The following is a 72,089-nucleotide window of genomic DNA, read 5'->3' on the forward strand; positions in this document are numbered from 1 at the left end:
CTGCAGTGCGAACACACTTTACCAATTGATTCGTCTGTCAATTTCTAATCACTCATCAGTAAAGGTGCAAAATGAGTAATGACCTTGTTGCAAGCTGATTGTGGATGTATGAAATCATAACCCGCTACTTAGGCTGTTATGTGTAAATAGAAAGCATCTTTCCATGCAAGTGTAATCCAAGCTTTGTTTCAAAAGCGTTTTACTCTATATTAGAAAAGTGTTGTTACACAAAGCAAATGAACTCAGTAGTAGATGTATAACATTACACCAAATGTGTAGTCTCCTATGGTTTTTTACTTTTATTAAATTTTTAATTTTGAAAAATTAATTTTAAAAAATAAGTATATTTCATCTTTTATAATTATGGTATATTATAAATTTATAATTGCGGTATATTATAAATTATATTATAATTATGAATTATAAGCCTCCGTAGCTCAGTCAGTATAGACGAAGTTATTTATGGAATATTATATATTACATAAATAACTCTAATACACAAAGGTCAAATGATTGTAAATCATTTGACCTTTGTAATTGTGACGCAACATATGTACAGGTAAGCTGCCAAAGTTAAGCTCTTTATATTTTTGTATTCACAAGTAAATATTATTCAAAAGTAATTCATCACTTGACTAATAGATGGCACCACAGATTTCAGATTTTATTTTATGTGATTCTATGCCTTCATAGAATCATATTACTTTGTTTTGTAGATGATTACCTTTTTATATAATAGATAAGAAAGAGAACACAATAAAATTAGGGGAGGATCTCTGCCATTATTAATAAAGCAAGTCAACCCACTAGGAGGGTTCAAGAATACAATAGCCAAGAATACAATGACTGGTGGAGTGGATACTGCTTCCATTCTCGAAGCAGTACCGTTAAGTCGTGGATTCGAATTCCACTGCAAACATTGAACATTTGCGAATGTCTTTAAGTGGTACGTGAATTCAGTCGTTCACTGTGAGACCACCACATTCCTTATTGAAAGCACGAAGCGGCCTTTAATATAAAAATAAAATAAAAAAAAAGCCATTGAAGCCCACTACAAGCAAAGTTTAATTCATTTAAATCATGCCAAATACATATATAAATCAGTAAAACATAATTTGAATTATTATTTCAAACGACTTTCCTGGTCCACATTCCGCCTCCACTTGCAACTTTATTGCAATGTTTTATCACCAAATATTTTCTGTCCCTTATTCTGGTCTCTGTAACTTCGTGCATTTTTTTGGACGGTCCCCGAACTCTATCTCCTCTCCCTTAAGGAAATTTCTGACTTCTGTTTCTTCATCCTTACTCAAACTGGTATTTCTAGAAATAACGACAGTGGAAACTGAAAGCAAAACAAAAAATAGCCATTATAATTATTTCTAATTGTCGATATGTATTCTATTAGATAAAAAAAAAAGGCTGAATTACTAAAATGATTCACTTACTAGAATGTGATTCATCTATCTCCGTGTACTGAGCACAAACACTCAAAATGGCATATTTATTGTGAACTAACTTCAGAATAGAGAAGTAAATATCGGAATGTGGCCCCACTGGAGAAAAAAAAAAACAAAAAAAAAAAAAAAAACATTGGACTTGAATAAGTTGAAATTAGTATTGGTTCTATTTCCATATTCAAAGGTTAAGTACAAAATTTGTGACCTTACATAAATGAGAGGGGGGGGTGCTAATTTTACTTTCCGCATAGCTCCTTTCAAGCTGATAATCAGCCACGTGTCTGTATTTTTCCTATTTGACTTTTTCATAGTATATATGTTACCGCTAAAGTGCCAAAACCGTTAATGTGCAGATTACCTAGCTAATCTGCAGATTAACTGATTTGCTCCGTTAACGTGCGGAATCAAGAGTTTTCCGCATTTTACCTAGGTAATGTGCACATTAACGGCTTCCCTATCGTTAAAGTTCAAAAGTTTGTTTCTCTCATTTCCTTTCCCTACTCCTTCCCCCTCTCCCTCCACTTTTAGTTTGGTTTTTTAATAAGTAAACATAATTTTATCATATGTTTTTTTTCTTAATTGTAATAATATTTTAAACCGATTGATTCCTTGTATTATATTAATTGATTGATGATGGATTCTATCAACTAATTTGTTGATTGTTTGATTGTTTTAACTTGATTCTGTAGATATCGAAAAATAAATAAATAACATTCTGTTAATTTAAGCGTACAGAAACGTTGCTGTTGTTCCAGCAAAGATCTTATTTTCACTTTAACGAGTGCTTAGTAGGTAATGTGCAGATTACCTAGGTAATTTGAGAAATGAAACAATTTTCCGCACATTAACGGATCACCGTAGTTAATCTGCACAATACCTAGATAATCTGCAGAATAACTGATTTCTGCACTTTAGCTGTAACATATATATGACGACATCACCTTATTCATCCGGTAACCACACACACACACACAAATTTTAGCTGGCGCTATAATACGCGCTAGCCTCATATCCTTAGATGCTTCATTTTTTTTTCATACTACCTTTCAACTTTTGGAATAGGACACAACTTAGAATTTTGCATTGAACATTTTCGCAAACAGATCAAAGTGTCTGTCTGTCTGTCGCTGTAACAAACTGACATTTGAAAAAGATCATATCAAATTTAACTCTACTTCGTGTGTGTGTGTGTGTGTGTGTGTATTTTTATATAACTCCCACCACTAATCCCCCTATCACGATAAGCTGACAACCGAAAATTTTTCAGCCTATAATAATCAGAATGATGGTCTCTTAAAACATCTCCTACTCCACGCAGCAGTGCGATTCAAACCCAAAACCTTAGTAGGTAAGCTGTTCAATTGGCCAACTAGGACAGCATGTGTTAAATTCAGGGGAAAAAAAGTAACACACAATATCCTGCACACTATCCTTACATATGAAAAATTAGACTGTGACAGTCTTGGGAGTGGTTAGCTTTACATAAACAGACTACTCTTGCCTTAAACTAAAAAATTGTAGTGTCTCAAAATACTAGGGAAATTCAGTTTCTGTAGGACAACAGGGATGAATGAAGAGGAGAAGGAGGAGACTGAGATAGTGTCATTAATGAGCGAAAGTAGTCAGACAACACACACAGCACAAACAGAACGCTTTAGGTAATCGGTAAGAAATTCAACGCAGTGAATAGAATCTAAAAATTGTTAAGAGGATGCTTTGTAGAAATCGCTTAAATAGTGGAGAAAAAACAAAACAATGAGTCGTTAAAACTCCATGATCTCAAAATATGAAGCCGGTTATCTTCCTTGCATATGCATGCACTGAAAATTCTTTGTTGTTAGATGTAGGAGACACTTCATATATTTGTTTCGGAATTTATTCTGAAGGTCACCGTAGCGCCATCTGATCTCGTTCATCATCTTGCTGACACATCAGTCTTACCTAATTGACTACTTATGATTTGTGTGTCATCGTATGCGAGCTTAAAAGACGCAGCAACTCTAATTGCGAAATGGCAATAAGCTTTCATGGACAAGATTCAAAAGAGTGACCACTCATACCTTTGCATCCTCATCATTCTTTCAAAATTTAGGCCGAGGGGTCTGTTCCACTCTCCTCCCATCTTTTCATTAGCTGTTCTTGACTTCTATGTTTTCTTATTGGATGGTATCGGAGTATCCTTTGGGACAGTAAAAGTGTCCCTTCTTTAATCAATGCATTTTTTTTTTTTTTTTTTTGTATATATAGAGTATGCAGCCTGCTATCCGTCTTCCAGTTTCTATTATTTTTGTTTTCTGCACTTTTTTATGGTTCATATTCCACTATAGAACGTTTTTCCAGAACTTTATAAACTCTTATTCTTGTGTATGCTTTCGAACATGGGTTTGTGAAAATATTACTCATCATCCCTATTATCTGTACGAAGTTTGAATTTTTGGTATGGTTGTCAACTTCTTTTGTATATGATACAGAGCAGTCGAGGAATTTGAAGCGGCTAATTTGTTCTAAAATTTTCTTTTTAAACATAATTTTACTGGTGCCTATGTAGCCTTGTGGAAATCGCGTTCACTACCATAGTGCTAGTTCGCCGGAAGAAAGACCATTCTAAGTTCGATTCTAGTCGCTGATTAGAGGAACGTTTTCTATACCTATTGGTTTATTTTTAGCCGGTTTTAGAATTAGTCGATCTTTGGATACGGGCAAGTAGAGTTTTTAAGACGGGTGTTTAACACTACAAAATAAGAAAATCGATCGTAGAATTTGAGATATTTCAGATAATCAGTATTAGGAACCACGAGATGGCAGTAGTCTGCCTCACTCTCCTTCCTTACCCGATGCCTTTGAATCATTGATAGTCTTGTGGCGACTATCAGTGATGGCTATGGGTGAAGATTATCTGGCCGTCGATCTCAAAAAAAAAAAAAAAAAAGAGTCAAGTAGAGCTAAAGTTCGAGCTTATCACTGAAAATAGCTTTTCAAAAGCCATAGTATTTTTTTTTATTTGTAGATATAATTTGCTGATGGTTCAAAAGTGGGAAGAGCCATAGTCAATGGCTCTTTCCAGTAGAGATGCAGAAATCTTGCAGGATGACTTAAATATGCTGGTGGTATGTGGTTAAGAAGGGTGTTCGGAATAGATTTTTGGCTTGGAGGGTGGTGAAAGGATGGAATGCAATGTCAAGTGATTGTGAGTGAATGAGTCTAATATAATATAAGCTCTCCTGCGATGAATCTTCTGAGCCCATGGATACATTCATTGTAATAATAATAATTCTATTCCGAATTTTTGTAACATTTGTAATTAAGGTAAATATTGATTTTGAAATTCACTTCTTGTTATGTGACTGATCATCTGCATACAACAGGTATTAGGTACAGTTCCATTTCACTAAGTTTAAATAATAGTTTTATATTTTTCTTTCATTCTTTTTTATGATTATTTCACCTATACAAATATTAAACATCAGTAATAATAAACACCAGTAAACCAAAAAACATTAGTTTACATTGATTACTTCAGACGGATGTTGTATAATTCACCTTTATTTATTACTAAGTTATGAAAAGAAAAAAATTGTGTTTCCTTGCTTTTTTTTTTAATTAGCAATATAAATAACTGAAACTTCTGGGAATATTATTAATTTTATTTTATAATTTTATAAAATTATAATTAGGAGGGTCTCCTCTACACAAATAATACAATAATTATTTGAAAACAACAACAAAGAATTAGATAAAATAACGATTATTCAATAAAATATAAGCCATTATTTTTCTGTGATTTTGATTCTCTTCAAGCATTTCGGTACTTGTATGAAGTTACATCCATTCATTGGAGGCGAACATAGAGAGTAATCAACACATTGAAACAAACAGTAACCAGGTGGTCCAGTAGGCTGTTGCTTACTGGTGTAGTCATATTGGTAAAGGAACACAGATTGCCTACAATGGTTTTTATCGTAATTCACGATTGTTAAGTGTACAGTGATATCTGTCGTCGGTCACACACGTATTTTCCTTTCGCTAACGACAACACGTCAGCCATTACTAACATCTCGTTTGCCACTTAGTTGAATAAATGCGCATGCTCACCGAGAAGGTTGATGGTAATAGACAGGTGACATGGAGAGCTTTCGGTACCGAGATAATGAAAGAAACAAGAAAAGAGAGAGAATGAAAGTTTGAAAACGTAGACCAGAGAATTTTGTGTTTAGGAAATTTTGAAAAATTTCCTAAACACAAAATGTATTAACGACAGTGTTGTTTAAGACTGATCCGAAGGAATCTAAGATAAATAAGGACAGTATATCTCGGCCAATGAATTATTTTACTTGTTAAGTAAATGTATTCATGAGCGCAAATAAATTGTAGCATTGTTAGGTTGTGTCAGTAGCGCACTCAGGATTTAAACTTGGGGAGGGGGGGGCGAGTTGAGTAGACACTATGCATCGCGTACGACCTATGACTGAGCATCTGCAATGATCGCTCATTCATAAGTAGTATAGAAATAAAAGACATGATCCAAACAGAAATTAAAAAAAAAAAAAAAAGAATTTTAATTAGGAAAAGATTTTTGGAAAATTTCTAGTGTTTTTTTTCCTTTTTCGTTGGGGAAAAGGGCCATCTGTCCCCCCCCCTGGGTGCGCCACTGGGTTGTGTAGTGCAGGATGGTCTTCCGTAATGAATTCTTGCACTCCAAGGTGGTGTCGTGTAATAATAATAATAATTGTTAACACGTAAACCTGACCGACTTCGAAGCTAAGCAATGTCATTGCCCAAAGCAACTTTATTCAGATATAAGAAAGGAGTTTCTCCTCTACACAAATAATACTTAAATTATTTGAAACAACCAAGAATTATACGAAGCCATAACATTTTGGCTGTATTCTTAACTTTATTTCATCTTGTCTCTTCAATCATCATCATCATAATAATAATAAATTCTAGGAATGATAATGATTAAAATGGGATACTTTTTTAATTCATTATTCTTTACTACAAAAATAGAAAAAAAAATCAGCTAACGCCTTTTTGTTCCCAAAATGTATAGGGAGTAGGTGAGGCCGTTTTAGCCATATCTACTGTTACCTAAAGATGAAAAAATAATACTAAGAAAAAAAGCAATGAATACTCACTTTCCGAGTAGCAAATGGTAAAAGTAGAACATTTAGTAGTTACTTGGAAGGCTTTAAAAGGTATTATTATGTCTCTTCCGCCTAGACCCGGACCCATGTAATAAGAAAACCTAGAAAAGTTTAGTTCATATTTATTTATCTTGGAAACAAAATCTCAACCATTGATTGTAACACACACACACACACACACACACACACAAAGCTCCCAAAATTATTATGCTAAATATAAACAACTGATATTCAAATATAGATTGCTCCAGCAGTTATGTAAAAGAAGCACTTTGTTCCACGATTGAAATAGAACAAAGTTTTAATCATTTTCTTAAAGTGTTATGCAGATTGAGCACTTGGATGATCTTAATGCCCAGAGTTAAATCAAATATTCCCACTTCAAAAATGCCATAAGTAATAGTTCGGAATTACTGCCTGAGCAACCAAAGCTATGATGTCAGTTTATCATGCCCGTTAATTTCGTGTGTTCATTTCTGACACCCGCTGACCTGAGCAGTAGTTTGTTTGCGCAAAAATCAACCGCCATTAAACCTAATATCGACATATCGCATGGTTTAGAAAAAATAAAATAATAATAATATACATATATATATATGATATGTAGAAAGTTTTTTTACCTTGGGTATAATATACGTTAAAGATACCAAGCTATTTTATATATATATAAACTTGGTTTTAATTCCATTTCCCAAGTAAGCAAACAGACACTGGAAAATAGGATTAAAACCAAGTTTATATATATATAAAATATAAAATAGCTTGGTATCTTTAACATATATATATATTGATAGATAGATATATACACCAAGTAATTTTATAAACTTGGTTATTTTACTCCTAATCCCAAGTGAGCAAAGAATTAAGTTTGCGCCTGAACGTAGTTAAGTAATAATGTAAAGCATATCTCTTAGTGAGATGTGCTTTACATTATGGAAAATACTAAGAATAGTGATCAGAGCTTTACCCACCTATACAATGAGTTGCCCTAGTGTTGCACCACCTTTAGACTTGAACTACGTTCAGGCGCAAACTTAACTGTTTGCTTACTTGGGATTAGGAGTAAAATAACCAAGTTTATAAAATTACTTGGTAACCCTAATACATTATTCCCAAGGTAAAAACTTATTTACATCTATATCTCCTCCAGAGATTCTTATTCAAAATAAAAACACCTTGTAGCAACTTGTATGTATAGGTAAAGTTGATAAGGCTCTGTATTACTAAAACCTTGGTATTTAGGGTCTAGCTACTCACTGAGGAGATCTCAATATGGTCTAGCTACTCACTGACGAGACGGATTTCTGAAGGACGCCACGTGATCTAGGATATCCTTTACTTGTTCTACTAGTTTTTTTTTTTGTGTTGTATTAATATCGTTATATATATATATATATATATATATATATACTAACTTTGTTGCATTTCATAATAACTTTAGTAACTTGCTCGAGACGCCGGTGAATTTCCAGTACTCCCCAACACCATCGGGGAGAAAACATTTTCACAGACAGTTCTAGGGAAAATTAAGAAGCGTCCTGCACCATCAACAGCAGAAGAAACTGTCCCCCCCCAGCAACAACATCAGCTGAAGAAACAGTCCTCCCCCCCCCCTCGGTCGTTTCCACCGTACCACTACCAGCGACGTAAGAACAACGAACAACAGAGGGTACAGATGAAGCTAAAGCTAACACTCCACCAGCTATCCCCCCCCCCCGCCTCAACAACATCAGAGGAGGCTTCCTCTGTAGACGCTTTTAAGACTTCCCCAGTAATAGTCAGCGTCCACCCTGCAGAAGAACAGAAGACAGAGGAAGGGAAATATCAACTCCCCCCCCCCCTCCCAAGAACCTCCTAAGAGGAAGGAGCAGGCTTCCCCTAAAATGAGGAAAAAATACCGAAGCCGCTCCAGAAAAAGCACGGACACAACAACATCTGAGTCGGAAATGGAGGTGGAAACCCCTTCCCGCCCTCAGGAGAGCATTAACTCTAAAATTAGTAAACACACCGGCTCCCAGTTCAACTGCTTTGACAACAAAATAGTGAACAATAAACTATCAAGCTTCAAGATTAAGAACAGTCGTCACGAGTTCGAGGTCCTCTCGAGCTCGTGTGCAGAACTGGAAGCCGGTCTGCAGGGTGTGGGATATTCTACCCCCCCCACACACACACAAATTGAAGCTTTAATCAAATATGTCAAGCAATTGCGAATCAAGGACCTATAGGCCGGGTATAACAATGTAAAGCATCATAATGCTGCCACTCCCTTTTTGAGTTGCCTCGCTAAACATCAGAGGGCTCCGCTCACCATCTAAACAAGAGGAGGTGTGGAAGCTCATGCTAGCGTTCAACATCCGCCTTTTGTTCCAGCAGGAAACGCATTTTCCATTACAAGGACATGCAGGTACTTAAGCCATAAGTACCTCGTAACATCGTTTTGGAGATTCGACAACAGAAACAGCGCCGGAGTCGGGGTAGCTATGCTAGCCCCCCCCCCCTCCTCCGAGCCTTCCATAACATCCAGAGGGACGCAGAAGGGAGAGTTCGCCATTGACTGGAAGTACCGGGGCTGTACCACTAGGTACATTAACATCTACGCCCCGGCAGATCCAAAATCAAGGTCGACTTTCTTCCAGTCACTTTATACTTACTTATATGGCACCCATCACGTCATCCTGATGGGGGACTTCAACTGCGTGGCGGACCCGGCCTACGATAAAGTGGGGGTAATCCCAACACAGGTACTGCTGGCTACAAGCAACTGGGAATTCACCTCAGGAATCTCCAGCTGACAGACATCTGGAGGGCTCACAACCCCTACTGTCGGGATTATACGTGGACAGGCCAAGGTATCGGCACACGGCTCGACCGGTTCTACTTGTCACCCTCCCTTGTCTCCAGATCCGAAGCTATAAGGCACGTTCAAATTAAATATACCATTTCGGACCACAAAATGGTTGTGCTCACGTATCATCCACTAGAAGCAGTAGAAGTTGGTCCGGGCCCCTGGAAGTTACCACCAGACTTCCAGTCCCTGTTCTCGGCTAAGCTTAACCAACTGTGCTCCACCTGGAGCACCGCTCGCTGGGACTGGGACGCGTGGGCACGACTAAAATCCAACATCAAAGAAAACATGATAAAATGGGGCCAAGAATGTGCCTTCCTCAGAAGATCTCGGCTTCGTGATCTATACAAGGAAAGAAGCTGGTTCGTGGCCAGCCAACGCCAAGGCTTTCCATGTCACAATGCCATCCGTGACATTAATCTCGACATTGAAGCGGAGAGACAGAAGCAAGGGGAAGAAAAGAACACTAAGATCTGACTCCACCTCCGCTCGGAAGACAGGCAATCGGCTGCTTTCTACAGCAGGCGCTATGTCAATTTTCGACAGGAGCGAACCATCACCACCATCACTGAAGGCGGGTGTACCTACACCACAACACCCGACATCCTGAAAGCCTTCTGGGGGTACTACAACAACCTCTACCAGGACAACAGTACCCCACAGGATTACTCCTGTTGGAATATTGACCCCTTCCCTGTGCACATCCAAGCAGGGTTGGTTGCACCAATCACAGCGGCCGAAATAACATCAGCCTTCAAGCAGGTTGACATCAAGATCCTTCAACTTCGGGAGAAGCTGGGGAGGGCTTTGGCCTCCCCGTCCTCAACATCAAATACCTAAGCAATACCACCTTCCATCTTAGCAGGATACTACAGACCAACCATCCCTGCAGCTATCCTGCAGTATTTCTTAGGCTTTAAGCTTCCCCTTTTTGGGATCCCAGCCCACCATGGTCACAAGGCGGATATTGTTCCAGAGGATTACAACAGACTTTGCCAGCTAGTACAACAACTCCACTCGTCGGGTGTCAACACTGCCGGGATCCGGAACAGAAAGATGTGCTACAATCATTTCTTTAACATCCTTCGTACTGACGTTCCGGATCTAGGAATCAACAAGAACGACATCCTCTTAGGCCACCTCTCTAAACATCGAGGTTACCCGTCGAGAAAGGACCTGGTCTGGAGGATAGCCTGTGGACACCTTTCAGTCAACGTGAATAGGTGGTGGTTCAACAACAACTGGAACCCACTATGTGGCTTCTGCCAGAGCCTGGACACCGTAGAGCACGCTTTCTACACGTGTCCCATTTCCATCTTCATCTGGAGGAGGCTAAGCGACTTGCTCCGCATCCCCCCTTCCTCCTACTGCAGGAGCAAGTGATCTTCCTGCAGTTCGCTCCACCAGCTAACAACAGGCAGAAGTTACTAACATTCATCATCAATGAATTTAAATATCACATCTGGAAGGTAAGAAAAAATTTTCCAACTATGCTAATCCTTCCAATCTGTTGGATCTCTCTCGGATCGTCCTCTACCTGTTCTATGGTTCCTTAAGGAGGTTTTTACATCTCGAGAGAGAGGCTTTGGATGACATCAGATTTAACAACAAGTGGTGTTCACCTCCAATCCTGTGTAATGTCAGAAATAACACTAAGTTCTGTTTGCTGCTGCTTAACATCTCCATCTGCAGCAGCATCTCCACCCTTAGCCATGTCTTTGGTCTTTGCATCCACTTTGAGGTCTCTTTTGGTCCTTGGTCTCCCACGGACTCGGACGAAGAACGCATGCAGCACAGGCCTACCCGAAGCGGGCTGCCCTGAAGGAGTGGGTCACCTGGGCACCGGTTACCTCCGTGGTCCTTTTGTTTTTTTTTGAGGCAGATCTTCTAGGAGGGTGAAGAGATATCATCTGATAGCTTTAAGCTAGCACGATTCGAATAATGAGCTGAGGCCTATTTTTCTTCTTCTTCCTTACCCCTACCTCCCCACTTACCCTCATTTAGTCACATATAGGTGACTAAATGTCGCGCATATTCTTCGCAATATCTCTAAATGGTATCATTTATTTGAACAATTTTCAATTCACGTGCACCTTACAGCAGATTTTTGTTTTAGGGCGATGACCCATTTTCCAAATGTACATGTGATCTCAGTCTAATCTAAGAATCTCAGACCACGAATTTTGCCACGGGAGTAGTGACTTTCATATATTTATTCTAAATACGCTCGTGCAACAGTGCCATGTGTTAATAAACTAGTAATGTCTAATTTTCTGACTAGGCAGTGCATATTTTTAAACATTATATACTATTTTTTTTCTTTACAATATCATTCCTAATTTACGCTCACGCGCAAACCTACACTTTTTACCGTGTAGGCATTCGGGACCGAAATCCTACGGAATAGGTTGGTTACTCCTTATTCCTGGAGGTATCCTATGACTGTAGCCTGTGTGTTCACGGGGCGGGTTTGCTTGCTTGCGGGATGAAAAACCCCAGATAAACTGTGGAGAAAATCCTGCCCAAGTCCAAGACCGGCTAACTTGGTTATGGCTGAGGGAGATCCTTGAGCTTCTCACGTCGTCGACGGAATCGAACCCAGGACACTCCTTCCCCAGGCTTATAGTTGCGAAGCGCATAGCCACTAGGCTAACTGCGTGGACTTTACAGTATAAAAGTCGATATTGTATCAATATATAAATAAATAACTAAATCGTGTCCTACAAATGGCTATATTCTCTGGTCTCTTTCAGTAAAAATAAATAAATAAAAAATAAAACTGCCGTGTCCTTCTCATTTAGTATTGCTTGAGAAAAACGTGCCATTAAACCATATTTAGAAGCATTAAAAAAATCAAAATCAAACACTTAGTGGGAGGTGAAGTTCATCCGCTGGCGTGAGACCACCGCCCAGCTTACTGGAGACCTAAAGTGTTGTTTCGTGTTTAGAGCAGGGTTCTGGACTATGTAAAAAATAAATTAAAAAAAAAATATATATATATATATATATTCATTTTTTATTTTTATATAAACTGACTAAAAATCCGAGAATCATAACAAATTGAGATTTATTTGATACGCAACATGTTTCGTCGGGATCGACTTCATCAGGCGTTAAGAACATAGAAAGCTATTAAAAGACACCGAAAAAAAACATTGAGACACTCTAAAGCTATAAAATTATAAAGCTATAAATTCGACTGTAAATTACAGTTATTACAGTCAAAAGAAATCACCTTGGACCCTCTTCATATGAACAATAATCTCAGCTATAATTTGCCTGACTCTTTCAGATACTGGAGATCTCGCGGAACCACACACGCACAGGTGTACAACAATAGAACTTTAACACGGAATATAGCCGAAGTTCATAATAACTGTAATTTACAGTCGAATATTATAGCTTTATAATTTTATACCTTTAGAGTGTCTCAATGTTTTTTTTTTTCAGTGTCTTTTAATAGCTTTCTATGTTCTTAACGTCTGATGAAGTCGATCCCGACGAAACATGTTGCGTATCAAATAAATATCAATTTATTATAATTCTCGAAATTTTAGTAAGTTTATATAAAAAATGAACATATCCCAACTCCGAGTTAACAGTAATAATCCCATATATATATATATATATATATATATATATATATATATATATATATATGTAATAAATTTTTTAACTTGGGAATATTGTATATTTGTATATTAGGATAACCAATTTATTTTATAAACTTGGTTATTTTAGCTCCTAATCCCAAGTAAGCAAACAGTTAAGTTTGCGCCTGTACGTAGTTCAAGTCTAAAGATGGTGCAACACCAGGGCAACTCATTGTGCAGGTGGTTAAATTACTAAGATTAGTGATCAGAGCCACTGATCACTATTCTTAGTATTTTCCATAATGTAAAGCACATCTCACTAAAAGATGTATATACTGCATATACAGTATGGGTGGGGTCACTACCCAGACCGGTTTCAACCTTTTTTGAGGTCTCCTCGGTGAGTAGCTAGACCCTAAATACCAAGCTTTTATCCACCTTTATAATGAGTTGCCCTGGTGTTGCACCACCTTTAAACATGAACTACGTTCAGGCGCAAACGTAACTGTTTGCTTACTTGGGATTAGGAGTAAAATAACCAAGTTTATAAAATTACTTGGTAACCCTAATATACATTATTCCCAAGGTAAAAAAACTTAAAACTAACCTGACTGTATCTCCTCCAGAGATTCTTATTCAAAATAAAAACACCTTGTAGCAACTTATATAGGTAAAGTTCATAAGGCTCTGTATTACTAAAACCTTGGTATGGCTTGATAAAAGATTAATACCCTTGGAGGGTAATGGATGGCAATGCTGTAACCAATGAAGTTCTAACTGAGGCTCGGCTATTGCTGTTACCCTCTTGCCATGATCAGAGCTTTAACAACTCAACCTTAGTATTTAGGGTCTAGCTACTCACTGAGGAGACCTCAAAAAAGGTTGAAATATGAAATAAATGGGTAGTGACCCCACCCATAATGTATTGCAGTATCCATCTCTTAGTGAGATGTGCTTTACATTATGGAAAATACTAAGAATAGTGATCAGAGCTTTACCCACCTTTACAATGAGTTGCCCTGGTGTTGCACCACCTTTACACTTGAACTACGTTCAGGCGCAAACTTAACTGTTTGCTTACTTGGGATTAGGAGTAAAATAACCAAGTTTATAAAATTACTTGGTAACCCTAATATACATTAATCCCAAGGTAAAAAAACATTATTCCCAAGGTTAAAAAAGTTATTTACACACACACGCATATCCAACCACGGCACCAAATGTATTATAGGTTTGCAACCTATAGTACATTTGGTGCCGATTATAGTACATGGGTAAGAACAACATAAAAAAAAAAATTGATTTTGAATATTACTGAAAATCTCTTACAGATTTATCTTGATATCTAAATAGGTGACAGTTGAGGAAACATATAAGTCCATGCACAAAGGAATCCCTTGAAATATGTTCGGCAGAACTCTTGCAATCCAATGCCATGTTCCGTTTAGCTGTAAAGTAAACAAAAATTAATACTAACCAGGCAATAACACTGCCCCCACCCCCAGCTCTGATTACCTCCTTTAATACTGTATCTAATTTTAACGTTTGAATAGAAATAGATCTAAATTATTTACGATTCATCTATTAGGTATTATGACCAACCGAAATAGTAAAGTTAACACTAAAGTTTAATTCATCAATGTTTAAATTACATATCTGAGATGATGCATCATTTACCTTGTACATTTTAATATAGAAGAGGATTATGCATAAAGATAACAAGACCTGCACGCTAAAATAATTGGCGCAATGGTTATAAAAGTATTCTGATATTACCTGAGATATGTCGAAGTTATCAATCGCACAATTATCAAGAGGACAAGTCCCGTTCTCAGATGGTATCCAAGATTCTGCTTGAACTAAGCGAAGAGAACTCAAAAGGTACAAAACAGCGATCGTTAATAAAGATAGCATTTTGATGTAGTCAAAAATGACTTAATGACTGTTTCTAACGTGAGTTTGTTCGTAATTCACACTTTTCGAGTGGCGACGGAAAGTTGCGCATGCGTGAAACGACAATGTGAATGCAGATGACGTTTTATACATTAAAGACTTCCTCTTCCTGTCATTTTTTTTTTTACCTTCATGGATGTAAATGTAAAATTTACATTTACATATATAATAATGAACTTTAGTTCATTTTTATACATTCATCACTGCATACGACCCAACGTGTTAATATCACAATATTCACCTAAGAGTAGAAAAGGCATAAAGGTTTTAGTTTAATACAATTCTACGATAATTTTAGATCGTGTGACATTGAAATCCAAATCCATCTAAATCCATTGAAATACAAGAATTATTATTGATTGGAAATAATTTATAGACACAGCAATAATAAAAATCACTGGAACAGTTCAATTGGGTTTATTAATTCTGCCTTTCAAAATTTTTCTGCGATCCCATTTTTTTAATATTTATTTTTAAATAGCAGGCATCGAAATAATCTGTGGAAGATCAATGGTTTTCGTAATATTTCGGTTTCTGTCTGCTATCAGTGTTAGCTGAAGATCGGCTGTCCATCGATCTTCAAAAAAGGTTACTTAGGGTTAAAGGGATTCAGGATTCTATTCCCTTTGGGAATAGAATGTGTGATAGAATTTATTTAATATAAACACAGAGTTTGGTAAACGCACAATAATATTAGAAGCCTTAATAGGCTGGTCACTGACAATTTATTTATTTATTTATTTTGCGGGTTGATCTCATTGCACAGGGAACTGCAGTCATTTCTCTTTGGGAGACCCCCTTTTTCAGAATTCCATGATCTCTATTTGCCATCTTCTTCCTTTTATTTGTAGGAATGTTTTAAACTACGGTGTCTTTTCCCTTCTTCGATTATTTTACATCTGATGTGGCAATTATCTTTGGAAGGGCCAGACAATTTACGGAGCAAATTATTGATATAACATCGAACAATCAGACGCCTTTGTAACTATGTTAGTAGCCTTAGTGTTACACGTACCTACGATTTTTAATATTTCTAGTGTTTTTCCAAGCACTTTTGTTCCTACTTTGTAATTTCTCATTCATGGTTTATTATCAGAGACGGAATTAGCTAGATGGTGGAAAATTGTTTATTTATTTATTACTTTATTTTTATTTTTCCAGGAGTTGTCGTTTTGGTTTTTCTCTCGTATAATGAGACAAACCTGTCTGTGGACACTTAATACGACTTAAACTTTGTACAAACTCGCCAACTAGCTTTTGTAAATTTGTACAACGCGTTCAAATATCAAATATTTCGTTTCAGGATTGTTGTCAAGCCTTAAAAAAAATGAGTGGGGGATTTGACAATATTTAATTTAAACATGCTAGATTATAATCATTTAAAGGGAAATGAGAGCTAAATTATTTATTATATTAAGCTCTAGAAGACTTAACTCGAGCCTATTTTCTGTATGCATATTTAATAGACAATAAGATTTACCTTTGTTGACAATGATTAATTAAAATTCAAATAGTGTATATTCAAATAGTATTAATGCCATCAAAATTTTACTAATATATACTGACGCATGTTCTCTGATCTCCAGCAACAGAGGTGTTCACAAACAGCTGCTTTATTGCAGGATATCTCTCCGACACAGCATTTACCTGGAGGTCTGTTTCTGTTAATACGGAAATTCTTCCAGGAAGCACATATGCTACGTACACACCCATTAAGAGATGAAAGTCACAGAATTACACGTGCGTTCGTCATATTTAATTTATTGCTCGAATAAGAAATGACCAAAATCGGACTGGAAAGTATTATTGTGTTTGTTTATTTTATTGTATTTATTTCATTTTATTTTTATTTTATTTATTTTTATTTTATTTTATTTTTATTTTTATTTACTTTTATTTCATTTCGCGCGCTTTAACATTTTTTTTTTTTTGGACATTTAAAAATTAATAATCTTGTTATTTAGTAAGCTTATTAACTGACTGCTAGCCATTTTTGTTTTATATTTGGAAAAAATAAGATACCGATACACCGTGCATTCGTTTAAAATATAGGAAAATTAATGGATTTTGATTCCACCGTTTGAGAAATGACAATATTACATTTAAAGCTTTAAGATTGACAGTGGACCTCCAAGAAAAAAAAAATAAAATAAAATAATAAAAAAAAAAAATATATATATATATATATATATATATATATAGCATTTTTAGGTTTTTTTCTACCTGAATGTTTGAAATCTCCAGAAATTCGATACAAATGATATCTTGTGTCTCACAGATTAAGTTCTTCACTTTCTCTTACATGAAATAAAAAACAATAAATAAAAAATTTTAAAAATGAATCATTAAATAAAGTACAGCAATCCCTCGATTAATGCGCCTAACGCGTTCTTTAAAACAGGCGCATTAATCGGAAACGCACTAATCGAATATAATAACCTATGGGAAAAGTATAATTCGTTCCTCAATTTTTTTTTTTTTTTTAATAAAAGAATTACGTATGCCTCAGAGCCTAGTTAAAGGAAAAACATGAAGCTGAAAGATAATAAAACATGTTCAGAATATAAATTTATTATTCTGCTTCTTAACAAAAAAATTGAGCTGACGTAGTTTGGCGGGCATTCTCTTTTTTTTCCTTTTTTTTTTTTTTTTTCATACAACTTACGGAATGGTCCTATTGTCTCTTTTGCAAATTTTATTGCTTCTCTCTTCATCAGGGTCAGCCTCTAAGCAATGCTGCTTAAAAACTTCGATTGTACGAAAAATATTTTCAAATTGTTTCTGCGAAATTTCTTTGAGCTTGTCAAAAATTAAATTTCTTCATATTCTTCACGATTTCCCATTGCGCATCTAAATTTAACAGGTCGGAATCACTTAATTTCTCAGAATAAGAATTAATTAACTTATATTCATATGAAAAGCCTCTAAAATCATTTGCACAATGTGGAAGAATATGCTTACGAACGGCTCGCATATTGCTAGCAGTAATTTCATTCGACTTTGAGACTTTATAACCAGGCTGAGAATTCTCTAATTTGGCCAGAAAAGTTTTGGAAGGTATTCGCTTCCAAAAAAGGCCGGTTTCATCGACATTAAATATTTGTGGTTTGAGTTGTTGACGGCATCTAGTTATCAATGCAGCCTTTTTTCACTACCCTTCACGCCACTTTTCAACGCTGTTAGAACTCTTTGTTTTTTAGTATGTGTGTTCAATATCAGTTCAAATATAAAATACTTTGTTTACAAAGATATTTTTAATCTTTATAATGGAGAGAGTTAAATAAAATAATGTTAAAATTTGAAATTCATTTTTTCTTAAAAACAACTAATCATAGAATCTCTAAGCCTGAAATGAGAGAAAAAATGCCTGTGTCATGAGCCCTCCGTAATTTTCAAAATTTATATTGCGCTCTTTATATTAAAAAGATTGCCGACCTCTGTTCTAGATTATCCAACAGCCCGCTGTGTTAACTTCAGTTGTATCTGTTTTTTTTTTTTTTTTTTTGGCTAGATGGGTGAAGCAAAAATGCTTTTCATATTCCCCGTTATCTATAGAAGAAAGTGTATGGATGGGGTAATATAGGGTTATAAGCTCTGATCATGGCAGGAGGGTAACAGCAATAGTCGAGCCCCAGTTAAAACTTCATTGGCTACAGCACTGCCATCCATTTCCCTCCCTGGGTACCAAGTTTAGTCGCCTCGTACGAGATGCATGGGCTACAGTAGGGATATTCTTATCCCGTCACCACACAGGGTAGTTATGCCTGAAATTCATGTTGAAATTTTCATTTAATAATAATAAAATAAAATAAAGAGTATGCTGATGATCTGAAACATCACATTTTGTATGTTTGATTAAAAGCATTAAATATTTAATATAATATTACATAAAATAAATTCACCATTTTTTATAATATTTACTTATCTCCTATTTCTGATGGCAAAAAATCCGCATTTATTTTACAAAAGGTATAACTTTCTATATGTAGCTCAAAAAAAAGTGGCGTTTTTGATTAATCATTATTATGATTAATTGCAAAACAAATATATTCTTTATATCGTTTTCCTTTCTAAAGAAAGGAAACCTTTATTATTTTTACATATAAAACTCTAATGAATTCATCCATATATTAATAATTTGCTATTTCGGTTATTTTCAGATAAAAACGAAACTCGAAACTGGGAAACAAAGCGTAGCAATAATTATAGAATCCTTGAAAAAGAGAACGGTATAGGTGGCGCTAAGCAATATGCCTGTTTTTGAAATTGTTATAATTTAATGGTGATCTGAATGTTCTACACATAAGATACGTCAAAAATGATAATTCTAGAAGAGCGTAAGATAACTCCAAAATAATACTCCAAAATTCGAAATCTACTTTGTACGAATTTGTTCCGAATTTTGGAGTAGCATAATTATCTTCTTCACTGACAAGTAGTAGAAAAGATTCGTTAGTAGAAATTGTCCATTCGTATTCCACTTCCCATTAATGTTTTAGGCTCGCTGGCATCTCAACGAGTAACTTGACGACTTCGGATAAACTAAATTAATCTGTAGGACAGCGAGGTTAATCCTGTTTGCGGTCTGGTCGGTTTACTCGCCTTGTGGGATAAAAAAGGAAGAAAATTCTTGACCTTTCCATATATATTGAAAACCTTTTATCAGGATTATTCCTCGCATACGACAGGATTCGAACCTACATTTTTTCCCAAATAAATGGGAATGGTCACTACCAACTGTGTACCGAGGCACTTGGAAAATTTATAGATTTTATAAAAGTAGAATTATTTATTTTGGATTATGTTCATTAAATTTCGTGAGTGTCTTGATAGTAGGAAGGTACATATAAAAACTATTATTATTATTATTATTACGGGCAACTCCAAGGAGTCCTTAGACTCATCGAGGGAGGCCGAACATCATGTCAAGAACAATTATTCAACATTCACACAGTATCTAACATACTTCATCTTGAACTCATTTACAGTCATTGCACCCACAACATACTCTGGCAGCTTATTCCACTCATTTACCACTCTCCAAGTAAAAAACCTAGCTCTAACACCCTTGCTAACCACACTCTTACCAAGCTTCCATTGATGGCCCCTAGTCCTCCCTACTAGTCCTATTCTCAAAAATATCTTCAGAATTAATCTTATAGAAACTCTTCAGTAATTTGAACGTCTCAATCATATCACCCCTTTTTCGCCTATCAACCAATTTCTGCAGCCCACAAATCTTCAACCTGTTCTCATAATGTTCATTCCATAGTCCTGCTATCATCTTGGTCACTCATCTCTGGATCCTCTCCACCTCCTCCCCATCAAGAAGAAACCCTGACGCCCATATCTGGGCACAGTAGTCTAGATGGAGTCTTATCAAGGCTCGATATAGAGGAACAAAAACCTGTTTGTCTCTGCTCGTTAAAGTGTTTTTCAGCAACCAAATGATTTGATGAGCTGTTTTTTGCCAGTTTTGCGATGTATCCCCTAAACTTCAACTCCCTATCCACCAGCACTCCCAAATCCTTGGGAGTGTTGGTGGATAGGGAGTTGAAGTGCTAATCTTTTCATCCCAAAGTGCAAAACCTTACATTTTTCCACATTAAATTGACATCCATTCTCCTTAGCCCAGTCCTTCAAACTATCCAAATCATCCTGTAAAATTTTGACATCCTGAGCAGTCACTATTGCTCTACCCTCCTTTGCATCGTCCGCAAACAAATGCACAGTTCCTCTCAGATCCTTCCCTATATCGTTAATGAACAAATTAAACAGTAGTGGTCGACGAACAGAACCCTGCAGCACACCACTAGTCACAGGCCGTCTTTTGGACTCTACTCCTGAATAAACCACTCTCTGATATCTCTCCATCAACCACCCTCCTATCCATCTCACCAACCCTATATCCATCCCCATATGCTGCAGTTTACTGATTAGAATTCCATGTGGTATCCTATCAAAGGCTTTAGCAAGGTCCAGTAGAATCACTGTAAACCCGTTACCCTTATCCAGTTCAGCCGTCGCTGTGTTATAGAACGCTGTGCTATGATCTACCCTTCACAAAACCATGCTGTCCCCCTAGTCTTACATTGACTCCCTTCCCCCACATCCACATACTTAATACGTATATGGTCACTAATCACACTTTATTTATTTAACTATATTAAGTATATTAACTGTATTTATTTAACTATATTATAAAGTAAACGCTATAATTATTCCTACTTAATGAATAAAAGACGGTTTTATGATATCGCAAAAATAACTTAAAGTTATTAATACTTAATGTTATAAGTTATATTTCAGATATTGAACATCAAATAAATAAATGGATTACTTTACCCAAATTACAAAATGAATCTTATTGTCAGAAGATTTGGTGGCAAATAAATTAGATTTTCCGATTAGATCATGAAAAACTAAACGCATTTATAGTATCAGTGTGCAATAAGAATACAATTACCAACACCTCTAGTAAATAACCATTACTGTCCTTATAGTTGGGTCTCATTCTGTAGTTAGATGATGCATTTTGTGTGGTTGTATATAACCCAACGATCTCTTCTCATATAATTCAAATTAGTTCGAGTCAAAAGTGCTTAAAAGGATATCAAAATATCACTCTCTAGTCTTGTACATTTGCTATGGACAAAAATTCATCACCAACTGATACTTGAAAGAAGTAGAAACCACTAGCTTCGTGTTGGTTTCATAAGTTGTTTCCGTACTATCCACATGGGACTCACGACTGCTGTTATTATCATTCGCTAATTATTATTTCTGTGCTTTAAGATTTTCCGGTAAAAGGGAAATCGCGTCATGCTGATGCAGTGGCGCCGTACCCCGGATAATAGGCTAACCTCTGTAGATCCAAGCATCTGTCCCACCTGCTGCAGATCGACAATTTACATACAGTAATGCGCGTGCACTTTCAAGAGTATTTTTTTTATGAATTTTCTGGTAGAAATCATAAAAAGTACACCATTTGTTGCCATATGTTAAAGATTATCTCCTGTGTCATTATGCCTTCACTAAAATATTAAACGATGTACTTGAAATCGTGATAATTAACGAATAGACACAATCATAAACTGCCCATTTTAACAAATGGCCTCCTTAATTGGCTTTTTTCATTTTAAATTAAACAAAATAAAATTACAAAGAACTAAAATTTTAATAAAGACTTTTATGTTAACTCTAATTTTAAATCAAATTCCTTAGAGATTTAAAGATTTTTTTGTTCATTCTATCATACGCTTGATATATCTAGCACACCAGTTAGTTTTTTACTTAATGAAAGACCTCAACTGAAGTTAGCAAAAACTATGCTGATTTGTTTTTAAATGAAAAATCTATCGGATTGTCTATTGGTTTTTGTTATATTTTATGTTATTTATTAAGCTTGGGAATCTTTGCTCGTCAGCCAATTCTAGGCGGATTTTTCAATGTACAGAAAAATGTTGCGGTAAGTGTGTGTGTGTGTGTGGGGGGATAGATAAGGTTCCTGACATCACTAACAGGAATCGAACCCAGGTCTTTATTACAATATTTACATAAGGAAAGCACTGATGTGTAACTTGATATTGATTTTATCCACAGAAATATATTTAAAGTTTATTGCGAAAAGAAACTTGAAATTTCAATCTGAATTAGTAAGCCGGTTTGAAAGTTCGGATTTGGACACAAGTCGTACGCGTTTGGACAAAACTGTCCTAAGTGGTTTTAAACAAATGAATATCACCTCGCGATTGTTCGATGAATCAGAGTACGAATGAAGAAAGGGCGCATGCGTAGAATTCTTTTAAACAGCCATAATCCACTCCTTCCGAGAGGTGGTTTGTTTCCAGCTGGATTACGACTGATGACGAACTCTTGTTTTTAGAAATTACGGCCAAAGCAACTAAGGGCTCTGAGGTCACGTATTCTGTTAATAAATTGCGTGTGTTCTTCTTCTTACCGGTTTGGGGAGGAAGAACCTGAGTTTCTTGACCTCTTTCACTTCTGTATGAGACGGACTAACTCACCTTTATGTTAAAAGCCTATAAAGATTCTTCGCTTGCTCGACGGGATTCGAACTTAAGTATTTCCAACCAAAGAGAATCGTCGATACTGACTAAACTATTGGAAACTAATTTAGCGAAAATGCTATACACAAACAAAGCTGAGCTAAGCTTTGTTCGTAGAAAAAAGGGAAACCTACGCATTACATCACGGTCACAATGTTCCAAATATCGCACAATACAGACAGATACGATTGATGATCTTAGCTCAAAGACTTCTGCTTCGCCTCGATTCATAGCATGAAAATCCTCCACACTCTCTACGGATGATAAACTGATGGAAGCTACCCGCCTCTCTCGCTCTCCTCAAGTACATACCCTCGTTCTGACTATCGACTCTAAGAAAAAAAAAAAAAAATCGACAATCCAGTTTTGAACCAAGAAAATCACGTAGCAGTCACTTTTGCAAAGTATGATTGTCCTCCAGAAGAAATTTGTCCAGTGTGAGAACACTGTCCCGCTTACTGGAGGCCTTTAGTGGCTTGAAATGTTTGGTCTCTAGAGCAAGATTCTAGACTATGGAAAAAAAATAATTTAAAAATGCAAAAAATAAATAAAAGTGATAAAAAAACAGAAAATAATCCTTAATCCCCTCAGTACAAATTATACTATGAGTTGGATAGAACCTTTCGTAGGTGGAAGCAACATAACAAAATAAAAATAAAAATCTTGTCCCCGGGAAGAGAACTACGTGAAAATAGAATAGCACAATAGAATAAGAAGGCCACGAACATTTAACAGTTTAATATTCCGATCTGATACAGGATCATCGTAATAATTTGCAGTGTGGGGCGAAAGGGCAATCTGTTTGGAGTCATGAAACGAAATGCTTCGTCTCTAACAGTATACAACCGCCAACCACGTTGTCTTCGGAGGATGCAAGTTCCACAATTGCAGATTGCAGTTCTCAAACTAAGTCAGGAAGATTGCAACCTTTGCGTTATCCGTTACTAGCAGACTGATTTGTACTATTCGAAAGCAAAGAGACAACTACATCCCCTGTGTAACCGACTCTGGTTGCTAATCACACCGAACAAGCTTTTATTATTATTATTATTAAGAGAGAGAAAGAGATCACCAGGGAGTCAGAGACTTATTTTTCCGTACAGAACGGTGATTAGACCAGTTGGGACATCGTGGTTCACCAGCCTGAGATCACACCGTGAAATCGGATGGAAAACAACAACAAGAAAGGCATGCAGAATGATAAGTGCATGGCGTTCAATGCACAATGGTTCTTGAGGCTGCTTTTTCGATATTCAAATATCTTTCACGAGCGGCTGTAAAATTCTCATCCACCAAGCAGAGGATTGTGACACGTACGACTCATCGAGACACACACGAGTCCAAAACAGCATAAAGAACCTCACAATTACTTTTCTAGCTAGAATAGTTACTAGTAATACCGTATTTCTATTAATCTCTCTCTCTCTCTCTCTCTTACAGATTAAATGGTTCCATGAAAATTCATCGGAAAAACAGTTCATCGAATGAACAATTCATTGAACGACAATTCGTCGAAAATGCAATTCAGCGAAAAAACAATTCACCGAAAATTTTTATTAAAACTTCATTAAACTGATCCAGCCAAAGCGGAATTGTTAATATCATTTCGAAACGTTTTTTTCGAAAATGTTATGATAAAAGCGATCCATTTAGAACAAAAATGGAACCGTGCAGACAGTTTCTTGTACCGACAACTTCTACTAATTCCGCTAAGTCAGAGAGTTATTGTAATACATAATTTCGGCACCTTATTTCTTTGCTAGCCAGAATATAGCTGAACTGAAAACTGGAACGGTTCGACATTTTCTTGTAAAAGTTTCAAATAGGAATCAGATTCGTTATTTGAAACTTTTGTTCATCCCATAACAATACTATTTGAACTATTATGGGATGAATAAAATTCATCCCATAATAATAGGTGTATTGAAGTCGCATATTACTGTACTACTAGTAACAATAATAATAATGGCGTCTGCATAGGCTGGGCTTTTCCTCCCGGAAACAGGCAAATCAGTCCTGTGAACAGACATGAAACAGTTATCGGACAAGAAAGACAATAGGAAACGATACTGTTCTTTAATTGTTCCCTATTAAAGTAGCATTGCCATCTCACTCTGTACGGTTCAGTATTTGTTCTATATGGATCGTTTTTATCATAACATTTTCGAAAAGTTAAAATTTTCGATGATTTTTTTTTTATGTGAATTGCGTTCATAGAAAAAAAACGACAATTCATTGAACAAATTGTCATTCGATGAATTGTTCATTCGATTCATTGCCTTTTCGATGAACTCTCCGGATACCGATTAAATCCAACTCCTTCTGCTAGTATCCTCTTCATTCTTCTATAATAGATATTAAATGTCTAGGATAGAAATTACCCCTTAATAATTTTGAAGTGAATGTAACACAAAGTAATTAAAATATAATTCCCAGAATTAAATGTACCATTGATAAAATTACCAATTAATGTGATTAAATTATGGTGATTTTAATCCAAAGCACGAATCCGACTGTGCTGCAACAATCGGGTCTACACACACACACACATACACACTGAAGTATAGCGTTTCAGACACACTCTGACGAAATAAAGAAGTGAACGATTGATTATCTCCTGTTTACACACAAGAAACTAAAAAAAAATTTCATTTAGAAAATATTTCTAAAAAAAAAAAAACGGGTATGTTAACATATGCAGTTTAGTAATATTTAATGAGGCTATCAAAGATCCTATATATAGCCAAATACAATGAAACTTGAAAAACTTGACGGTTGAGTTTTTAGGAATATAACGTTTTGCATAGGCGTGTGCTATCTACGTAATATATATATATATATATTAGTTTCTTCTGTTAGCAGATGATATTTATTCTGTTCAACAGCTACGATTTGAAATTTATATCCTCTAACATGAAATATTTAAAAATATTCAGCTAAAAAAAATAAGCTAACGCCTTGTTATTCCCGTATACTGGGGTAGGCGAGGCCATTTAGCCCTATCTAACTTTTGGAGACTGAGTGGGCAGTTCAATCCCCACTGGTACCAATCAGAGATAGATGGCCCAAGGCTATCACTAATTAAGCGGTACACAGTGAAGAGAGACGGCTCAAATGTGCCGCCATCTCGTGGTCCCTAACCCTAACACAATATATTTAATGTCTGAAATAATGTGGGTTCTACGGTCGATTTTCTTGACCGTAGAACGAAACGGTCAAACCCGAGTTTCCTGGAGGAAAAACCCGCTTGCCCGTGCCAGAGATCGACTAACTCGGGAACCGGTCGAAAAAAGGCTTAGAAAAATTTCCTCTAGTCGCCGACTAGACTCGAAACCAAGTCTTCCTTCGTGCGGCCAAGCGCGGCGGTGTGCAAACGCCACATCCGCTGAGCTACACATGCTCTGGGATATAGAAAATATCACTGTCGTGTGGGATGCGAGCGAACGTTTGGGAGAAGGCATAAAACTGCTGAACCATGTCGGCGCCAGTAGCACAAACGACAAGTAGGGTGGAGCTTTCATTACATATTTATCCTACCGAATTACTCACTGCAGATCAGAAAGGGTGGGGGGTGAAATTTTATTAAAAAAATTAAATAAAGTATAATTGTAAATTGAATTCTAAAAAAAATTTGTAAACTTTTTAAAGCTTTTTAACTGAACTTTATTTTAAATAATACACCATTATTTGATTTATATGAAACTAGTAAACTAGCGAGACTATTACGCTTCATTATTTGACGTTGAGTCTCCATTGATCTAGAACAGAGTTTTCCAAACTGTGTTGTTCTGCAAGACGTTCTCCAAGACGTTGTTCTGTGTTGTTCTGCAAGACGAATTTGTCATTTTAGTTTTCTAAGCATTTTTCATGAATAAATATTTTATAGTGGAAATATTCTGAGGAGAATAATATTCGTGAATATGTTGAAAAGCTCAGATTCAGAACGCCTAATAACATCGGTATAGCAAATGTTAGTGATCAAACCGTGTATTTTTAAACGTGGAAGTATTAATGAATTATCGTTAATTTTCACACATCGAAACCTTTTCACAATGGGGAAAGAGAATACCGTACCGCTCTTCATGATCTATCATAAAAATTGCCTGCAAGCCGATTACAACAATGGGAGGCGTATCCTCTGTTCTCAAAACTGAAAGAAATAACATCTGTGTTGCAAATGTTAGCGACTAATCAGCAAAGAAGTATAAAGAAAAATTTTTTCCACTAAAATAGAAGATCATGGTAGTGTGCATCCGGTTCTCAAATCTAGTAATGCTGAATACTTTCTTCGCAAGTAGGATGAAAGTTTCGAAACCGTAGTGCCGTGATTTTTTAAAAGTAATAGGCCTGCAGATTTAAATTTTAATATGAATAACAGACAAGGGACATTATTTAATTTGGGTATTAAGAAATCTCTTATTGAAGGTATTTGTGACGCAACAGATAATGAGTCATCCACCACCAGCCTACAAAGCGATCTACAGGATGTTCAAATGGAGGGGAAAACTACCAGCACCCAGGAGAAAAAGTCTGCATTTACTCGTAAGTACTTATAATAATATTATAAATATTTGGTGATCACAATGGGACATGTCAATAAAAAACAGCACAAATTAATTTAATGACGTTTATGTTTAATTAATCAATAATTAATGATCAATTATTAATTAATTAAAAATCAGGTAAATTAACAATTAATTATTAATTAATACATTACTAAATAACCAAGATGTTCCGTGAAAATTTCAGGATTTGTGAAGTGTTCCTTCGTCGGAAAAGTTTGGGAAACGCTGATCTAGATTTAACATGATACACAAGGCTTTTTACGATTAAGCAATGTCGAGAGAAAGTGTTTTTCGCTTTTTGGCATAAAACTTTTAAGGAAGGAAGGCAAAATGTGGAAGATCTTGAACGTGAGGGAAGACCTTCAATGTCCATCACAGAGACAATGATCAACACAGCACCGATTATCTTCAAGGAGTATCGCAGAATTACAGTACGCCAGCTGCATGTTGTCCTGAATATTTCTGCGGGAAGTGCTCACTTAATCATGGCTGAACATTTGGGATTGAAACGTGTTTGCGCCCGATGGATTCCCAGACTCTTGACACCGGAACAAATGCAGCATCGAGTGGATGTGTGCACAGAATGGAAAGAAAGACTGGAACAAGAAGGCGACAACTTCTTAAAACGCATCATTACAGCAGATGAAGCTTGGTTGTATCACTATGACCCTACAATGAAACAACAAAGCAGTGAATGGAAGCATCTGTCTTCGCCTACCCCCAAGAAAGCAAAAACTGTAAAATCGGCTGGTAAAGTTATGACCATAATGTTTTTTTGACTACGAAGGCATTGTTTACCAACACGCTGTAGAACCCGGGAATACTGTAAACGGCTCATACTATGCGGATGTTTTACGGACAATGGTACAGCACGTCAAAAAGGAAGTGTCCATTGCTGAAGAATGGCTTCTTATTGCACCACGATAATGCAAGGCCACATATTGCTGGTGGTGTAGTGGACGTTTTGCAGAAGAACAACACAGATATCCTACCACACCCTCCATACAGTCCTGATCTCGCACCACGCGATTTCTGGTTGTTTCCTCAGCTCAAGAAACCACTAAGAGGCCGCCATTTCGAAAGCAACAAAGCATGTGTAAAAGCTGCGGGAGCGGTTTTGAAAGAACTCTCAAAAAACGAACTTTCACATGTGTTTAAGAAGTGGACGCAACGTTGGGACAAATGCATCGCGTCTCACGGTAGTTACTTCGAAAAAGACCATGTAAATGATGACGATTAAAGGTAATCTGATTTCTGTATAAATATAGTCTTATAACTTATTGAATAGCCTCCGTATTAAACCATTTTATTCAAATAAGTATAAGAGTTGCTTTCAGTTTCGATTAAATTTTGTCACTACAGATTGATCACTTATTTTTTTCCTATTTCGTTTTAGTTGGGTCATTTTAATGGCAAAGTGTTCTGATTGATACCGAAGTTAAATCACATGAACAAATTGTTTTCTACATCCAAAATGCTATCTTTCATTAAATTCGTTCTGCCAGAACGAAGTTATTGCAATGCATAACTTTCCCTTTATGTCCGTGTATGGCTGAACAACATAAAATGAGTCTACACGTTTAAGTTTTTTATTTTTTCATTTTACACCTAAACTCATAAAACAAAACTTTTTAAATAAATTAACTAAATATATTTAGAAATCATTTAGAATTATTTATATAAACTGTAAAGTAATGTATATCTGGAAATTTTACTTTAGACAAAACGAATAAATTATAGTTTACCAGTACACCTTTAAAAAAATTTAATATTTATTAATGAAAGTTAGTCTCTGTTCTACTAATAAAAATTTCATTAATAAATATTACGGGGGAGACTCTAAGGTATCTCCTAAGGGACATCTCCGAGCTGGCAGACAAATTTAAAAAGGCAATGGGAAAAATAGGAGAACCTGTATTCCTCCTCACAGGGAAAAAAGGTCCTAAGGTTGTCAGTGCTAAATGGGGCGACCTTTTCATAGAAGACATAAGTGACGTCACTCCTGAGCAGGTACGGGGAGTTCTAGACATAGAAGGTGAGGTGGCAGTGGTGTTTTTCAGAACTCTCTGCATGTTAGACTTGGCCAAGGGAAGTAAGGTGGCTGAACAAATCCTGACAGCCCATAACAAACGGAAGTAGGGAGAATTAAACCTTGCCCTACTTACCGAAAGCACACTAACCCCCCGTTGACTTCTTTAGATTCACGATTTTTTTTTTTTTTTAGTTCACACAGGAGGCGGTGCAGCTCCCTGTAAGCTGCATCACTCAGGCCAGGTTCTTCTTCCCCCTTCAGTTGTCTCAGTCAATAGTCAAGATCCTCTGCAAATTTCAAGTTCTCTTTTGCCTTGTTTCATTATTGTTAAGTTCTCCCAGTCTGTTACATGTTTCCTTTTGAGGATTTTTCCTTTTTTAAAGTGAAAAATCAACGACCGTTTTAGAAGCACCCCTGAGGGGGGGGGATCAACAGCTAAAACAGGTCAGCTGAGGCCTCTTTTCTCTACTCTACCACTATACATCTCTATCTTTTTTCTTTTCCTCTCCTACTATTTGCTGAATCTCAGCACCTATCTTATTCCATAGGCCGATGATGAGATGTATTGAACTCACAGAAAAAAAAAAAAAAAAAAATATATATATATATATATATATATGTATATTTCATTTCGACAAACTGACCAGGTGAATTTAAAAACAATTTTTATGCAAAAAAGGAAACAACAACAAAACAAAATTGTAGTATGCATGCAAGTTCTATGCTGAAACATCTATGATCTTGAACTTGCTACTAACTTTCATATTATGATCTTTTTCTTGACCGCTAGTATTAATAAATTAAAGACTTAATTCTGTATGTTAGTCAAGTAAATAATAGTTTAATATCCGACTAGTTTCACTGACTAATATCTGTCAGCATTTTCAAAGGATACACTGGTAAGCAATAGAAAGTAAGAAAAACTAGGAAACTAACCGACAATTCTAAAAATTATATAAAGTTATCACTGTGCGTGATAACAATACGACACGTGATACAATACTATACAATATTCCTTACATAGCCTACGTGTTCTATCTTTCTTGTTTCAAAACTTCTAGATGTCTGTCCGATGTAATTGATGCATCATGAACAGGGTATGCTGTAAATTGTAGAGTATTTGTAGAAAGGATGGCTATCTTTCGGGGATCTTATAAACTTTTGAATAGTCTCAACAGGTACGAAGGTTACTCTGATATTATATGGTTTTAATATCAGAGTAATGTTGGCGATATCTTCATCATTTGGAATCACAAAAAAGAAGAACTAATAGATTATCTAAACAAAATTAATGGTTTCCACAAAACTATCATGTTCACATTGGAACTAGAAAAAGATAATAAACTTCCATTCCTAGACGTTCTTATTAAGAAACAAACTGACAATAGCATCAAACTGTCGGTATATAGAAAACCTACCAACCCTGTACGCTACCTCCATTTCGACTCGTATCACCACATATCCCAGAAACTCAGCATTATCCATATGCTTAAAAAAAAGAGCTATACCACAGACCCTGGCGACTTAAAAAGAATTAATGAAAATATCCAGAGATCTATTCAATCACATACCACAAAGACAACGAGATGAAACCCAATACATCAGCTCTATAACAATTCCATTTGTTTGTACCATATCCAAAAAATTAGCTCTTCTTCTAAAACCATATAAAATCAAAGTAACCTTCAAACCTATTGAGACCATTTAAAAGTTTTTAAGATGACCGAAAGATAGCCATCCTTTCTACAAATACTCTGGAATTTATAGCATACCCTGTTCATGCGGCATCAATTACATCGGACAGACATCTAGAAGTTTTGAAACAAGAAAGAAAGAAAGACCACATAGGCTATGTAAGGAATAACAGACAAGACATATCAGGCCTTTCTTCCCAATTTGCCTCTACCAACCACAATATTGAATGGGATATGAGTCATGTCCTACATAGAAGAGAACTACCATTCCAGAACATTCAAAGAAGCTGGTACAGTCACCGGTTCAACTGGTAACTTAAATAAGAATCGAGGCCTAATCCTACCAGATATATGGAAAACTCTAATCAGATCAGTTAACCTAAAAGAAATGAACTTTCATGAAAATTACAATAAATATCTCAACAAATAAAACGTTGTACTTGCGACAGGCGTATTGTATCGTATTGTTATCACATACACAGTGATAACTTTATATAATTTTTATAATTGTCGGTTAGTTTCCTAGTTTTTGTTACTTTCTATTGCTTACTAGTGTATCCTTTGAAAATGCTGACAGATATTAGTCAGTGAAACGTCGGATATTAAACTATTATTTACTTGACTAACAGAATTAAGTCTTTAATTTATTATTGCTACTATCTCATTCTAATTCGTATATTATTACTAGTAAATTCTCCTTTAAAAATGATGCCGATTCAATGGCATACAGAATGATAAATGCACTAATACTTGCTGAAGAACAAATTGTAGCGCATCTGTGATATTAAATTATTTTGTACTGCTTGAGTACATCAATCGGAAGATTCGTTGATGGCAGCAGTGCGTCAATGAGATCTATCTTGTCCTCTTTAGATTTCTTCAGCTTTTAGCTTCAATTATTATTGTTGTTTATATAGGAGATTCTTGGTCTGCCGCTTGGAAGACCAAGTCACTGGCTTCGTGGTTTTAGTTACATAGAACCCAATTTAAAAACCAGCAGTAACCGTAAGAACATTAACAAGCTATATTTCTGCCTGTTTGCTTTCCGCCTCCAAATATCGTCTTTTCATGTCTTATGAATTAAAGTTTCTTTGATAAATTAAAAAAAAATTTAAAAAAGGTATTAAGAGCATTTTCAGGAAGAGGGCTAGCTACGGTACATTTCTTCATATGCAACCTATTAGAAAAAAATATCGTATTTTTTATGGTAAAAGTCTGTGATGGGTCCCTTGTAATATGGGGTGGCAATGCTTCGTACGTTTGTTTTAAATATAATTTTTTTCCCCTTTTTTTTGTTTTGATTTTATCTTTTTCCGTCTGTTTATTATTTTTTTTGCAGATGCAAAGAAATAATAAACAGAAGAATAATATGCAGAGGCTGTATTGTATATTCACATTTTCTTCATTTTGTTTTTTCTTTTCGTTTCCTCCTCATCATCACCAGTAGCTTCCTCCAAAACGTTCGGGGGCTCTCAGAGAGGGAGTCTGTAGATTGATTTGGCTAAAGTTTTCATTTTTAAACAGCTCTGTGTCCATCTTCCAGCAATTGTTAAAAGATCAGCTTTTGTAAATTGTCTACATTTTAGTTAAACCTCGTCGTTATTGGGACATGGCATATTAAAAACAGGAAGATGTTTATTTTATCAGTAGTGCAGTGGATACGCATGGGATCAAATGTACATAGGCTTAGTTGGAAACTGTTTGTAGTTAAATTTTCGACTCTCAATATTTCCACCGTTTCCATAACAATAATTAAGATCTGTGATAAAATTTGCGTTATACAAAGAACTTTATAGAATGATAGTACGTTTGTAAGAATTTGACAAATTGTCAAAAGTTATACAGTGTTTATGAAAAAGTCAATCAGATTTTTGGCTTTTGTACTTTAAACATATACTTTATTTTGCCCAATTTTATTAAATTAAATTTCCATTCAGCTTCTAGAAAATTATTATATCGGTTTGAATTGTTTTGTTAAATACTGCCAATAAAAACAACTTCATTAAAAAAAAAAGAGTATATTCTAGCATACGTTTGGTATTAAAATTTGGAACTGAATAAAATCAGTTCCAAATTTTATTAAACTATCTCTGACTAGATTGTAATACTGTAGTTGACCATTTCAACAACTTTTTGTAGGTTTATGTCTTTGCAATCTATCCGATTGACAGATTATCTATTTGATTTTATAGAAATTGGGGATTGGTAGACCAAATCCGCCTAATAGATCCCTTCCATTTTGCAAAATGTACCTAATGTTAACTGAGCATATCTTTCCTTCTTTCTGCTAGGAAAGCAAATTGTGACATCATATATTGCATTATATTATTACGCAAATCCATTCTACAGCTAGCAATGGCAACGTATGAAGTCACTAGAAACAGCAGAGTAACATGCTTCTACTAATAATCCTCATAACTGTCATAACGTTATTCAGCAGTCTTATTATTGAAAGTTCGACGCCAGGGTTAAATCATTTCAGCATTTATGCATATTTCACTCGAATGTATGTTTTTACTGCCTTAACAAATCTAAAAATATAAAATCTATCCCGAAAAATAAACTTTTTCGGAAGCAATAAATAAAATAGCCAAATAATATTATTTCCATTTCAGTAAACCAATATAAATTTTGTGTAAATTGTGTCATTACTTTCGCGTTGTTTTTATTTTTTCCAGGTCCACTCAAGAGGTTTCCATAAAGTTAGTTAACATGCTTGAAGCGGTTCATACCAAAGGATCTCACGAAAATCCAATGTGGCGTTATTTCAAGAAACTGGCATTGATCCTTTATTGTTTCTGTCTGCTGCGAGTAGCCTGGCAGCTGGTGGTCTTCTGGATTTTACGTTTCATGGAACAAAACTGGTAACAGAATATTGCAGAACTCCCGATGACCTCAATCTTCATATTATTTCTTGCTAATTTTGTCATGGCAGTGATTATAAGGTTTTCACATGATGTGTATAATACGGTATTTAATAAATAATTTTATTTTATTATTTTAGTTATTTATTTATATGCATTTCATTCATTCTCTCTCTCTTTTCACTTGTTCATACACGAATTAATTTATTTACAAAATAAAGTAAATAAAATCTGCTAACGGCTTTTATTCTACCATAGGAAGTAAGTGAGGCCGTTTAACCTTATTTTGGAGACTGAGGGGGAGGGAGTTCAATCTCCTCCAGTACCTAATCAGAGATAGTTGGTCCAAGACTATTACTGATTATAAACAGCATATGGTATGACGGCAGACAGTATCCAAATAATGTGGTCCTACGATCGATTCGAAATAAAGTAAATCAATTAATTCACTTAGATTTCATTGTAGATACAACGTCTGATTACTTTCAAATACAGTCTATGAACCTAAAAATAAAAAAGAATAATAAATAAATAAAAAAAGCTTTAGTTCGGCGATACAAAATTATATAAATCAAGTGGATATTAAATTCATCATTATTTCAAAGCCGAATGTGGAAACTATGAAAGTATCGTACGAAATTTGACCAGAGAGCTTACGGGAATATACTCGCCGGCATTTATGAGTTGTCCTAGCCGGACCTTATATGTGAGATGATCGCTTGCCAAAGTGTCCATATATTCGCCTTCTGTTAGCCCACTTTGATAATTTCACTGGCCTGACAGCTGTTTCGAACTGGTTGGTAATAAACAGTTTATACTTTAGTAGTAAATACTTTACGCACCAACCGAGAGTTCGCTTACGAAAAATACACCTCTTCGACACATCCAGTTCCTTAGTACTGAACGAGAGCCACCGTATCTCAGTCGGTATCCCTTTGGTCGGAAAGACCTGGGTTCGATTCCCGTCTGTAATGAGGAACCTTTATCTGGCCTCTTTCGATGAAAGGTGAGTTAGCCGGTCTCATACATAGGTAGGAGATTTTTTTACACCAAACTCTGGTTTTTCGTCCTCCAGAACAGGCAAACCGGTCCCGTGAACACACACAGATTACAGGCAGGAATAACTAAGACCCAGCCATGAAAAAAAAAAAAAAAACGCCCTGATGATTTTTAAGCAATCATGTTCTTCAGAAAAAAGACTTTCCTGTTCTAAGCACTATTTCTATTCATTTAATTATGATGTTTTTTTTTATGAATGTTTTGCTATCTGTACGTCTGTGTGTTTCAGGAAGAGGCTCACAGCACAGCTGAAATTTCAACAATCACAAAAGAGCTCCAACAGTCAATCTCTTACCAAGCTATTTATCATTAATTAATTATAAAGTAATTAATAATAAATTAATTAATTATAATTATTAATTAATTTGGATGATAATTAATCTAAATGCATTATTTAATGGAATTTCAATACTCAACTTGCAAACAGAGTTGACGCAAGCAACTCGCATACGCACACAACGTACTGTATCCGAGTATACATCATAACCACCCTCTGCAATGTATACTCTGTCAATGAAATATAATACTGTTGTGCTTTTTGTCATTCAGTAGTCCCCTGAAGTTAGCCTAAGTCATCATCCCCAATTTAAATAATACAGAAAATTTTCAAACCCTGTGAAAATGTTAATAAAGGCTAAGTCTTCTTAGGTATTAAAACAAACCAACTGAGATTGATTCACTGCAAATTATCTTATTATTCTCTCAGCCGGAAATATTTCTGTAGTTTATGTAAAGAGTATCAAGTGCTGCATTGGATTACCAAGTACCATTCAGTTTACATTAGCGAAACTTAACTAGACTAATGGAAATTTTACTTTACGAAACATTGATCCTAACACGAATCCTGAGTATACTTTGAGCTAATAGCAGAATGGCCTTTCGGTTGTTGAATAATATGAACATGTGTTCAGTTGTGTTAGAAAGAAACCGCAGTGCAAGATCCTCATTTCAAATTTCTTCGTTGATGAATCTTATTAGGTCTTTTCCAACAAGCCTAAGCTTATCCACTTTTGAAACCTTGCCGGTGTCAGTTTCTCTCCTCTCCTCTCCTCTCCTCTCCTCTCCTCTCCTCTCCCCAGTAATCTTGTTTTAAACCCCTGAGAGCAGGCACACTGCTTCGTAGATTAACACTCATTTTCAACAGACGTAAGTTTGAAACGGCAGAAGATTAACTCCTTTAAACCGAACATTAGATTTAAAGTTTGATTTAATCTTAGTGAAATTCTCAAATTCCCGCATAGTTACATGGCGAATTTTTAATACGGAAGTCTTATAAAATGTTTTCAAATAGCGTTTCGTCTGCATCTTCTTCTTCTTCTTCTTTCTTTGATTCTACCTCCCAACTCGAGCGACAGAATCCTGTCCTGGACTTCTTCCCTTCAACCCTCTCCATCCAGTGCTTTAATTCTCTTATCGCATATCATATGCGATATTGTTCTTATTTCGCGTTTGGTCTTTTGCCAATAATTTTACTATTCATAGTCAACTTAATGTCATTTCTCATACGAAAAATATAATAAATCCTGCCTATTGCAATGTTTTGAACTTGGTGAAACTAGATATTGAAGATTCTTTATAGAGTTGATATAACTGTTGATTATTTCTGATTCTCTAGAGATCATTATCATTTAACTGGCCAGATGTCTTTCTGTGGATTTTGCCTTTCAATGCTGAAATCGAATTCTCACCCTTTGGCGTAAATATCCGGGTTTCACGTCCTTAGGCAACAACTGGACGATTAGCAATTTATATATTGATACTGACTGCCCACCTCTTTATTCAATTCTACGCTTTTTTTTATTTCAAATTCCCAATTTTCACTTATTTCAGTTAATTAATTCTTCTCCCTGGTTTTAATCAATATTTTACGGGATTTTTTTAATTAATTTTTGTCCTAACTCATATGCTGATTTTTTTTTAATTCCAAAGTGTTTATTCTGCTTTCTCTTTGGTCCTTACCATGATATCAATGTCATTTGTATAAGCTGTAATCTGCACTAATTTCTTTATTAGTGTTGTAAGTATCTACTAACATCGGATAATGTATTCTAAATAATTTCAATACTTTTGGATCTGAGCTATTCCGAATTTTTAATTCTTGAGTTATTGGAAAGGGATCTGTTAAAACGAGCTAAGTTACTTCTGCACATGCATTTCTTTTTCCAAATTGAATCTCAACTTAAATTCTCTTTTTCGTAAAGAAGTGCTTAAACATTTCATTTTGCCTGTGCGAATTTAATTTGTGTATCAATCGCAATGAAACTTTCTCTCTCTCTCTCTCTCTCTCTCTCTCTCTCTCTCTAGATAAACCAACGATCCGCCTCACTTCAAAGCTATCGGATGTGTACATAATATAGACCAGTGCTTCCCAAACTTCTGGATGTCAGGGCACCCTTTGGAAAAATTAAAATATTTAAGAAAAAAAATACTTAGTTTTAAAACATTTTAAATTTGTTTTCATTATTTCACGGCCCCCTTTCAACAAAACCTACGGCCCCCAAAGGGGCCGTAGCCCACAATTTGGGAAGCGCTGATACATATGGTAATTTGGTTTAGAAACGTTATTATATTTAATTAGACATGATCTACTAGCACGTCCACAAATGATCTTCTTAAAAAAATTAAAATATAAAAACTCGTGAAGCTGTTTCCTTTTTGCACTGGAATGGTAAAATGTGTAGAAAACACGGTTTCATTCACAAGAATACGCAGGAATCATAGGACAGCATCCTAATATGTTTGCCGGTCTCTGTCTCTCATGGGTAGATGGCGCTCACGTTACTTTTGTCTTTCCCCCGATCCTTGCTGCCTTGTTTTTGATGGGAATTAAAACTCGTATTTAGGGTATCCCCCCCCCCACAAAAATAGTGTAAATGATCGAATCTATCTCAGTTTTGCATCAATTAATATTGTAGGTCTTGTTGCTTTTCACCAGTACCAACAGAAACTTAAATATTAACAAAAAATGAAGCTACACACGAAGACTCTTGAAGTGGCAAATTACCTGAACATACATCTTTAGTGGAACGTACACCAGGCAGAATTTTAAGTCAAAATCCATCAACTTCAAAAGCTAACAACGATCGACCGAGCAGTTGCAGATTTTTTGTTACAGTGTCACTGACTTATTACTCCATTAACCTCCTTTATCTCTCTCTCTCTCTCTTGTAACGAAAGGCACAAGAAAATTTTTAAAAAATTGAATGTATAGAGCAGCAGAACACAGATTTATAATTTTTTTTTACTAGATGGGGGAAGCAAGAATGCTTTTCATATTCCCTTATCTGTAGAAGACAATGTATGGATAGGATGTTATTGAGCTATAAGCTGTGGTCATGGCGGGGTAACGGCATAGCTGAATCTCAGTTAAAACTTCATTGGCTACCCTGTATTAAGTGCAAAATTACCTCTCCAAAAAACTCGTGAGATCACCCAACAATGAGTGACCCGAAGCAGGGCCGGATTTAGACTTGCTGAGGCCTTAAGCTATACAAAACCCAGAGGCCTCCTACTGTTTTAAATTACATCATTTGGTCATTTTGTTTTTTTATTTGAAACCCCGGCAGATTGCGAGGCCCTAAGCTGTAGCTTTCTTAGCTTATACGTAAATCCAACACTGACCTGAAGGATCATTTAACTCAGAGCTGTTCCACACAGTAACAGGCTTACCCCGTCACTGAGAACTCTCAGGGTTGACTCTACCTCATCTGAGGGGTAACAGCAACAGCCGAGCCTCAGTTAAACTTCATTGGCTACAGCATTGCCATCTATCACCAGATGGCAGTTTATATTTATAAATTGATACCTGGAATTAACATACGTAACAATTTACTTAAAAAATTTCAGAATTAAAAAAAAGATCGTTTAATAATCAAAACAATTATCAAGAAAATAAATGTAGCTTTTTATTTTATATTATATTCTAGTTACATTCTATTCTGTTCTATTTATGTTATATTATAGTTGAATATTTCTTATATATCAACATAAATTAATTGAAAAGAATTTCAAATTATATAAATGACATAATATTCTTCTCAAAAATACAGAACAAGTACAACGTAATACTTCTCAAGAAATCTCTTAATCAGATTAATAATATGATTAAATAACTTTCTCTGGAAACAAATAAATGGAAATACAAAAATTGGAAAAAATTAAACAGTATTTCGTTATTCAAACACTAATATCGATTTGCATAATAAAGAAAGTTTTTTCTAGCTGTCGTCTTTTAAGAAAAAATTATTTACCCTATTCAGCTTCTGACAAAATTTGATATCGTACTGCATAATAAATAAATTTAAGCAACTTTTGTTCTTATCGTAATCACCCTTGCAATGAAAATAGAGGGCGAGATGAAGACAATATTACTGTATTATTTTAGAAATTCTGTTATTGCTAAAAAATTCTGTTAAAGCAAATAACGGAAATATAACTTTTGATTTGCCGAAATCATTTGAAAATTTTAGTTTGGGAAATGTCTTTCGATAAAGTTGATGAATTCAGGTATGACAGTTTGTTGTTGTCGCTGTTGTTATGTGCCATTCGCTCGTTTTCGACTCTTGGTGATCCTGTGAACAAATGCTCTCCATCCCACTGGGCCTCTTGTCCTTTCTTTAAGTAATTGTAAGTTCAAGATGGTAAGTTCTTTATGTTATCCATCTAACTCTTCCTCTTCTTCTCATTTCCTCAATCTTCCCCAACATAACTGCCTATTGCAATGATTCATCGGCTCGCGTAATATGTTCATCGTGCATTGACTTGTGTTCAGCGATCATCGCCTTCTATCTTTATATTCTCTAAATCCTTCTCATTGGTCATTCTTGAAGTTCCGTGGGATTCTTAATAGTCTCCTCCAGACCCATAATTCAAATGAATCAATTATTTCTCTGTCTTTCTTCTTAATAATCCAGCTTCAAATCCATGCATCACTACTGGAAATACCCTTTGACACTTCTAACTTTCTTGGCCTTCTTCGTACTTCTATTTTTCAGAATTTTTGCCAGGTTTAACATAGCTTTCCCCCCCTCCCCTAACTATCATTGTTATAATTTCATCTTCACATCATCATCATCATCATCATCATCATACGTATCAAGGATTTCGGCCTAGTATGGCCTGTTCCGGCCTTAGAAGTCATCGTTGAATCGTTTATGAGGACGTCCTGGTTTACTTTTTCCTGATGGCTTGTACTTTAAGGCTTGTTTTGGTAATCTTTCTGTTTTCATTCTTTGAACGTGTTCCATCCATCTATGTTTATATTTTTTAATTTTTTCTATTACTGGTTCTTGGTTTAATTCTTTCATAATATCTTCGTTTCTTTTGTGATCAAATAGGGTATACTTTGCAGTTTTTCTCATAAACTTCATTTCTGCTGTTGTTAATCTTTGTTTGTCTTTTTGTTTTATTGTCCAGATTTCGCTTCCATACATTAAGACCGGTAGGGCTAATGTATTGTATACTTTTAGCCTGGTTTGTTTTTGAACTAGGTTTGGTTTAAATATAGAGTTAATTACTCCTGTTATTTTTAAATATTTTGCAATTTTTATGTTTATATCTTTTTCATTTTCATAAGTGATCATACATCCCAGGTAGTTAAATGAATTCACCTGTTCTGAGATCTTGTTATCTAATACTATTTTAGTTCTTGCTGGATCTTGTCCTTTAAAGGCCATAGTTTTTGATTTTTCCGTTGATATTATCATACCATAATCTTTGGATATCTCATTTAGATTTAAAATAGCTTTCTGTAAGTTATCTTCAGAATTTGTAATTATTATTTGGTCGTCTGCAAAGAGGAGAGTGTTTAAGTTAACTGTAGGTGAAAGTTTAATCCCTTGATGTAAATGTTTACTCCATTTTATTATTATTTCATTTAAGTAGATATTAAAAAGAGTTGCTGAGAGGGGACATCCCTGTCGGACCCCTTGGTTTATCTCTCTTGTATATGATAGCTCATCTTCACGTTTACCATAATTTCTGATTTTCTGGATCCCAGTAAATCATAAATTTGAACGATTTCTATTTTATCTTCCTCTATTATAAATTCATTTAAATTTCCAGAAGCCATCATGTTTGTTTTGCCGATGTTTAAATTAATCCTAGCTTTGTTAATTTCCGTTTTAACCAATAGAATCATACTCTCCAGAACTTCCTTAGCTTCTGCTATGAGGATTGTATCATCAGCATATCTTAAATTATTTTCTACCAACCATCTTAATTCCAGCTGGATCTTTGTCTAAATCATCCATTCTTATTATATATTCACTAGAAATATTAAAAAAGTAGGACGACATTATACAAGCCCATATACCCCTTTTTCCACTCGAACAGTGTTTCTCCAAAGACTGTTTTTACTGAAGCTTCTTGGCTGTCACACAGTTCTGTTATCAAGAGAATTAGATGTACAGATATTCCCATTTACCTCATTGCAATCCACAGCCTGATGTGATCCACATTAAAAGCTTTCTTATAATCAATAAAACAGACGAATATTTCCTTCTGAAATGCTCTTGTTCTTTCCATAATCCAACTCATTTTTGCTATTTGTCTCTAGTTCCTCTACCTCTCCTAAAGCCTTCCTGCTCTTCTGGTATTTCTCTATCCACATATGGTTCCAACCTCTGTTGCATCATTTTAATCACGACTTTACTTGCATGTGAAATTAAATCGATGGTTCTGTAATTCTCACAATCTCTAGGATTTTATTATTTTTTTGGGGGGAATTGGGATAAATAATGATGTTTTCCAATCTCTAGGCCAGTATATTTTCTTCCAAACCTGTTGACAAATTTCAGTCAATATATTCACTACTTCATCCCTAGCTGCTCTCAATTCCACTGACACGCCATCAGCTCCAGGAACTTTCCCTTTTGGCAGCTGTTCCATTGCTGATATCACTTTACTTTTCATTATCATGGGTTCCTTAACAAATTCTTTCATTTCAAATTCTCCTTCAATATTATAATCTTTCTTGTACAAATCCTCTACATACTCTTTCCATCGTTTTTTTTCACTGCTTCTTCCATCACACATTTTAACGAATTACTTTCACAACTACTAATCTAGGGATAAACTTCCCTGTAACATAATTTCTTTTTGTAAACGGATCTCTTGCTCTATCCATAATACTGCTTTCTTCAATTTCCTTGCAGCTTTAGTTCAGACGTTTTTGATTATCTTTCCTAGCATATCTCTAGAAATCTGTACCCAGTTGTCTAACCTTTTCTTTGTTACTCTGAAGTTTCATTTTTCTTCTTTCCTCTGCTATTTCACTAGCTTTTTCTGACAATTATTTACAATGTTTCTTTCTTGTTACTTTACTTAGAGGATTCTCTGTTTCTATGACTACACATTTTGTTTCTTCCCGCAGTGCTTCTAATTTTCTTCTTGTCTTCTCCAAACTTGTTAATTTTTCCGACTTCTATTTTAAATGAGTTAAATAAAATTTGATACTGTCAATTTGTTTCTTCTTAGCCCTTAATTCCAATTTAGCTTCAGCTAGTAATAATCATGATCTGTCCCCCAACAGTCTGCACCGGGTGGTGCTTTTGCTGATTGGATAGCGCTTTTCTGCCTTCTGCTGGCAGTAATATAATCAATCTGGTTTCTATATTCTCCATTTGATGAAGTCCGTATGTTCAATTTTCTTTTGTGTTGTAAAGAAAGTGTTTGGAATAAAGTAACAGTTCTGAACACAAAACTCCAACATCTTTTCTCCTGCTTTGTTCCTTAGTCCTAAACCAAATTTTCCAGTGATGCCTCGTTCTTTGTTTTCTCCCACTTTTGCATTCCAATCACCTAATAACAAGAGAAAATCTGTTTTATCAACACTGTATACTACGTGTTACAATCTACTGTAAAATTCTTCGATCTCATCGTCAATTGCATTTGTAGCGGGTGTATACACCTTTATGATTATAACATTCACTGGATATGCTTTTATCCTGATTAGAATTATTCTTTCGGACACTGAGTTGTAACCCAAAATGTATTTTCTGTATTCTCTTCTAACTATGAATGCTACTCCATGTCTTCGAAGGTGTTAATCTCCAGAGTAATACATCATGAAATCATCGTATCAAACTGACCAATTCCTGACTTTCTCATTTCACTGATTCCTAAAATCTTAAGTCGAGTTCTTCTCATTTTTTTCTTTACCAGTTCCAGTTTTCGTTGATCTATGCTTCTTACATTCCATGTTCCTATTTCATGTAAATCAGCAAAGCGGAGGCGTCCTCTTCTGAGATCAACTCTATGAAAAGTTTAACTTCCAGAAGGCTTTGATCCAGCTTCATCATTCTTGTTGAATTCATTGAAAGTTCCTCTATGCTCTTCCCTAATAGTTATTTCAGTGCCCTCCGACTTTGGTTTTCCTACTTCCAACACTACACCACAATAACTTAAACACTTCGCGGTTAGCCTAGTTGCTTTGCGCTTCGCAACCATATGCCTGGGGAAGGAGTGTCCTAGGTTCGATTCCCCTCAGCGACGAGAGGAGATTAAAAATCTTCCTCAGTCATAGCCAAGTTAGCCGGTCTTGGGCGTGGACAGCAGGTTTTTTCCCGCCAGTTTATCTGGTGTGTTTCATCCTGCAAGCAGGCAAACCGGTCCGAGGACACACACGGATTACAGTCAGGAATACTGACCCAGCCATAGGTCTGATTCGTCAGCCTATGCCGGTTCCGGAGCCCGGATAAAACTTGAGGAAGGGGAGGACTAGATGGTACTGTGAGCTCCCGTAAAAAGGGGGAACGCTGTGTCATCACACGGAATTTATTTATTGTACTTAAACATCTGTAAATAAGATTTTCTTTTCTTAAAGGTCATGATTTCATCAGGACGAAAATGCAAAACATTCCTCCGTTTTTTATTGCTTCTTCTTAGTTTTATTTTCATTGCAATTCGAACTAAATTTATGACCGCTGGTGTCCCAAGAATCACACCGTTAACCCCCACCCATTAATATATAAAAAATACCTATATTTAACAAGAGATTTTAATAAATGTACATTTTCAGAAAAGAATCAATAAACCATGTATGGATAGGCTTTACAACTACAACATTATTAACTCGGTTTGTTCGTTGTTTTATCGAAACAAACTGAAGATAATTTACGGAACAAAATCTCTCCCATCAGACATGTTAGCGATAGGACATAACCTAAAAACAACAACATAAGAGCTCCTTGAATGTGCTGAATTTCAAGAGATTTATTTTCTTGAGGGTGAACTTTTCTGAGAAGCACTGGCAACTCTTTCCTAAAAAACAGCGTATTGTTCCACTTAATATCAAGACCAGCTTCAGCCATCTTCATCATCCTGCAAACAAAAATAGAATAAGTATATTTGATGCTATTAATGCTGTAGTTTTTAAGTGTTGCTAGTTATAGCAGCACCATCGTGTAAGGTCATGCTTGATGGTACTGGTAAAATATAAGATCTAAGATCCCAAGTGAAAGACAACACATGTCACATCCCTACAGCAATGCTTCAATATATAATAATTGATTTGCAGTCACGTTCGCCGTAAACCTGTTTTTAAAACCTACATTCAAATACGTTCATACAAGCAGTAACTCTAACCTGCTCACCAGAAGTCTCAGTAACCATTCGTAGACAGAGAAGGAGTGTATCAAGAAATATAACAGTCCTAAGATTACCCCAGCTAGTGGAATCCAAACTGTAAGTCAAGAATTAAATTCTGTATTAAAATACAGAATTGAATTCAGGTATTTAATTCAGTATTTCATTAAATACAGTAATAAATCTACTAGAAGTAGGTACTGACTGATAATATTGAACAGTTCCAAATATTAAATACTTCAAGACGAATCGCATTTCTCTTAAGTCATGAAAAACATTTAGTTAAAAAACTCTTCCAAACAAGTCGATACTCCGTTATGAAGATTATTTTCTCATTATTACAAGTGGAAACCCATTGATAATGAGCATAAGGTACGTTAATTTAGCATCCATTCCAATACAACAGCTATGCACAAGGTATCAGGAAGTAAAGCAAAATAAAAATGAAAAAATACCGTCGAAACGTTAAGTTTTATTTTATTACTAATTAATTAAATAATCTGTTCCTATAGTATGAAGAGAAATGTATCCAAATCGTTAAGCACTTGAACTCCTTTTTTGAAGCGAATGAATTTGGATTTATTTTATTACATTTTGAATGGAGCTTGCATAGTAGGGGGCGTTGTGTTTAACAACTCAGTGATATTAGCGAATTTTATTTGTTTTATTATTTTTAATATATTTAAATGCTATTATTATCATTCATATTTATAAATTTAGGGACACAAAAACACACGTGTTGAACAGATTATTTAATTAATTAGTAATAAAATAAAACTTAACGTTTCGACCCCTGTATCGAGGTCATCATCGGAAGGATACAAGTGGTGTGTAAGGAACCAAGCTACATGCTCTAGCCCTGTATACCGGTAAACTAAATCTACGTAGTTAATTAATCCTTTTTCCTAGCTTGACCTCTAGTGATCTCTTCTTCTTTGGTGCATCAATCCGAAAATTGGTAAATATAGCAGCACATCACAACATCCTGTCTTGGGACTTGCTTTTTATCTCTTCATAACTCTTAGTGCCAGTTAGAATCATTATGTTATTTATATATGAAATTCTTGGTCTGCCTCGTGGCCTCTTTCTTTTTACAGTCCCCTCCATTATTTCTGTAATCAGTCTCTCCATGCCTTAAATGGTGTCCAATTAGGCTTTTTCTTCTCTTATTGATGTGTTTTATTAATGACCGCTCTTCATGAATATATTCAGAATTTCTTCATTACATTTCTTCTCTGTCCAACTAATTTTCATCATCTTTCTCCAACACCAAAGTTCAAATGCCTCCAACTTTTTCATGTCTTGTTTTGTTAGAGTCCGGCCTCACGGCCATATAATGCAATGCTCCATATGTATGTTTTGATTAGTCTTTTTTCACTAACCTCTAGTGATAAAAATAAAATTAAAATAAAATAAAATAAATAAATTAAAATAATAATAATAATAATAATAAATATTTATATAAATACAACTACAATAAACTGCTAAAGTCCTCATGTATTAATATTCTTCTGGATTTGTACAGTTCTGATTGTTATAATATGATTTCTTTCCGTTGCTGTTGAATGTTACAAACACTTCACCAGGTTATCTTCTTGTAGTAGGATTTTTCTATGGCTAGTTTAGGTTGTTATACAGGTTGTAGATGGGTCCTCCACATTCTTGAAATGGTTAGGCCATCATTTTTGTTTGAGATTTGGGTTGTGTTTGAGCATTTCACATGACTCATTAAATGTTCTCTCAAACCAGGTTTTGGTGCGATGCAGGGAGTTGGTATTTTTCCAATCAATTCTGTGGTATGTTTGGAGTGCGTGGTCAGAAAGGCCGGTTTTCCCAAAATGGAGGTATATAATGAGTCGTTTGTGTTTAATGTGATTGGGCGAACTGTCCCAATCTTGTCTGATTAGGATAGTTCGTGTGGAAGAAGATCTAAAGATCCTCTTCCACACCTACCCCACCCAGGGGTGTAGGTGTGGAAGAGGATCTTTAGAAGAACTGTTTGGGGGTTTAAATCCTTAAAAAATAACCAAGACATTATAATTACGAAAACAGATAAAAGCAATGCCACTGTCCTTTTAGACCGTACAACATACAACGAAAAAATGAACCATTTGATATCGGACCACAACACCTACCAAATGGTAAACTACAATCCCACAAAACGTAACAAAAAGAAAACAACTGAATTAATCAAATCCATCTACACATGGCCCGAAGAAACAACAAAAAATTAATACCTCATTATGCCCGCGCGCCCAGAATTTATGGCCTGCAAAAATAACACAAACCAGGCACGCCACTACGTCCGATTGTTGAAGGAATTGACAGCCCAAATTATCACTTAGCCAAACAATTAGCGGCCACACTCAAGGAATTGGTAGGCCAGTCCCCTTCCTATATAAAAAATACACAACATTTCATTAATAAAATTAAAAGCATTACACTCAACGACCAAGATTTATTAGTCAGCTTTGATATAACTTCCCTTTTTCACCAATGTCCCAATCAATGACACTATCTTGCTCATACAGAACATATTTCCACAAGACATCACGGCCCTCTTTGTTCACGTACTCCGCTCCGAATATTTCGTGTGGCAAAACAATTTTTACCTTCAAAAAGAAGGTACAGCCATGGGCTCACCGCTTCCGTCCCCCCCCATAGCTAACTTTTATATGGAAGACTTTGAGCAACGTGCTCTAGAGACAGCATGTCTAAAGCCCAAAATTTGGCTCAGATACGTCGACGATATTTTCGCCATTTGGCCCCACGGCCGCGAAGTTCTCAATACATTCCTTAGCCACCTAAACAAACAACATAAACGTATCCAATTCACCATTGAAATGGAAAAAGCAACTCTCTTCCTTTCCTAGACACACTTGTCACACGTCTTCCCTCTGGCTGTCCTTTTTCTCCTTCTCAGTTTACCGCAAACCTACACACACAGGCCAATACATACACAAAAATTCTTACCATCACCCAACACAAAAACTAGGTATCATAATCACCCTTAAACAGAGGGCTCTAACAATTTGTTCTAATGAACAAGCTCTAAATCAGGAATACAAAATCATCAACCAAACATTCATACAAAATGGATACAGTAAAAAAACTATTCACAAGATCCTCTATAAAGATACCAGTAAGAACAAAAAAAATTTCAGGAATGCTATTGCCATTCTTTATGTTACAGGCATTTCTGAAAAATTAGAAACACTACGCAAATACAACATTAAAACCACATTTAAACCCCCAAACAAGTTAAGACACCTACTCAGTTCTTCCAAAGATCCTCTTCCACACCTAGCCCGCCCAGGGGTATACAAAATACAATGCAGATGTGACATACCATACATAGGGGGAAACAGGGCGAACTATCCCAATCAGACAAGACGAACACAAACGACACATTAAATACCTCCATTTTGGGAAAACCGGCCTTTCTGACCACGCACTCCAAACATACCACAGAATTGATTGGAAAAATACCAACTCCCTACATCGCACCAAAACCTGGTTTGAGAGAAAATTTAAAGAGTCATGTGAAATGCTCAAACACAACCCAAATCTCAACAAAAATGATGGCCTAACCATTTCAAGAATGTGGAGGACCCATCTACAACCTGTATAACAACCTAAACTAGCCATAGAAAAATCCTACTACAAGAAGATAACCTGGTGAAGTGTTTGTAACATTCAATAGCAACTGAAAGAAATCATATTATAACAATCAGAACTGTACAAATCCAGAAGAATATTAATACATGAGGACTTCAGCAGTTTATTGTAGTTGTATTTATATATATATATATTTATTATTATTATTATTATTATTATTATTTTATTATTTTTTTATTTTATTTATTTATTTTATTTTTATTTTTTATCACTTGAGGTCAGGCTAGGAAAAAGGATTAATTAACTACGTAGATTTAGTTTACCGGTATACAGGGCTAGAGCATGTAGCTTGGTTCCTTATACACTTGTATCCTTCCGATGATGACCTCGATACAGGGGTCGAAACGTCAAGTTTTATTTTATTAGTAATTAATAAAATAATCTGTTTAATACGTGTGTTTTTGTGTCCCTAAATTTATAAATATGAATGCTGATCACCGTGTAGCCTTAAAAGAAAGTATTATTATTATTATTATTAGTAGTAGTAGTAGTATTACGTGGTACCACCAGGGAGTTCAAGGACTCATCAAGGGAGGGCACACAACTCTAGTTCGCTAAAAATCTCACCCTCAACACTACTACTTAATTCTCCTACTACGACCCTACTACCATCAACACCATCTACCGCCCATCATCACCATACTTTGCGCTTGAAGGGGGCCGAATTAAATCTCGATTGGTTGTTCCAGCTAAGATATCCCAATATAAGAGAGCGCTTAAAGAGTTCGCAAATGTCGGAGGGGGGGGGGGGTTTGGGAAGGATGACTAGTGTATCATTGTAAAAGAAGAGAGTGAGAAATACGAGTCATCCAAGGTAATTATCAAAAAATACATCAAACAAAATATGAATTAAAATCTTCCAAAATCGCTCGTAATCCAGTATTCAAGAAATATTTAATTTTGTTTAATATATAAAACTATGAAGAAGTTTTTAATTATAGTTATGGTTATCAGTAAATAATTGAAGAGCAATTCTCCTATAACGTATTTCGTTATTTATTGGAAAGATGAACGCCTTCACTTGTATACATAACACATATGGACTTCAAAAAGGCCACGTAGATGATTTAAGATTTCATGAGAAGATATATTTTGTCAAAACAAGCAGCTGGAAGTTTTACAAATCCAGTAACGAATACATAACTACAAAGCTAATGCGTTTCACATGCAGCACTGTATTTTTATTAGAGAAGAATAAATCCTATCTTAACCTACTCTCTTAACCATCTCTTCGAAACAAATAAAGAAAAAGACATCTGATTAATCACACCGCCACCACTTCAATTATTACACAAACTATCCTGTAACACTCAATACACTCGCAGGCAAATTTACATGCCTTAAACAAACAGGAGTATTCGTATACTTACATGATACTCATGGATTCTCTACAAGGATGGGAATGTTGCATGAAGGCTGAGAAAGAAAAACAGTAAAAATAATTCTTCGACAAGAAAAACCTCTGATCACCGTAGTGTAAGCTCTCGAGTTTGATGGTATCTTCGTTATAAATGAAAGCGTCATTACTCTTAAGAATTTTTGGACTCCATTTGCTGATTTCTTGGAATGCGACAAATCATTGTCCATAAAATATTGCCGAAGTGCAAGCAGCGACTTGACACCTGTCGTCTGTTAAGAAAAAGAAATAACAAATTTCTTTAATACTTAGTCCGAATATACATATACATATATATATATATATATATATATATATATATGTAGAAAGTGTTTTAACTTGAGTATATTATGTATTCAAGATACCAAGTAATTTTATATAAACTTGGTTTTAATTCTATTTACGAAGTAAGCAAACAGACAAGAAAGTCAAGTTTGCGCCTGCAAGTAGTGCAAGTCCAAGGCAACTCTTGGTAGTGCCAGTCGAGGCAACTCGTGGTAAAGGTGGATCCACGTTTATACAAAATTACTTGGTATCTTGAATACATAATATACCCAAGTTAAAAAACTTTCTACATCTATCTCTCATCCTGAGATTTTATATATATATATATATATATATATATATATATATATATATATATATATATATATATATATATATATAGAGAGAGAGAGAGAGAGAGAGAGAGAGAGAGAGAGAGTGCGGGTGTGATGTCCATGTATGTGTGTGTCTATGTTACCAGTAAATTCGTAGCAAAAAAGAATTACAATGATGGGGTTTATCTGGTAAGATTATTTCCAGAAATGAAAGATTTAATTAGACTAAAGAATTACAAATTCGCCTTTCTGTCATAATTTAGTATTTTCCAAAGAATTATGTATCTATAATATAAAACATGATCTGTAAAAACAGCAAAGTGATGTTTTCTCTGAGAGCAAAGAAGAAAGTGGGATCACTCGTACTAGAAATGGCCTGAATGACAGCAACTATACTTCGATGTTTTCAACAAATTTCTGATAAGTCGCAATAGGAATATTCTTCCATTCCTCTCACAGAGCTACCCCGATTGCTGATGATAATGGCAGGCTTTGTAGTCTAGGGTGAATTCTGCATTCTAGTCGTTTTCAAAGATGTTCGATTGGGTTGAGGATCTGACTCCGAGCCGCCAGTCCAACACTTCAAGGTTGTTTTCTGGAAACCAGTCTCGGACATGAGGTGCAGTACGGCATTGAGTATTGTCCTGCTGAAACATGCAAAGTTCAATGCCGAAGGACTACAATGGTGTCGGAAGCATGAAGCTGTCCATGATGTCCAGGTAGCTATCATACGCCATGGTTTCGGCCACGTCCACCAAGCCCCATCCAACTGAAACAGCCGCAATTCAAACCAAACCTCCACCAAACTTGGCAATTGGAATGATGATCCTGTCGGAATTCTCCGGGTAATCCTCAGATCCATCAGAGAGAAATATTTGGAAGCGTGATTCGTCGCTCCGAAGAACCGTTTTCCAATCATCTACCCAGGAACTGTCGGAAAGACAATAGTCTAAAGGTCGTTTGGCGTTGAATGGGGGGGGGGGAGGAAGATATGTGGCTTGTTCGTAGCAGCTTTGCATGATAACCTAAAGCATGCAAACATTCCCAGACATAAGTCGTTGATCTCTCTCAGTGAGTGTCGACGGCCTCCCAGAGCATTTTCCTGCTGTGGTGGCACCGTAATATTTCCATCTCCTTATGACATATGCATCGGTAGATTTCTGTATACTAAGACTGGGAGCAATGTCATGGACAAAAAGACTACTGATGTGACATCCAAATGTCATACCATTTGGAAGTCTGTTAGTTTAGTTGAACGTGGCATGATGAGATCGAGTACAGTGCAAAACGTTCAGCACATCCCACCCTTTATTACCAAACTTAAGCAGACACTTCCTGAATATTTGCATGTGGTAGGATCAGAAATTTACACGGAACGTAAGATGTCCAAATACTTTTGTCAACATAGTGTATATAGCATGCCACTCCGGCCTGGTTGATAAGTAGTTACGGCATCTGGTGAAGACAAATATGAATAACGAACTAATTATAACATGTCATAACAAACTACAGAAAAACGACTTATAAAAGAATGGCGGATTCCGACGATGTGTCTCATCGGAATTAATATAACCAGTATAGTATTTACAACGGATCTTCACTATGGAGAATATTCAGGCTCGAATGCAAGCGAAGCCACGACCTTTATCCAAACTTACCTGAAAATAACTGTGCACAGATGAATTTTTCACTGTGTCTAATGAGATTCTTCCATCTGTCACTGCACTCGACAACTGGGCAATAGTTTCTATTGGCTTCTCTCGTATTGCAACTGTCATGAAAGATAGTAGAGTAGTGGAGTACGCCGTTACGATTACAACCATTGACATGTTCCAGATCGTGAACAGTAATCGGAAAGGTGGATATTCCAATATTCTATTGGATGGGTCTGCAAATAAAAAAGGGAAAACGTCATGAATATCATCGTTACTGTTGCACCCAGATAACTTAAGAATGTGAAAATTTCAGTTATCATGATGTAACGGGAGAAGAAATAAAAACCATTTATACATAACTAAGTAAGCAAGCTTGTTCCTAAGCAGAGATCGTTAAGAGCCTTTCAAAGTAACGAATACATAAAATTAAAAGAAAGAAACATATGCTTGCATTCAAGTGAAAAATATAGCTGAAATTGTTTGTTGAACTAAAAAAAATAAAAAAAAGGGGGAGGAAATTTATTAGAGTTGTGATATGATAAAATAAGGTTAAGTAAAGTAAAGAAGATTAGTCATAGGATTTTGCATGCGAGAGGCTAGTTTTTACACTTGAAATAAGAGATTAAAGTTTCGAGTTAATTCTTAGAAAATTTTGGAAAGGAGATTAATTTAGTATAGATGACATAGAGGTTAGCTTAAGCAAAAAAAAACCAAAGTTCAAAGGCATAATTACCAAATTGAGACTTCGTCACGTGTCAGTCGCGTGCACACGGACCGTAGGATGTTTTGGCAGGAAAACGACACTCAAATTGGTCAGTGAAATCGACTCCAGTAAAGGGGGAAAGAAAAGAAATTGAAGAAGATGCCGCTAGGAATCTCGTATAAAAGGGTTAGGAACCCCCCCCCACGAGGCTTTTTTTTACCTCAGAGTTTTCTTCACGAGTCTTCGTATAGGTCTCACGCGGATTTCCTGAGTGACGGGTTACGAGTTTTCTCCGTCCGACACAATAAGGAAACAAAGTGTGCGGAATTTCAGTTTCGTGTTCTTATTGTAAGAAATGAGGGACGCCGTTTAGTTAAAAGTAAGAAGATAATGTCAGTGTGTTTCATCATCCAGTGATAGTAACGAGAGAAAGAAATCTATACAGAAGTCAGTGCCCACGTGGTGATTTTTGCAGCCATAGAATAGATCATCCTATGTATGTCCTTGATTGAAACATGTAAAGTAAAGATCGTGAAAGCCCATCTTAATACCAAAGAAACTTAGGAGTGATAAGTTATAGAAGAGTTCGTCCTAGGAAGGTACAATCGGAAAAGGGTAGAAACCAGTGTAGAAGACCCAAGTAAAAAGGTACTGTAAGAATCTCGTGTCAATTCAAATCATATGTAACTGTAATCACTGTTCAATACCAGAACAGTTGAAGGGATTAATGAGAATTATACTAGGACTGTAGTACATGTCAGACTACAATGAGAATAAGCTTGTTACTATTGATTAATACGTATTCATGTGCCTAGAGATTTATGCATGTACATTTGTATTTTTCATTTAAGAGAGTTTTAAAGGTCAAAAGGGTGTATTAGCTCAGCGATTGGATAATTTTAATCCATATTGTCTTAGTGAGAAAATTAGAGTAAGTGACTATATATGTCCTAGAAAGTAGAGAATTGTAGCGTGATCAGACCAGTAAGGGGTTAGATAAAGGGTCCATTAGTTCTAGGACTATATATGTTTGTTTGTATAGAATCTGTTATGGTGGTATGATCACAATTCCCATATAGGATCTTAGCCTAATACTTGTGTTTAGCTAGTGTTAATTGTTATTATATATTCTTAGTATTGTATTGAGTTTTATTTGATAAAGAATGAATTGTAACATGTTTAAGAGTTCAATAAACTTTTGTTCAATGACAATACAGTTGTCTGAGATTGCCGCTCAATGCACCACTTGTAACAACGTACGAATCTAATCACGCGTGGGGGGGATTTTGTTAAGTTACGAGATAACGGTCACGATTGCATAATAGTATTCACACTCAGACATATTTTGGTAATTGTTCCTTGTTTTTGAATTTTATATCTTAAACTAATGTCCTGAAAGGCGCAGTATTAAATAAATATTTAGGGACACTAAGGGGAGAAGAAGTTTGAATATTTGTATTTGGGTGATATCTCATATAGATAAGATGGATAAAGACAAGTAGAGTTTCATATAAGGATAGTTGAAAGCATAATAATCGTAAATTGGGACACAACATTACTTTCCATAATTAAACTACCTGTGCTTTAATCACTTACTTCATCTCCTACGCCTATGCTGGTCAGTTGTATTTGTGGCAGAATAAATAGTAAAAGGGCTATTTCTGGGTGTAAAGCATGCCTTTCGGCGGCGGGGAGAATGTAATGATGGTGACAGGCATAACCATTGATAGATAATGTCATATTTGTTGGATCACGGCACTTTTAATATGATAATCCCACATATGAAGGTCACAGACCCAATAGCACAACAGTTTATATGTGGGCATTGTCTTTCATGGTAGCGTTCATTCATTATCAGGTTTGGGACTTGTTCAGATATTCCTACATAGAGTACCCAGAATACCTCAGGTGTGCCTTCGGACAGTTCCTTCTCCCACTTCACACGGATTTGCTCTGAATCGCCATTAAGCACAACCTGGAAAACTAAGAAGTAGCAGCAGGATTATTCGCCAGCTCATTGGAAAACCTACAACTTGAGCGTTACCATCCAGTTTGGTCCGATGTGCTATCTGTCCCCCGGCCTGCCGAAAACATCTTTTCTGTTGTACCCTCAAATACAGGGAGGTACTGGGTCCTACTTCGATAATAAGTTTTTGAGCATACAAAGCAAGGCCATCGCCCTTCATCCCACTGTATGTCGGATGATATTGGGAACAAAAATTGGGGATGCAATATGGCAGTACCATTCACACTTCCAAAAAAACAGGGTGCTGTTACACGGGTGATGAAGGCATCTACCATCTAGAGGGCTAATTGACATTTCCTTCCAATAGAAACAAATACTGTTTAATGTGATAAAACTACCCTCTGAGGGTTCCGTTTGTAGAATGATGGCATATCCTCGGAAAGGTACGGTTGACTTGTCTGAGAGAAGCTAAATATTACGCAATCACCAGACAGTTAATGATCCGAAATGTGTTATAATTGTGTATTATCAATTAGAGTATTAGAATAGTGCGTTATTAGAGACCTATTAATGAGAATTCAGTTAATGTTGGAAGTAGAAATTTGGACATTATTGGTTTAGAGAAATACTGATAAAAATAGGTTTTTAAATTACACACACACACACACACACACACACACACACACACACACACACACACACACACACACACACACACACACACACACATGGTGTGGTAGAAATGTAACTTAATCGGATTATTAAATGAACCAGAAATGCAAACCGAGTGGAGAGCTATAGCTCGGAGCTGGTGGGGAGTTAACAATTTTGGATGAGTTGTGAGTTGAGATGTTTGAAGTTATGATCGAAATAACTAAAACTGTGCAACCACTCTATTACGTATATAAATTGTATGCGTTCTTTATCTGATTTGTCATATTTAGTGGAATTGATGGCTGACGCTTTCGGGAGAGAGGGGACCTTTCTAACTCACGTTCAGTTGAAATTCCTTTAGAAAAAAGGTTATCTCATCATAAATGAGGTTTCAAATGTGCGATTTCCAACCTAAGAGCAAATGTGATACAAAACTGTTTTGGAATAAATCGTGCAAATCAAAATATAAATTTAATAAATAAATAAGTGAAGAAACGGTTGAACAATCAGGGCAAGTCATTAATTGGATAAACCGATACTTTCAACGACAATAATGTATCAGTTAATATTTAGTAATATGATTTGCTTGCAGCACTCGGCTGTGCTCCTCTTCTGACATTTTAAAGTCAATCAGAGTTCCATCTGCACCATGAACCCTCAACTACCAGACGGTTCACAAAAAATTGAGACCTGCTACCTACCGATTTCCGAAAAAAAAAAAAAGTTACTTTGGGATTAAGAATTCCGGCTCTGTGTTCTTCATGGAATAAAGTGCGTTTAGGATTTACTTATTAATATATATATATATATATATATATATATATATATATATATATATATATATATATATATATATATATATATATATATAAGGTATCAAAAAATTACTTCTTTGATATATATATATATATCATATACCAGTAATTTTTTGATACCTTCATATACACGGTCTTACCTTGTCTTAAAAAGTATCCATATATGAGCCAGATAACATGAAAGACGGAGAAGGGTGGTCCACTGCTATAAATCAGTGATGATAACCAAAGAACGCAATACATACATGGTATTGCTAAAATGAAACACACACCCAATGACATCCACAACTGAAAGAGAAAAATCAGGTCGCATTTATCATTTGATGTCGTCTATCATTATATTCATAATCAAATGACTAGTTTTTAAACGCACGCAATACACTAATTCCATTTCTCACTCTGACAAGTTTCGTCAGTTGATTCTTCATTCCAAGAGTAAAAAGAAACGATACTTGCCGAGATTATTGATTTTATTTAGCGGTATGAAAATATCATATCAGTCATATTAAAAGCTTTTTCATTTAACCGAAGTTCACAATTTGCGAGTTTTCATTGTAGTACCCTACAAATGCAGGGACACATTTTTAGGGTGCTACAAGTAAATCGAAGTCATTTATTATAATTACAATTATGATTAGTAGTCAGTCGTAACTAATTTTTTGATACGTTAGCGGTAATTAATAGATGACTCCGTGTGTATCGATGATTTTAGTGGCACCAAAGCGAGGAGTCGGTAGACAATTATCGTTATGTTGTTACCCACAAAGTTCTAACTTCTGTTTGTTGTCTGAAATAACGTGTAGTTTGAAAAGGTACTTTCCCGGTATTCGAAATTATTAAAATTCTAGATTATTTTATTGCTGATAATTACAATATTTACGATGAACTAATGCACCTTCGAACCTGAGGGTGAATATTATTGCTTGTACAGGGTGTCCCAAAATTCACGCAAGAAGTAATTTTGATAGAAAACAAAGATTTTTAATTAAAAATTGTAATTTCTTATTGATTCATAAAGTATACAGTATAGGGTTATGCATGGAATAGCATATCGGGTAAATGGCCTCCACGGCTTTGCTGGCACACATGCTCTCTTTTGTCGAAATTTTCCATGACCATTTTGCATAAATGTGCCTGAATTTCGTTGATACAGTGCTCAATTTCCTCCTTCAAGGCGTGGGTGGTCGTGGGCTTGTTGGCATAAACCTTAGATTTCAAAAAACACCAAAGAAAAAAGTCCAACGGCGTTAAGTCACATGATCTGGGCGGCCAATTCTGATCACCAAAACGGGAAATTACATGACCAGGAAATGACTCATGCAGTAATTGAATTGTTTCTCGGGCTGTATGGCATGTGACACCGTCTTGTTGAAACACATGTCGTCCACATCCATATCTTGCACTTTAGGCACAAAAAACTGGATTATCATGTCGCAGTAGCAAGCACCATTAACTGTTATTGTCTTACCAGCCGCATTTCCGAAGAAGAATGGATCGATGATGCCTCCAGCCCAAAATCCGCACCAAACAGTGACACGTTGTGGATGCATTTGTTTCTCAACAATCACTCGTGGATTTTCTGAACTCCAAATGCGACAATTTTGTCGATTAACGAAGCCATCAAGATGAAAATGAGCCTCATCGCTGAAGATGATTTTGTTCGAAAAATAAGCATCCACTTGTTGTTGTTCCATAATCCATTCAACGAACTCTCTTCGCTGTGTGTGATCATTTTTAACAACCCTGAACTGTCAACTGTCACGCTGTCTTTTTTTTCTCGTTGGCAACACTTTACAACACAAATAGCGCTAAATTTAAATCTTGCGTGAATTTTGGGACACTCTGTATAATCCCGAGGTTATTGTTCTTTGTGTTTGTTTATAAGAAGGTTATTTCATCAGAATGTTCGGGATTGAACATGACCTAACATTTGTGAATATCACGAAAGTTCCCTGGTATCTTATGTTATTTTATTTTATTTATTTATTTTGGAGGCGAGAGTTAATACGTTCAATATATACTTTATGTACAGCGCGACATTCACAACCCTACCATACCTCAACTTATCACAACTAATGTTTCATCGTTTATCGCGTATCTGATTGATCAGGTTATATAACAACGAAACGGTTGCTTTGAAAAAAATGTACATCTTAATTACAGACTTTGTTATATTTGGGAAAAAAAAAGAATAATGTCATTATTTTAAAACTATATCAAAATATTGTTTTTGTGATTTTTCACAACCATAATACTTGTGCTAGAACATAATTTATATAGTAAAGATCGAAATAACTTACTTGTCCTGTGAAAGGCAGAACAAACACGGCTGATTTATTGACTTCGTTTGGTACTCGCGTAACGAACGCTATTCTTGAAATAAAAGTGGGGTGAATTATGTCAGCACCCAAAGTTCTTTGGTAGTAAACACTGAGGTGGTTTGCAGTCATATCACATTCCTAGAAGTTAATTAAATTCAAGCTTTAAATGTTGGACTATGAAAGCAACTCAGAAGTAAAAACTGTGATTATATTAAAGAATTAGTAACCATGCATATTAAGAAAGGGAGCTGAGAAGCTCTTCGATCATCGAAACACTTTGTTGGATTTCGCCGTCCGGACGCAAAGAGGCAAAATGACTTCTTTATCCTTACATGTCAAGGTTTCCTTCAACATCGCAATTATTTTCTGAGTTGTATTTGCAACTTTTGCTATGTGACCTTTGAACATCAGATTCTGTCTACCAATACGCCAAGATCCCTTGCCTCCTCAGTTTCTTGTAGCATAACCCCGTTAATATAATATGCCGCTGGATCTCTAATCATGCCAAAGTGCATAACTTTACACTTACTAGCATTAAATGGATAGCTATTTTCGTTTGACCAAATTTCCAGCCTATTCAAACCATTGTATAAGTGATGAATATTATCAGTAGTTCCCTAATTACCCTGACTATCTTTCCATCATCGTCAAACAATTACACATCTGATGTTAGATCTTTTCTGATGTCATTAATGTACAGACTGAACAATAATGGCCCAAGGACTGAACCCTGAGGTACACTACTGGTCATTTTAAATCTGGCATCTGGCAGTTCACACCCACTGTATACGACTTTTTATATCTATCTACCAACCATCCCCTGATCCAAGTCAAGAGTTTATTTTCCAATCCCATATTCTCTAGTTTATGCAACAGCCTATCGTGTGGTATCCTATCAAATGCCTTAGCAAAATCCAATATTATCATAGTGTATCCATTCCCTTTATTCAACTCAGCCGTAACATTGTTATAAAATATGAGCAAACAAATTGCTAAAACATGACTTTCCTGTAGTATACCCATGCTGCTCCTTGCAGGTATAGCTTGCTTGTCTACACATTTCTGTATACGAGTTTTTATCAACTTCTCTAAAATCTTCAATACCACACCAGAGATACTGAGGGATTGGTAGTTAAAGACATTAGGTTTTGCACCACCCTTGTACAATGGAACTATCATAAATTCCTTCCATTCCTGTGGTATCATTCCTGAGCTTGAGACTCAAGTTATACAAATATGTTAAAGTCCTATCCAATTTGGCTGAACATTCCTTTAACAAACGGACTGATATTCCATCTGTCTCCCTATTGACAAATTCTTATCCAGGTTATGCAAGAGCTCTTCAACCTCATTTTCATGAACCTCCAACACTTCATCTAACGTAGCAGAAGCACTGTGCACCATGTTACATACACCTTGTTGATATATCTCAGCAAAGTGAGAACTCATTAACTGATCAATCTCATTAGCTTCCGACACTCCAGTACCATCTGCATTTAATAAAGTTATTCTTTCACATTCATTCTTTCTTTTGCTTGCGGCATAACGATATAATTCGTTTGGATTGTCTTTAGCTTGCATGGCCAACAATTTCTTTCCATACTCTGATTTAGCTTTTCGCACAATACTCGTTACTTTCCTGAGCTTTATATATTTCTTAACTCCTCTCACTGTTATTCTCCCGACATTCTTTTCACATCATCTGCTTCTCGTGAATCTCTTGCTTAATAAGGTTGCACATTCATTTCACTCCCAACCTATTTATTCTTAGAACAATATACCTCCTGATTTAAGCTCTTTTTCGAAGATTCCCTTGCACTGCTGACATTTTCCGATTTAGTAATTGATACCATGGGACCAAAGATAGTATTCTCCTAAGTTGATCATAATTTCCAGCTTTGAAGTTCAGCACGTAACCTGTTTTAATCGGAGCACCAATATAATAGAATACAATTTTATTGTATTAGAATTTCTATTAGAATACAATAGAACACCAATACAATTCTTTTTCACATGATTCTTGAGAAAGTTGTGTCTTAACAATTTACTAAATTCCTCTTCTTTCTTATCATGAGATTTCTCTTCTATCCAATCCGTGTTTGTAAAATTAAATGCACCCATAACGAGCATTCTTTTGCTACCCATAAGGCAAATGGGCGATGCATTTCTTCGTCCCCTGCAACTGAGCAGCCGGGTCTGTAGCAACACCCCACCATATATTTCATTGTGTTAACCTACACTTCACACTAGATAAACTCATACTCACTGCTACGTGGGAAATTGTAGCCATCATTGTTTTCTTGTTTCTACCCTAACTGGACTTAACACATCTTATATCATTAGTAGTATTCCTCTTCCTATCTCTTCTGTCATTCCTAAAAATAGTATATCCGTTACACTCGATCCCACTTACGATATTTGATTCTGATAGCCAATTTTCACTAAAGTCAACAATCGTAGGCCACATCGTATTCAATAAAGCAACGAACTCAACTCTTTCGTTTTTAATGCTCCTGGCATTTGTGTATACACATAATAAATTACACAATAAAGTAGACACATAATAAATTTGTCTATTCTTAAAATTAGATATGCAATCTATTTGGTCTTGTTCTAGAATTTTCTCTTTTCCCTCCCCAGACATACTTAAAAGGTCCGAACCAAAATCATATTTTTCCATCCCTTTACTACATACATAACCACGTATGTAGTTTTATTTATTTATTCATATGGAGTTTCCTCGCTTTTCTCCCCCGCCCCTATTAGGGCGAGTTGAGCCCCCTCATGGGGGGTTAAGTATTTATGGCTGTAGATCCGTGTATTCATGGGGCCGGTTTGCCTGCTTGCGGGATGAAAAACCCCAGATAAACTGGGGAGAAAAATCCTGCCGTCCACCGCCCAAGACCGGCTAACTTGGCTATGGCTGAGGAAGATCCTTAATCTCCTCACGTCAGCGACGAGAATCGAACCCAGGACACTCCTTCCCCAGGCATATGGTTGCGAAACTTCAGTATTTCATACTTCAATATGTATTCAATATTCAGTTATTCAATTTCAATTCAATTCATTATCCAAAAACTTCGATATTTATCCCTACTAATATCTTCGAACTTAATTTTTTTTTTATCTACGGTAGTCCTTGAATAGCAGTGTCGGATAACAACAACAAACAAAATAAAAATTAAAAATATACTTGATTCATGCATTAATAGTAAGTGAATTCTTCTGACTGTTTACTAAAGAAAACTCCCATATTTCCCTTTCTATTTAACTAGTTAACTGAAAGATTTTAATATTTTTCTTAAAATCTTTTTATCTGCATTTAGTTAGTTCTGACTTCATTTCCTATAATATCGAAGCAGTTTCCTTTGAGGGATACTTATTACATGAATTTGTGTAGCTGCAAACAACGCACAGCATTGTGTGTGTGTGTGTGTGTGTGTGTGTGTGTGTGTGTGTGTGTGTGTGTGTGTGTGTGTGTGTGTGTGTGTGTGTGTGTGTGTGTGTGTGTGTGTGTGTGTGTGTGTGTGTGTGTGTGTGTGTGTGTGTGTGTGTGTGGAAAAACAGAGCACAAGTCTTCACTTAACTGTAACAATCAAGAAGAGTACAAGAAGAGTTAACACGGAGTATTACCTGTTTGTAAACCATTCCAATGAGTCCTGTAAAGCTTCTATTGAAAAACCGTCCACGTTTTCTATCCTTTGGATGTTTCACCTTCACTCTATACAAATAATAAAACAACGTTTATATTTTTAGACTGTGTTGCATTTTCGAGTACACAAGTAATGAAATATATTCACTGTGCTGTGTACAAGTCTTTGACATGTTCAATTAATGAAATATTTTTATCACGTTACAAGTGACTACATTCCATATGAAAAGTTAATGACTGTTCAGTCACTTATGTGCAAATCATTCAGCCCTTTTCTGCTTTATTTTACATGAGATTTCCTCCTATCTCATTAGGAAAAAATATATATCAGAGGCGACGTGATTGCGCAAAGAAAATATGAACTAAATGTGCTCTACGGTCCAAATATACAACGAAATTATTAGCTGGGGTTATGGATAGCTGGTAGTCATAAACGTTTGGGAAGGAAGCGGGGGGTACAGATTCATTCGTGAGACGGAGAGTTACGATCGCTAATGAGTCATGCACAGATTAGGCAAGAGGAATGGTGTGGAGTTTGTGGATTTGTGGTGTAAATTTGATGGAAGGATTTCTATGAGGTGGATTGGTTGCATTTGAACGGATTTGGTGCAAGGAGGAGTCTTTAGAAAGTGTTGTTTAGTGCGAGTTTGGAAGTAAAGTCAGGGAAACTACAAGGATTAGGGGGAATGCAAGTGGGTCCAGGGAACTTGAGATTAGTTAGTGGGAGAGTGATCACATGATGCAAAATGTAGGACTCAAGTTAACTTTAGTCGTCTAAGTAACACAAAGTGTAAGGGATGTTGTGGGCTGAAGAGGTATTGAAGTTTATGCCTACTAATGCCAGAATTATAAGAAATAAGGTGAGACACTTTCTTGGCATTGGTAAGCACAACTTGGCCAAACGTCATATGCATTAGTGAAACGTGGTTGCTCGAGGATGATATGGTCATAAGAATAGAATGCAGGGTCTTTAAAGTGGACAGAAGGAACAGGGCGGAGGGTTTTTGCTAACAATAGTAGCATTAAACCAAACAGAAGGTAGAAATAAATGAGGGACGGTACAGGTCGAGTAGTTATTATGAGGGATTTCAACTATGGCGATATAAATTGGGAGAAGGGAGATGGTCACAGAGAGCGAAGGAAATGGGATTTATACAGCTTCTGAGATATAATTACCTGAGGCAAGATATAATAAAGAGATCAGAGAACTTCACACTGACCAATCTAGCTACGCTGCCTCCCTTCAAGGAAAGTGATCATGTGGTCTTGACCTGGAAGATTTCCAGACATGCAGAATTTTCTATTAAAAAAGGATACATGTAGAATTACAAAGCAGGTGATCATGAGAAGCTGAAGAGAGGAATAAGGAGATATTCAGCAGAGGAATGGCATAAGAATTTGGATGGAAAAGAGTTGTTGGTGATGGTGGTGATTGGGAGGTGGTCAAGCGGTGATTGAAGAAAACAGTATCTGAATGTATACCTTTGACGTTCTGTAGGCTTCACAAATTAGCTGTTAGAAGAAAAAGACGAGACATGGTAGACTCGTTTAAGTTATTAAAGGGGTTTTATAGGATTGGCACAGAAGAACTTTTTCAGTGTCAAGACAAGAAGGGAGAGAACAAGGGTTCGCTATTGGAAGTTGTATAAGAGTGTGGTTGCCAAGGGTGTTAGGACTAGGTTTTTTTGCTTGAACGGCGGTGAATAGATGGAATGTGTTGCTAGAGGTGTTTGTGAGTGCTTCATCAGTGAATGAGTTTAAAAAGAGGTACGGAATGATGGGTAGGGTGTGAATAGATGGGTCTGCCATAAGGACCTTCTGACTCCATGGAGATACCTGTATCTTATCTGAGTTTAATATCTGTATAATAATAATAATAATAATAATAATAATAATAATAATAATAATAATAATAATAATAATAATAATAATAATAATAATAATAATAATAATAATAATAATAATAATGTTTATTGAAAGAAAAAGATATAGATTACATACTCGTTCAACAGACTTTTTAATAATTATCCCACGCATTGCAAAATGAATGTGTTTAACCCCTACCCACACGTATTGCATTCAAAGTATGGGTGGGTGAATGGAGAATAATGATGACGTTTATCAACACGGGATTTAAAGCCTACAGACCGTGCGATTTATGAAATATAAAGAACGAAGAGAGTTTTAATTGGCTTCTGAAGAAGAGTGAAGTTTGTTGTTGGAGATGCGTCATTGATCTGGATCAGTGACACTGAGATACAGAAATATGTGAGTAGGAAGCAGCCGAAGATTAGAGTGGAAAGATCTTTTTTGTAGAAATCAGAATAAAAATTAATTGACTGAGCTGAAGAAAAGTTTTGAGTGCTTGAGAGAATTACATATAAGTTTTAATAATACTCTCTTTTAACGTGAGACACGTTAGTAGAGAGCATTCGGTTTTCATTTGAAATATTTCACAAGCGAGCAAATACCTTTCAATCAATAGATTGTTAAGCATCGTGCAATGAACGTAAAATGAACTCACTTGAAGTTCATTTTCCCTGAAAGTGTATTAACGTAATCTGCATACAATCCTCCCGAAAGTGTCCACTCTCCATTAGAATCTTTGCCCAATTTGAGAAAAGTTGACTGCGATGAAATGAAAAATGAAAAGCAGTGAGAAAATATAAATTACTATAGTGGTCTAAATCATGATAAAAGCATACGATTGGTAACTTTTCTTGCGATAATCTTCTAGATCTCATTAATTAAAAAAATCTATTATTAGCCATTGATAATAACTATCAATGTTTAATTATACTGTTCAATTATCCATCTCAATGATATGATATAAAGTACAATCTGTGTTGCAAAAGTTACCTGAACACTTATTGTGTTAACACTACGCATTAGTAAAACAGCAGGACAAGAAAGTGGATCATCGTAACTATATTACATGTAGTATACAGTTACATCTAACGTGATATCGAACAGGATATGATCATACTTGGTCTTATAAGTAATCGAATGAAATTCGATGTCTTATAAATTCAGTCAAAGAATTATGGTGGAAAGACATTCTTAAATTATGGGGATCACAATCTGAAAAAAAAAAGGGATAAACAGACATCCGTTTCAAAATGCACTTGTAAATTTTCGTCTAACTGCTATTGGACGATAAATCTTTGGAAATGCATGGTGAAGAATGAAAATCTTCAATGTTCGTATTCGGCTTGCAAACTTTGATGTACTTACTGTACATTATTATCATCATCATCACCATCCATTTCCTGATATATACATTCAAGGGATATTCAGGCTACTATAACAGCATTCCTTGATTAAATTTACATTGTTATTAATATCCTATCAATAATTTTTCTGCAAATTAGTCGATTACTTGTCTGCATTCCAAATTTTTGTATCTATCATTTCGCTCTTTTGACTGAATCAATCCACCTTGCCCTTGGTCTTCCTCTCGGTCTTTTTACTGCCATCTTTTTAGCAAGAACCTGTTCTGTAAACCTTTTTTCCTCCATTCTGTTTAAGTGACCGTAATAGCTTAGATTATCCCCGCTCACACTACCTTGAATACAAACAATGTCAAATTCTTTCCTAATATCTTTATTTTTAATATATTTCTACCATGGATTCCATCTATTCAGATTTCTAATTTTCCTCAGAACTCTCATATCTAGTCTCTAATCTTTGATCATGGGCTTTATTTCCACCCCAACTCTCAGATCCATAACTTAAATTTGGGTTGAATCCTGTCTTGTATACAGCTAGTTTGGTGATTTGGCTGATTCCTGTCTTATTTTATATAAACGCATTCAACTTGCTCATAACCCTACCAGCATTGCTAATTATGTTCTCTATTTCCAGACTTAATTTGCCATCGTCACCAAAATCTGTGCCTAAATGTATAAAATATTTTTCTTGTTGTATAGGTTTTTCATTAAGAATGTAGCCAAAGGTTTCTATGTTGTTGTCTATTTTCATAGTTTTGTGCTTTCATTTTGCTGATTTTCATGCCAAATTTGTTTCAGCTGTCATTCAATTTAGTAAGAGAATCTTGAACACTCGCACGGGATGTGTTTAGGGATACAACATCGTTTGAATAAAGCAACGCGCTAATTTAATAAATCCTATTTTCATGTCAGGTTTAATGCCACATTCTTTCATTATGCGATGATGATGAGTAAGAGTTCAGATGATAAGTAAGAATTCAGATAACGTGCATCCCTATCATCAAACCATCCTCCTGAATTTCCTTTACTTCTATCTGCTGACTTACAACTTAAATCTAGAATATTACTGTTCTGTATAATCATTTAATTATAGTGTTTTGAATAGTTTTCCTCAGGGCACCTTGTTGTATGGCATTTCGATGTCTACAAAAGTCAAATCTAGATATTCTTGTTATATCCCATGATTTCTCAACTATTTGTAGTAACTTTAATATCTGATCTTCACAAAATCTCTTTGGCCTAAATCCAGATTATTCTTCGAGTTTCTCTTCCACAATGTTTCTCAACCTCTTCGCAAGTATGTTTGCATAAATCTTACCAGACATAGTAGAGAATTCCTCTGCAGTTCTTACATTCAGATTTATTCCGATTTTTTTCTATAGATGAGAACTATATGAGTTCTACTCAATCATCTGGAATTCGCGCATTATGACTAGGTTCTCTGAATTATGGAGTGTTGTCAAAGAAAAACTTTAATATCTTCAAATTTGACCATTTCTTGTCGAATATCCCCTACTTCAGCTACAATCATATATTTAAAGTTCTTATTTATTTTTCTACGACAAGTATTGATATGTACTCCTGTGTGAATTCCTCTTGAAAATTGGCTATTACAGTCCTGTCGCTATTTTTTTTTCAATTAACAGACTTTCAAAGTAATTACTCCCGAGATCAAAATATCCTTATCTTCAGTTTTTGTGTCATCTTATCATATTTAAATCCTTTCACAGTACTCTGTCTTACATTTCCAAGATTTCTGAACTGTTTCCGGAACATTTTGCCACCTATTTGTTAATTATCTTCAATATTCTTTCCAAAATCTTCCATTGACTTTTCCTAGCATCACACATAAATTAGCTCTCATACATTTTTCTGGATATTCCTTTAGGACATCTTCTCACTTATTTGCTAGACGTTTTGTTATGCTTTCTTCTTCTTCTTCTTCTTGCCCAGGAGTGCTTTTTTAATATCTTGCGTCGAACAAGGTGTTCTTATTTTACCGCATTTCTATTTCATCGCATGGCCTCCCTAACTGACTAGCTGAATCAATCAATCTGAATGTGTGTGTGTGTGTGTGTGTGTGTGTGTGTGTGTGTGTGTGTGTGTGTGTGTGTGTGTGTGTGTGTGTGTGTGTGTGTGTGTGTGTGTGTGTGTGTGTGTGTGTGTGTGTGTATAAATGTTCTTGGCCTCGAAAATGGATGGCAACACTATCGGCAAGATTTTTTTTTCTACGTTGGTAGATCTGTCATGAGCATCCATGTGAAATTGCAAGTCAAGTAGTTTGTTCGGCTGTCTGAAGCAAAAGTGTTGTTTGTATCCATTGAAATGGATCAAATCGAGCATCGTGCGGTTATAAAATACTTTGTAAAAGAAGGTTTGCCGCCAAATGAAATTCATTCGAAGTTCATAAAAAGTTTATGAGCACTCTTCAACGTTTTCGACAATTACGAAATGCGCTGCCGGGTTTAAACGTGGCCGTACAAGCCTTGAAGATGATCCATATGAAGGACGTCCAAAAAGTGTAACAACACCAGAAATCATTGTTCAAGTGGAAGATATGGTATTGGATGACCGGCGAGTCAAAGTGCGTGAAATTGCTGAGACTACAGGCGTTTCAATAGAACGTGTAGGATATATTTTGCATGAAGAATTGCAAATGAAAAGGCTTTGCGCAAGATGGGTGCCGAGCAGATCAAAAACGCACTCGCATGAAAATCTCTGAACAACTTAGAGCGTTTTAACAAGAATAAAACTGATTTTGTGCGTCGATTTATTACTGTGGATTAGACTTGGATTCACCATTACACATCAGAATCCAAATAGCAGTCAAAACAGTGGACAGAAACCCGTTGTTCAGCGCCAAAGAAGACAAGGTCATGGCATCTGTATTTTGGGATGCTGAAGGCATTTTGGTTATAAATTATATTGAAAAGGTAAAACAATAACCGGGGGATATTATTTCAATCTGTTAACCAGATTAGTCGAAACAATTCGAGAGAAAAGTCCTGGTTTGCAGAAGAAAAAAAATCATCTTTCATCAGGACAATGCACCTGCCCAAAAAGGTGTTTTTGGCAATGGGAAAATTAAGGGATCTGCACTAAGAATTGTTGGAACATCCACCCTATTCCCCAGATTTGGCTCCCTCATACTTCTGTCTCTTCCGAAAACTAAAACTCTTCCTCGCTGGTCACTGTTTTCTTCGAATCAAGAGATGATTGCAACTGTAGAAGGGTATTTTGCAGATCTTACTGAGAACCACTACAGAGACGGGATAATGGCGCTGGAGCATCGCTGAAATAAATGTATTAGTCTCAAGGGAGATTATGTTGAAAAACAAAAATACTTTGAAATTATAAATTCGTTTTTTCACTGTGGCCCAGAACTTTTCAGACCACTCTCGGATATATATATATAGTTTCGAAAACTTGTATTGTTCTAATTTTAAACACAAATACCAATTGACAAAAAAAGACATACTGTAGTGCTTTGAAAGAGTGACAGAGAGAGAGAGAGAGAGAGAGAGAGAGAAATAATGGAACTCACATTTACGGCACCTACTGTTATAGTTATACCCTGCAAATTTCTACACATCTGTCGAACAGTTAATGTCGGATGATCAGAAGTTGAAGAATCATTTGAAACTACATTGAATGTGGATCCAAAGAGGGGTTTCTTATAATGTTGAACTTCGTAGTCGGTTCCGTTCTGAAATAACAATAATATAAACGGGGAATTAATCTGTCCTTTACCGAAGTTTACAATATTAATATTTATAAAATCCGAGTTATGTGTTTGGCTGTGTGATATTACAATTCTCGAAGATATCCGTTTTGTCTTTTTCTATTCTTTATACAAAAATTATATTTCTATTTCTTTTATACAGTCATAAAAGAAAGATATCTTACTGCTTTCATGATTTCTGTTTTTCAAATGTAAGTTTCTTAATGAACCTCCTAAGTTTTAATGGAAGTTAGAAATTATGCCAATTTTTATTAGTATGAAAAGAAAACATTAAAAATTAAATTAAATTCATCCTTAAATTGAATCAGCTTGTTTTAGCTCTAACTTATTCTGTTGACATCAACATCCTTTGATGATTTCTTTCAGAATGATATAAGCTAGATGGTAGTGTTACGTAATGTACTTTATGTTGTTTACTATCGTAGAGGAATTTAAACTATTTTCACCACATTTATTGACGAAATTGAAAATGAGAAGCACTGTTGACATTAACAGTACGTAAATAATGTCATTTAAAATACATTACTTTAACTCAATGCATATGTAATATCCGAATCTAACGCTTCAAAAGATAGCCATACTTACATATGTTAATTCATAAGATGCACTAGAGGACGGGCTAATAAGTGTCAGATCGTAAATGCCTCCTAAATTGGAGAACTTTTTGATAACGAAGGTGTGGTTTATTGATTCGTTTACAAACACAAACCATCTGTTTGTAAACTTTGCTTTCCTGTGCACCTGAAAGAGAAACGGAAAGTCACCACAGCTAAGCAGATCTTTGCAGAGTAATGTAATTGACAAAATAACTTATTTTGGAGAAGTGAAGAACATTCGATTCACTAATATTAATAACTATTTCAATGATCCGGAAAGGATTTCTGATTAAAACAAAATCAATAGATTTCAACAAAAATACTTCTATCTTCCTAATTTTTCAATAATTTAGATTGTGTTTGCAATAACTGAGTACGTTATACAAAACATGAGTGTGTTTGTTCCCGTGATTTGCTTATCAAGAATGATTCTAATTAGAAAGTAGTGAAATTTTTTGAATTTTATATTGGTAATTTTCTTATCAAAACCGCAATTTTCATTTTTTTTTTAAATTCGTTTTTTCCAAATTAATACCAGATTTCTTCTTTATTCACAATACGCTTGTATAAAAAATTACCTTCCTGCTTAAATTATCGACATGTTGACACACAAACTGAATTAAGATCGTCTTCATATAGAGTGGAACGTGTTTAGACTGCAGCAGTAAAAATTTACGTGCAACCCTTATCTCACCATTAGTGTAGGTGGGCATGTGATTGTACAAAATAACGAGAAAGGGAGATGTGGTTATAGGGCTTGAACGTCGAATACCTCCACTTCGAATGCGGCACACCATACGTGATGTGTCCTATTCGAGTAGCCAGAGAGTATCCTGTAGGCCTATTCTAGCGTATCCTGTTCTAGTCACATGGTTGACGTACACACAAAGCGCAAAAAAGTTCTAAACACTTCCGTTAATAAAACTATTAACGCGTATCTCAAGTAAGAAAAAATTGAAAAGAATTCAACCGTGGTTAAATAATGGTGTGATCATCATGGGAGTGAGGAGGATATCCTTCTTGATGAGTAAGAAAATCATATATGAATGATTTTCTTACTGAATGATTTTAAATAAAAATAAACTGATCATGATAATTATAACTAGTGATAATGTTTATTACTTTTACCGAAGTACTAATCTACATAAAGTGTCTAAATTTCCGACACCCCAACGAGAACAGTTGTCCTATTTATTACTGTAGTTGTCCTATTTAATATGTATAGGTTATTTTGTGTTTTTAGAATTTTGTCGTCGTCGTCGCCTGAACAATTTCGGTATAGGCTTTTTTATGTTTTTAGGATTTAAGGAAAATAATTTATAAATTATTACCTACATCGTTAGCCATCAGAAAAAAAGTAAAATTCGAAATAATATAAATCTCTTGAGAGCACTAGGAATTAATGCCTCGGAATACTAAACAAATTCTCTAAGATGTACAATCCCAAAGCTCCACAGAACTTTGGGACTTAATAATTTTAATTATAAATACACGTTTCCTTAAACAGTCATTTTCACAAATACGGTGTAGTTTTTTTTTTTTTCTATTGCGTTCGTATTCCAGGACTAGTTTGCTGTGAAATGTTCTTAAAGCCGCACGCGCAGCATACCCACATATCTCATTTTTTTAAACGTAATGGGTAAGATAAAGGAATTCAAATCAGCATGCAGTCAACGGTAAAAAATCTTCCCGTTTTTTACCCGTGCAGTACTGCTGCTAAGCTGCTTACCACCCATACTACTGTACAGTATATAGAATAATATATGTAGAAAAACATCTTGTAGAAATTAGAAATTGCTAAATGCAATCATGGGATTATGTTAAATAATTATTGTTAAAATTCCTCCTTTTCTATATGATTGTTTCTCAGAAAAGAAAATAATCTGCTTTTTTATGGATTTGTCCGGTATACATCAACGACAAACATTCTGGGAAAATAAAATATTTTTATAAATCTCTCAGCAGATTTGCTACACACTTTCAAGAAGATTCGAATCCATGGTGTAGTCCAGTGTTTCTCAACGTGGGGCGACGCCCCACAGGGGGGAGATTTGAATATTTGGGGGGGGGGATTAGAAAATGATGTTGCATTCGTCACTTCATCACTGATATACTCAAAACACTCACCATTGTCGGCCAGTGGGGGGGGGGACATCAAAATCTTTGAGGCGTTGAGGTGGGGCATGTTCCAAAAATTGTTGGGAAATACTGGTCTAGCC

At 35.6% G+C, this 72,089-nt stretch overlaps 1 protein-coding gene across 2 annotated transcripts; it reads right to left on the reverse strand.

Annotated features, from left to right (window-relative positions):
• Nucleotides 1-1,046: 1,046 nt before the first annotated feature.
• LOC150094971 (uncharacterized) lies at nucleotides 1,047-15,000 on the reverse strand. Of its 2 annotated transcripts, XM_090411548.1 has the most exons (5): nucleotides 14,819-15,000; nucleotides 14,372-14,490; nucleotides 6,596-6,705; nucleotides 1,449-1,556; nucleotides 1,047-1,345 (listed from the first exon to the last, which is right to left on the reverse strand). In XM_090411548.1, exons 1-5 carry the CDS (start codon nucleotides 14,954-14,956, stop codon nucleotides 1,209-1,211), a joined length of 612 nt encoding a protein of 203 aa, XP_090267674.1. In that variant the 5' UTR covers nucleotides 14,957-15,000; the 3' UTR covers nucleotides 1,047-1,208. The 2 variants fall into 2 exon arrangements, with proteins under 2 accessions (XP_090267674.1, XP_090267675.1); XM_090411549.1 differs by lacking the exon at nucleotides 1,449-1,556.
• Nucleotides 15,001-72,089: the final 57,089 nt, after the last annotated feature.

The sequence above is a fragment of the Typopeltis vanoorti genome, chromosome 21, assembly GCF_054136105.1.
Source record: "Typopeltis vanoorti isolate ZY-2024b chromosome 21, IOZ_Tvanoo_1.0, whole genome shotgun sequence".
NCBI lineage: Eukaryota > Metazoa > Arthropoda > Arachnida > Uropygi > Thelyphonidae > Typopeltis > Typopeltis vanoorti.

Excerpts from the sequence above, each read along its gene's own strand:
- LOC150094971 (XM_090411548.1), bottom strand. The coding sequence starts at position 14,956 with ATGCTATCTTTATTAACGATCGCTGTTTTGTACCTTTTGAGTTCTCTT. Across the intron at positions 14,491-14,818 it reads ATAACTTCGACATATCTCAG|CTAAACGGAACATGGCATTG; the intron begins GTAATATCAGAA and ends TTTACTTTACAG. Across the intron at positions 1,557-6,595 it reads TACCATTTGCTACTCGGAAA|TGGGGCCACATTCCGATATT; the intron begins GTGAGTATTCAT and ends TTTTTTCTCCAG.